A 72,089-nucleotide genomic window follows, 5' to 3' on the forward strand; every position below is an offset into this window, starting at 1 on the left:
CAGAGCCAATGAGTATGGAACAGTCTCATTTTCTAAAGGTAGAAGGGTAAAAATAACACATGTGCTTTTGGTATTTCCTCCTGCTGCATAACCTACTGTTTTATTAAAAAAAAATTAAGCCAACTTTTGGAAAGTTCGCAATAACCCAGCAAAAAATACTCAAGCCAAATACCATTTACTCATACTAAAGAGATCCAAGGATAACATAAATAATTTATATCTCCAGACGATACAAATCCTATTTTGCTTCTACATAATTTCATTTGAACAAACAAAATAACATGTGTGAAATCATCCACAGTGTCTAGTTTATATTAGGTACTCAATATATGTTGGTTGAATCGAAAATTATTAAACCTATTTTTTCTCATAGGTTTTTGATTTTTATGGCTTTTTTGGGGGGGGAGGGTTGTTCTTGTTGGTGTTTTCCTTCAGAACTGTTCTTTCAGCACGCTCCATGAATTATGCTTGAGGATATGTGAAGTCCCAGGAATGGAAACAGGTTTTGGTGGAACCCATTTTCAGAACAAGGACATCAAATATCTTTTCCAGAGTTATGTCTGGAACATTCTTTATTTCCAAGAAACCTTACTGAAAACTTAGAGATACATCTAAGGTTTTATTTTTTTTTAATTTTTTTTAAATCTCAGGTTTTAGAATGAGTAGATGCTATATGAGTGGTGGCCTTAGATGAATTATCTCACCAAATCTCATTACTTTCAGCCTCTCAATATATTAGGTTCTATTACTCTATATACTGTTTTATGATTATTCCTACATAGCTTTATATGCTTTCTTATAAGCAATTTTGAGACAGGATCCATTAATTCCTTTGTTTTTCTTTCCCATGAAAGTATGAGTGCAGCAGGCAAAGAAAGTAGGCTTTGTAGTTAGAATACTTGAAGTACTTTGAGTACTGGACTCTCAAATTATCAGGTATGTGACCAGAGCAATTCATACAGCCATGAACCTCTGATTCTGTTTCCAAAAATAAGGATGTCGACTAAAATAATTCACAGGGTTTTGACTCATTCGTAATCCAGTGAGTCAAAGCAGATGAAAGAGAGCTACAGTGGTACAAGAACTATACAAATGTAAGTTCCAAACCTTAAATGTTTCATTTTTGAAACTGTGTATTTGGGGGACAGGGGGTGCTCAAATATGTTATATTTCAAAGAATCCTTTGCAATTTGATGTGTCCATATAATTGAGTTATAACCAATGGGATGGGCAGAAAGTGACACACAGTACTTTCAGGTCTAACTCATAAGAAATATCTCATACAAGCCTCTCTCCATGTCAGTTGATTAGACGTTAATGCCCAGAGTAGCCCTGTAAACTACACAGTGACAAATGGTAGAGCCCTCAACGGCCTGGGTACCTGAATAAACTCATGGACTAGAGCCCCATCCCATCCTGCTACTAATTGACTTTACATAAGTAGGAATTAAATCTCTATTGTGTTAATGCATTGATAATTTTTAGTTTATTGGGTCCAGCAGCTATCCCAACTCTAACCAATTAAGTATTATTATTAAATGTCAGCCAATATCATTTTATTCCAATATTTGTGGTTATTTCCAGCTTTTCTGTGTTGGCAACACACTTTAAAATACTAGAACTTTTAGTGGCACACTGAAAAGAATTAAATTCGGAGTTTGTGAAACCCAAGGGATACACACAAGGAATTCGATGTGGGATTGGCAGCTCCAGTAGTGTTGGTTACTTCAAGGCATGGACCACAAACTCCAGCAGAGGTGATCAGCAAGGCTCTCCTAATTCATTCCATACCACACTGATCAAAAGATTATCTCTAGCATCCTCTCAGCTCTGCCAAGCGATTTTAGTTTGCAATTGCTTTCATATTTTCTTTGAGCCTCTATCTTTTATCTTTTATCATATTTTTGTGCCTGTTTCTTTTATCTTGAACATTAACTTATGGCTCCTAATTCGTGTTTATCACTCTATAGTTCCTTGTACAGAACCTGAACAAACTAGGAGTTCAACAAAGGTTGGTTTGTTATCTTCTGATGTGAATCTAACAAGCATTGCCAACCCTTGGCATCTGAGTCATGGTTTTCAAAAGCACATTCATGTACTGAGCCCACCATAACTGTGAAACCAGAGGGGCAAGATTCCCATGTACAGATGGGAGAGCATAAGCTAAGAGAGATCAATTACATTTTCACGTTTCCATGACTAATAAGAGGCAGGTCTGAAACTAGCTCTATTCTTTCCTTATTTTCAATCTAGTGTTCATTCTACTGAATCACACACAGTTAACAGCAACATTCATTGTGTTCTGGTGATGACAGAGATAGCCTTTATCCAGAAGGCCAGGGTCATATCAGAGCCCTTACAGATTATCCTCCAAAATAGAAATGATCAATATACAAGTGACAGCTAAGGCTTTTACCCCTAAGGGCCTATTCTGAACATTTTTTTGAATGAGTACTATTTTTGAATAAACCAGGTTTTCTGGATTAACTTGATAAAACAATTGTAGTAGTTTGCCATAATGGGGAAGGCTGCTGTGGTCGTTTGTGTCACAACTTTTTAGCAAAGATGTTTAAATGAGGTTTCATGTACATATAGAAAGGCTATTGGAGGGGAACCTGGATGGCTCAGTTGGTTAAGCATCCGACTCTTGGTTTGGCTCAGGTCTTGACCTCATGGTTTGTGAGATCAAGCTCCACGTCAGGTTCTACACTCAGCATGGAGTCTGCTTGAGATTCTCTCCTTCTGCCCTTCCCATGCTCTCTCTCTAAAATAAATAAGTAAATCTCAAAAAAGGGGGGGAGGGGCGGGGGGGGGGGGAGAAAGGCTATTGGAATCTGTTCCAAACTGAGCAAACTGAGAAGATAAAGATGGAAAGGGAGGGAGCTTGGAGTACTGAAGAGGTTACAGGAACATCACATAAGACTTGGCAGAGAATGTTAGTTAGCTATCCAAAACTTGTTGACCCCCCCCTCTGGCCTAAAACCAGATTATATCTACAAGTCTGTTATGTAGTTAGATGTGTTCATATGAATTAGAACCCTCAAATGGAATGTGCGCAAGAATGGTATGTGCCACTTCTAGGTCTGATTCATAAAAAACAACTGACGGGGGATCACCAAGAATTTTTCTCATAGGAGTAGCCACAAGAAGTAAGGAGCCTGGATCCATGTATAATCACATGGAAGAGAACATTTATGTCAACAGGACTACATCTATATCTGGGTTTTTTTGCTATTTACTCTTAGTTTATCCTAACTAATACAAGTGGTCAACAAAAGTATGTAAAGTAGAACTGAAGCTAGGAAACAAGCAAATAAGCAAAATACTGATGTCCCTCTGAAAGGAAATAGTTCTTGTGAAAGAACAAGCCACAGAAAGAATAATTTTCAAAAGGCAATTAGTTGATAAAAATATAGCATCATTTTTTAGGAAATTCCTGTTATTCATTTATTTGAAAGATAAAATATTACCATTTATCATTGAAGCAAATGGCTGATTTTAAAGACAAAAGAAAAAAAAGATTGAAGTTTTATTTCCTTCCTAAATATCTCAACATTTGGTCTAAATAAAGTTATCTGAATTGAAGTGCACAAGGCACTCTCCAAAAGTAATGATCGTGACTTTTTGTGAATAATTTGGGAGATTAAGAATGATTTATGACATTTCTAAAAGCCATAGAATTGGTTAGTGTTTGAATTTGATAACATTGGATATCAGATCTACCACAACTACTTTGTTTCATGAATACACTAGCTAGCTAGCTACCCATCTGTTATGGGCTCTGAAATCAGATGACTCGCGTTATTTCCAAGCTATGTCACTCATTAGCTGTAAGCTGTGTAACCTCTCTGGGTGTTTTTTACCTGCTGTGATATTGAGTTTGTACGTGTAATAACCACACATGTGTACCACTCAGCTCTCCCACTATAAGGAGTAGATTGACTGGCTCCCTGGATTCACCCTTAGGTTCAACAAGGTACCAAGCAAGGCAAACCCAATGCCTACAACATTAGGAACATCTTTCATGGGCAACTTTAGCTTAAGAACTCCTCTCTAAGTTCCTGGCTGGATCTTTCTTAGGACTGCCTGAGAGTTTGAGACTCTTCAACCCAATCTCCTATATCACTGACTAAAAGTTCTCCCTATTTTCTTTGGCTCCCTCCCCTTTATCCTTCACAGCTATTTTCTCAATAAATCTCTTGAATGTTTAATCCCATCTTGAGGGGCCTGTAGTAATACAAAGTGCATGAAGGGCTTGGTGCGGAGTAAGTGGTTGATTCATATTGGCTATTATTATTCATATTCTTTATATTCTTTTAAAATAAGAGATTCCCTAAGCACAATGGTAATGTGGCAACCTTGAGGGTAGGGAGGATTCAAAGTACACATTGAAGGTTAGGACACAACACGTACAGCTTTAGTAAATCTCACATCATAGGGAATATTATGATATTGTTACCTAAAAACTATGAAATATAAGCAACAACAACAACAACACAGGAGGACTGATTTATAATCCATGGCTGGGATTAAATGTCTTTTTTTTTTAAAGATTTTATTTATTTATTCATGAGAGACACACACACACACACACACAGAGAGAGAGAGAGAGAGAGAGAGAGAGGCAGAGACACAGGCAGAGGGAGAAGCAGGCTCCATGCAGGGAGCCCGACGCAGGACATGATCCCAGGTCTCCAGGATCAGGCCCTGGGCCTGGGCTGAAGACAGCGCTAAACCGCTGAGCCACCCAGGCTGCCCAGGATTAAGTATTTTTTAATTTGGTTATATAAATTTAAAATCCTAATTTTAGAGATGTGGAGAAAAAAAAATGGAACACATATTGAACATTTGAATTTAAAAAGGTAAAAAAATAAAATTAAAAAAAATGAATTTAAAAAGGTGTACACAATTCAGCTCTTTTCCATACTTTTTGTAGGTTCTGAGAAAAGAAAGGATGAAAATGATGTCTTGAAAAAATATATTTCTTAGATAAACAAAGAAACAAAACCAGAGCATGATTTTCCATTTGCAAATTCTTAATAGCAGGCAGTCACTCCCGTATTTACTGAAAGCCCACCCCAGGCACAGTCCAAACCTATGGGTTTTGGGGGTAAAGCCAAAGAATGCAGGATTATGGTCCCTGTCATTGGGCTATTGAAGACTCAAATGAATCTACATATGTGAGTATTTGACTAATGAACGGTAATAAGTCCAACCCATGTACAGAAGTGCTATAAAAACCTGGGTAAGAAGACTAGCTCAAGAGCAAAGACAATAATAGTGATTAGCACTATTTCTTGCATATCTACCATGTGCCAAGCATTTAAGGAAGTTATCCCAATAAATCCTCTTTACATTATTGGGAAGTCTGTATTCTTTTGGGTCAGAAATCTGAGACATACAACTGAATAAGAGACCCAGGATCTTAACATGGGTTTAAAGGGGCCCGGGTCTTGGTTCTTAACACTGAGAGTCCACAGTGGATGCAATACAATGAGTTGTCAGGAAAGACTCCTTTAAGGGAGACAAATTTTGAACAGTTAGCATATGTTGTGGAAGACGATAGAGAAGCAAGTATTCCACAAATGGACTACAGAAGCAAGAACAAAGACACACAACGGAAAGAAAGCAAACCATGTGTACAAGAGAGGAAAACAGCCTGGCCTCTCAGTATTAGCAGCATATTGCCTGGGGAAGTAGCAAGGGATGAGGCAGCAGAGGCGGAGGGAAGTAGACAGTTGATACACAGCCTGAAATGCACACAAGGCAGGTCTGACACTTGCTATGGGGTGGGGGAACCCTGCCAGCGGGGGGGGGGGGGGGGGGGGGGGGCTCCTGTTGTGTTTGATTCCTGGGCCTAGGATCAGGGCATGAGGTCAAAACTCTGGAAATGGAAAGCATGGAGTGAAGCAGAAAAAAAAAAACAAAACCAGAGGAAGTGTTAGGTATAGCTGGGTGACACATAAACAACACATGAGGAAAGAAGTCAGCATCTGTCGCCGTGCCAAGGAACAGCAGGCTGTGCTGGACAGTCCCCCAGGACCTCACCCAGATGTGGCACTGCCCGCCTCGGTGTGCACAGCATCAAGGGGTCTCTGTTCAAGTGAGCTGACCAGAATGCAACAATCAGGCATCCGCAAAGCCTGCCAGAGGAGTTTTGCAATCGCTCCTAACCCCCTCGTTTCCCAGACTAGTAGCTAATCCCCCATGAAAAATGCTGGAGCAGCAGCTCCCTTCTCCAGGGGCATCATCGTGCTGTTCCGCAGCTCAGGGCGGCCCACACTGGCAGCTAACAGTCGGCGGCTGCCACGCCACCGGGCTGGCTAATCAGTGCTATTATGCTGTAGAAAACCTCACTGATGTGCCTCTTAAAATTTTACCACTGACACACCTACCATCTGACACCGTGCAATTAGCCCTGTGCTCTTGGAGCCCATGGTAGCAGTAATATTACCACATCAGAGAAATCGTTATTTGAGATTCAGAGCAGCCCGTGTACATGCAGAGTTCCTATGCCCTTCTAGGGCAAAGGATTGAGGCTGTTATTCTTTATATTGTCGAAAAGTGTTAATTTTCCAGAGCATTTTCTCTTAAGGAAACCACTGTGCTACGTTGTCATCTGATCCATTACGGTTAACCCCACTGAGAGGTGTTCCTCCTTCTCCAGACTACGCACCAGTACCTTGCGGAGCATTTCCCTGCGTGTATGACTGGAGAAGAATATGTGTTTGGGAGCTCTGTGACATTTCAGTCCACCAGATAATCCGTGACATCTCCCTGGGTGTTACACACTCTCATGTCTTGTCCTCAGTCCAGAATACTCCACTCCCTGCCACACATACGGTCGCACCCATAGACACACACCTGCTCACACACAGACCTGCAGCAGAGAGACATGCACAGACACACACACACATGCACACAGACATTCATACACACAGAAGTCAGACTCAAATCTAATCTAAATATAGGACAGATGAGGCGCCTGGGTGGCTCAGTTGGTTAGCATCTGCCCTCTGCTCAGGTCACGAACCCAGGGTCCTGGGATCGAGCCCCAGGTTGGGCTCCCTGCTCAGCAGAAAGCCTACTTCTCCCTCTCTCCCCTGCTTGTGTGCTCTCTCTCCTCTCTCTCTAATAAATAAATAAAATCTTTAAAAAAAATTAAAAATAGGGCAAACAGGACAAGGTAAGCTTCCAGAGAAAAATGGTGCTTTAAGATTTTCCAGGTACACAAAGCTGGCAAGGAAATGGGTGTACATACTTTGAATGGCATTCTAATATTAAAAAAAAAAATCAGGCCTATGATATACCACTACAAGTGTACTTTTGAACAATGAAGGCAGAGTATTAAAACTCGGTTCTTAGAATTTCAGATACATATAATTGTCAGGGGCATGGAGAACAGCCAGTGGCCAGGGAAGCTGGGACAAGAGCTTTTTTGAGCTGTAAACTAAACCATTGTGCTTCTGCTAGCGTGATGCTTTGTGGAGGAGGAAGAAATGTGTTCAGGGAGCCCTATTTACACACCACCTCTTCTGAGAAGCAATGCAAATGTGCCGGTGAGGGGCATCAGGGAGGCCTGGGCAGGGGATTAGAGGGTTTAGGATAATGTAAAATATTCCCTCTGGGGCTGGTTTTATAACTAGGGAAGAAGAAAGTCTCCACCTTTCTCCAAATCTGTTTTTATCCATCTGTAGTCTCAGGAACTGAGACAGCTTTCCTGCTGCAACTTTAAAAAAAAAAAAAGGAAAAAAAAATTTGAACCTTAGTTCCCCAAACGTTCAATAACTCTTCTTGCTACTGTTGTTTTGGAGGTAGTTGGGCTCCCTATTTTTTTCTTTTACTTCATCGCCTGTTCTGAAATCTGGGCCATTTCTTGGGAAGTGCCAAGAGAAAACAGTTTTTTGCTGAATTTCCAGCCGGAACCTTTAGGAATTAAAATGTCCCAGTATGCCAGTACTTGTACTATTTCTAGTCATGTTCTGAAGCAGATTTAAGTAAGAAAACGGAATTTCAAATTCCGGCAAAAAAAAAGAAAAGAAAAAGAAAAGCAAAAAGGCATCTTTATCTTGAAAATACGTTGAAGACTTTCCAAATTACTTACCTGTTTGTTTGGTGTGGGAGGTGGTGGCTACTGATCAGATAATAGGGCTACTGAATATTTCCAATTACAGGAATGTGTGAAATAGACCTGCTCTCTATTTGAGTGCTGCTTCAGAAGTCAGCCCAGTGGCTTACGCTTATGTACTTGAGTATCTTTACAGCACAGAGAATTTCCTTTTTTCTTTTATCATACTTCAGATTCCCTCCATGTATAGGTAAACAAGCTTGAAGAAAATAATTGAATGCAAAGACCTGAAGTCAATGTCGGCACGTCTTCTAATGAGCTATACCCATAGCGAGCTGCTATCCCGATGAGACCACCTGCTCCAGGCAGACAGATGGTGGCCCTATGGGGGTCATGGCTCCCCTTGTAAAGAAAGCTGGAGTCACATACGTGCACAATTTTGGCAGGAAGAAAAAGACTGAGACGTTGACACTTCCCAGAAGAGAGTAGTGACTTTGTTAAAGAAATGTCAGCACTCTCAGCTCCCTTGGTTCCCTACCATGTTGCTGGGTTGGGCAGCCTCGTCCCTCCTGAAGCTCACTCCACTAAGAATAGAGTGAGAAATTAGCATTCTCAGAGGCTCGGCAATCATGCAGATGGAATAAAGCTGAATGTGTTGAGTAACAAAAATAAAACACAGGGCAGAGCTTCTATTTGGATTCACACTCTCCTAATCGCAACCATACAGCACTGTTAGATTTTGGATGATTGAAGATGCCATTGAGAGGGGGCACAAACGAGTGATACTGAGAGGGGTTGGATATGGACGAGAGGGGCATATGGGAGAGGAATTCTATTTTTAGAATGGTGTGTGTATGAGCTATACCATGAGGAGATCCTTAGGGAGATGAACTTAAGGAAGAAAATTTGTCATTTTAGTTGATTAAAAGTACGCTCTGTCTTCTAGTAAACAAATTAACAAAATTCACATGAAAATGTGACTACAGAAGGCAAAAAAATTAGATCATCTCTTTGTTCTTTAGAAAATATAGCCCTATTTTTATTTTTTTAATGTTTTAAATTTTATCTTTTGAAACATGGCTTTGTTTTTACGTTGATGTTTGAGTGTTAAAGACTTTAAAATCCCTTTTCGTTTGTTCTGGAAGCCATGTTTTCCACTGTTAGAAAAAACTTTCATTGCATTTATTACGTAAACAATAGATGGATAAATTCATTCATTCACTCATTCAATCAGTCATCTCTCCAGTGTGGAGCACTATCTTGAAGGCCATTAATTCTTGGTTCCCACCAACTAAATGCCTTGAGCATTCCCTAGTCATTGTGACAACCAAAAAAAAAAAAAAAAAAGACTCCCAAAAAAACAAAAACCCCAAAACAAAAACTACTCAACATACTACAGGAGGAAGAATAACCACTGCCACCCCACCACCCCCAGCTTGAGAAGTCTTCAAAAGAGGCTATAGATATAAAACAAAAAACATGGTTCCTAACTCCAAAAAATGAACAGTCTGGTGGGAAAAGAAGTATGCCAAGTGTAATCATTTATTGATGTATCGCCACTCAGTCTTGTCATTTAGAGTGTGATAATCAGCTTAGCGCACAGCTCTTCTCTTTCCTGAGCTCTGCCTGGAGCTGTGCTCCCAGAGCCGTGGTGTGACAAGGGGGGTATGTGGCAGAGAACTGGGTGACAGAGGGTCCCCTGCCTAATTGACTATGCTAGTGTGGCGAGTTCTATCTGGGACTGACGGCCTCTGCTGGAGGAACTATCTCCAGGTAGATGCTATGTGTCTGATTTTGCTGCTCACCCTCAGGGTACACCTCCATTGCTGATGAATCCCTCCTCCGAGAAGCACCATTAACTCCCTTTGGCCCTGCAGCAGCTCATATTCCTGGTCTGCTGTCCAAGTTGGGTTCTCCATCTTTAGACAGAGCAGTCATCTGAGCATCCCCTTAGCTCATGCTCATCTGTGCCTCTGGGCTCCCCTGTGTGGAGCCATAGGAACAAATGAGGCCCTCCTGTTCACTCCTAGAGGATCAGAGAGTACTAGAATGGAGTGAGGAGCATTGCCATACCCTTCCCAGATCCAGAATATCACAGTTCCTTCAAGCATGTCATGGAATCTCCTTCATTCAGTAGATCTCCTTCATTCAGAAGTCTGTGGGTCAGAAAAGGGGTCACCCTGTACGTACAAGCATACTACCCAACTTCAGGAAACACAGGTCAAGTACTGAAGAGGGACAAAAGGGACTGAACAAGTCAACTGGACATATTTTTGGACTCCTTGGACTCTCTCCAATGAATCCCTGCTCAGGAAACAGTACCAAGGGGAGTCTGATGGTTCTACAGCTCCACAAACATTCATCTGGGGGAAAAGCTCTCAATCTCTATATTGACCTATAATAAGGAGAAAACCCCAGTGATGATGATGCTAACATTCGCTGTTTGCTTACCTAACAGGATGTCCAAGGGACTCAATATACCATCCAGCAATATATCATTTTTTTCTTATAAATTTTACTTGTGTATTTATGACTATTACTTGAATTGCAAGATTCAGGATGAGACTTTGCATTCATACACGATAGTGCCCATTTTAAACAGTCTACAAGAGAAGGGGACCAAAGTATCTTCTTGCATGCAATATTCACTTTTGTAAGGGAGCTCCCAAGTCCCCCAGAGTCACGGAACTAAGTCACATGACCACACCTAGACTAATTACTGGGAAAGGGAAAAGAAATGATAACCCTGCCTAGAATCATTACGATTCATACTCAGGGGATGAGCACATTACCACACAAACTTAAGGAAAGCCAGGAAAGGGTACTTTTAGACAAGAAAAAAGGGGGAGTGTGTTGGGAAAGCCCCAGAAGAGAAATTAGCCACATCTTCTTTTAGGTATGCCTGAACACTGTAAGGGATCCCTTGAACTTACCTTTAGGAGGGTAAAGGGAATATCCAGAGGGAAAGGAAAGGAAACATATTTATGTGCTCTAATAATTCTAGTTATTTCCCTTCTCTTTGCTGAGTGTTACTTCTGTTGGCTGGGAAGCTGGGTAGTTTGGTTATGGAGATGTCTTCACAACTTATAGCAACAACTGTAGGAAAATGCCTGATCCTGAGTGATAACAAATCCTAGGAGGTCCTCTGAATTTAAAATGTAGGAACCTTGATCCACTTAGTATCTTAGCAGAAATTTTCTACACAGTGGAAAATTCTGACAATATCCTGTTAGACTTGAAAATGCTGTGAAAATGTTAATTGCTCTGTGGAAACACTTAAAAGTTGAGTGTAGCACAAACAAATACTACACGTGAGTGCTGAGACGGAATGCTACAAATTGGGAGCAAATAGTTCAAGGACTAAACTTCATTTCCCAATAAAAAAAACCCTGACACTTCTTGGAGAAGAGGATGATTCTAGGGCTAAGGTAGGAAATACACAAGATGAGCCTGGAATATCTTGTCAGACCAGAAAATCCAAAGAATTTTTCTGTCTGTGAAAGGGATAGCTTCGCCAGCCAAAAAGAGCTCCAAATGGCCAAAACGGAACAATTCAAACAACAAAACAAATTACATATTATTAGATTATAACCTAAAGTATGAAACAAATATGTGTGATTTCATACTAATATAAATGAAGAATTCTAAATAGTATTTGTAGATATTTCTGCCTCTAGAAGATAGAGTTTAATAAACTTCCTTCCCAGCCTCTTTGAGGATGGTAGGTTCACTTCCAAAGAGAGTATGGAAAGGAAAAAGTAGTAACTTCCAGGAAGAAAGGTTTCTAACACTACCTTGACTGAGTCACCAAGGTCAATGAAGTCATTTGGATACCACATACTCCCAAAAATGTATGATGTGACGAGAGAGGGACTTCATCTCTGTAATGCTTTCCCCCAAACCTATAACTCCAGTGTAATAATCACCAGGGAAAGATCAGATAAACCCAAGTTAAGGGACATTCTACAAGACACCTGACAAGCACTCAAAAACTATCAGGGTCAAGACAAACAAGTAAAGACTGAGAAACTGTCACAGGCCAGAAATGACTAGAAAGATAGAATGGTGTAGGGTAATGTAGTATCCTGGAGTGAATCTGGTAATAGAAACTGACATTATGTGGTGAAAATCTGGAGTTTAGTTGAGAGTCTGAATAAAATCTGGAGTTTAGTTGAGTCGTGTACCAACATTGGTTTCCTGGTTCTCTTAACTATACCATGGTAACATGAGATGTTTACCTGGAATGAGGTAGGGCAAATTGGGTGAGGGCGTCTATGAGAACTTATACAATCATCGCAACTTTTACGTAAAATCTAAAATTATTCCAAAATAAGAGTCTCTTTAAAAAACATGAAGGAGAGATTGTAACAAAGTTTTCCTCAACAGCAAAGTAATGGCCTCGTCAGGAAAGATTTTATATGTCATCTATGAGATACTGGAAGAATTTTGATTGGAGAGGAGAAACACAGTCAGGTTTTCATTCTAGAGATTAAATTGGAAGCAGTGGGGAGAAAAGGAGAGACAAAGGATGGAGAGCAAAAGGCAAGAAGGGTGGTGTGATGAGCTGAACTACAGAATTTCAGCAAGAAGGCTGTGCTACAGCCTGTGTGCCTGCGTGAGAGTGTGTGAATGTGTGTATACCTGATGGCAGACAGCCTCAGAAAAAAGATATTTCTTATCAAATGCTGAAAAGGGAAATACATACATTTTATAATAAAAATGAAACATAGATCACTGTCTCTGTTTGGGTGCATTAGCTCTACTAACACTCCTTTCAGTTGTTTTAATGCTATTTAAAGAAATAGACAAAATAAGAGCATTGTCTGATTTGAAAATAACACTGGGGATTTGATATGAAAAAAAAAAAAAACTAGGAACTAGATTCTGGTGCTTTATCAGCTCTTAGCTATGTAATCTTGGTCTAATCACTTCAATAGGACCATTTCTAAGTGGTTTTTCCAATTCTAAAAACAAGAAGATTGAAATAGAATGCCTTTGATTTCCAAGATACCTATCAGAGATGTTGTGATGAAATTACTACTTCTGGAAAATTATTGGATTAGAAGATGATTAATCAGTTTCATCTAGGCCCAAGGAGAGAATTAATATTTGTTGAGTGCTTACTAGTCTAAAAATATTTTTTATTATTAATATATATTTTTTTATCCTGTGCAGGTAACATTGGCCTAACCCCCATAAAATTACTTGATTAACAAGAATTCACTTCAAACTTTGCCATCACATAAAACTTCCATGATTTTCAACATGAAGATCCATGACTTCAGCATTTCCAAGCAACAAAACTTATTTTGTAGCTATGGAAGTGTGTGCAGTTTTAAAATTGTTCATAAAAATAATTTCTATGCTTAAAGACTTCTGAAAAAGAAATCAACCATGAACACGTTAGACAGCCTGTTCCACAGTGGGTGTTCACTGATCAAAAACAGCTAAAATGTTGAAATTTTATAGCCTGCATTAATTTTTTTTTTTTGGTGAACTATTACTAACACAAGTAAGACATTTATTCTGATAAGGTGGAAGTGAACAATTTAGCACTTTTAAGAAAATTTCCAAGCTGAGAAATTTGACATGATTCCACCGAGACAGGACACCAAGTAAATAAAACTTATTCATCATTTAATTACATGCATTTATTTTTCTCCTGAGGAAGGCTGAAGCAAAAATATTAATCATAGCATTTACACTTCTGGGACACATCTATTTCCTATGGCTTCCAGTTCCTAAGTTATTTCAGATTAGAGTTTCTCTGACATTAAAAAACTCACCTATTTTGGAATTTAAAAATAGACTGAGCCACACAGTTTACCTTTTAAAATATATAGTGTTGTACTGAGGAAGCTCTTATTATTGGCAGTTTCTATCATATTTACATGATAGAATTCTTCCTCACAAAGTATAACATGTAAAACCACATCAGAAAACTTTCTGTGGATCCTTTAAAATAAAGACTCATGACTAGCCTAGGACAGGTAAATATACATGACTGCAACCGAGTTTAATTATATTTTAGGGCCATAAAGGAGGCCTTCAGAAGCAACAGAAAGAAAATCTTTGCAAGATGGTTCTGTAAATAATTTTCACTCTCTGAAGAAATTTTTGGGGAGAAAGGAGTGCCTTATATTGGCCTTGCCTTATAAATTAGGGTAGTAAATCCAACTCTGATCTGTCAGAAACCGCTGAAGCTCATTTCCACTCAGCATTTATTTGGCTCTGTTTCAATTTATGCCATTACTGAATAGCTTCCTCACTTTTAATTTCATGAAATTTAGAATGTTGAAAGCCCACATCAGGCATGAAAGAGGAAAAAAAAAGATGTATGATTACAGATATAACTCAGCAGAACACACTAAAATTTACATGTCCTCTGAAAAGGGAACCTGATACTGGAATGACTTTATTCTGACAGTTTTAGAGAAATAGAGGAGGAAATAGACATCTTAATTGGGGCACACCCTCATGCCCCATTTTAAATGAGCATTACATCAATATCCTCACGGTTTGGATTTTGCAATAACACATTGTTTTTACTCAGCTTTCTGACCCTTCATGCTTAATTGCATCCCATTCCTTCTATTAAACCAATACTCACTTTTCAACTATTTTGAGATTCTTCCAGGTGTTAATCAAACAAGAAGGAAGCGGCTGTCTCTGCAAGATCCATCTCTACATGTTCCTATGGTGTCTCTTAGTCATTGGGACAGCCTTGACTTTTACTTTTGTATCCATGACCCATATGATAAATGCCACCTGAACAGTAACAAGAAAGGAAAGAATAAATGGAACACAATATTAAAGAAGCATTTTAAAGGCATCTAAAAAGCCCAAGCAACACTTTCTCTTTTTCTTTTTTTTTTCCTAACACCAGAACTCACAGTCCTTGATCTTCCAGCCTGTTATTTCAGACCACTGAGCCATGTTGCCTCTCTGAATAAATGGACAAAGACTTAGAAATGCCTTTGCAGTGTGGAATGACTTTGGAAAATACATTGCATCTAGAACAAAGAAGCAATGGTGCTTTTCTAATTGATCTTGTTACCACTGCTCCTTAAATCTGAGGTCCACTGCTTTCATATCATTGAAAGACTACGCAAAGATCCACTTCTGATACTGGCAGAGCACAGAGCTACAGCCAGTTTCAAAAATAAAACATAAAATTCCTGATCCGATTTATACACATAGACTGAGTGTATAAGAACATTTCATTTCAAAATTAATGCATGAGTGATTCAGAAGATTTTCAAATGATTGAGAATGAATGTCACTTGTAAATATGAAAAAAGAAGAAATCGACATAAAAGCAATAGCACTGGCATACAATTATTTTTAATATATTAAAAGATATTTGGCAAATACGACCAAATGCTCAAGCCTTTCCTCTTTCTGGAAAAACTGTTTTCTTAAATAGAATGGAGAATAAAGAATATTAACAATCAATCATTGCATCTTTCCTGAGTTTGAAATCAGGAATCAGATCCTTGGAGTCTGTGTTTTCCAAAAGGTAAAGCAACTGGCCTTCCATATATATGAATTTTAAGTAAATTAAAGCATCACTCCTTAGTTTCAATTCTCTTACCTGAGGTAGATATAATTTTCTATTACCCTCAAGACATTCCTTATCACACATGTGACACTAAAAAAAGTGTTTACATAAGATTTTGTGGGAAAGGGGGATCATACTCACTCTATAGATGCTTTGATACTTTTCTTTTTTAAAGATTTTATTTATTTATTCATGAGAGACAAAGAGAGAGGCAGAGACATGGGCAGAGGGAGGAGCAGGCTCCCTGCGGGGAGCCCACTGCAGGTCTTGATCCCAGGACCTTGGGATCATGCCCTGAGCTGAAGGCAGATGCTCAACTGCTGAGCCACCCAGGCATCCCACGGCTTTGATACTTCTTATAAACAAACATATGCCTCCATTGACTTGATTTCATATTTATTTTCAAAGTCTATGATGGTATACACTCTAAGGTTAAGCAGTCAGATGAAAGCAGTGTTACCACTTCAAATGTACACATTGTTAAATACAAGCCTGTGATTCACTTTCTTCTGCTTTCTTTATGATAATGATATTTTAAGTAATAAAATGTGTATCCTCCATATAAGAAACATTTAGGGTAAAATAGATTTCTGTTCTCTAAAGTTGACCTCTAAAAGTTCTGGCAACATTTTGGAAAGTTTGAGATTTCTGTTTTTCTCTATTACTGCCCTCAAAAGAGAATATCCAGAAATCAGAACATGCTTTGGTAGTTATTGATGTTTAATGACAGTGCAGACTGAAAAAAAAAGATTATGAAGACATTTTCCTATTAGCAGAATGAAGTGAAAATCCAGTATACTTTCTATGTGTTCCATTTCATACATGCTATCTGCTACTTTGACTCAGAATTGAGTAAAAGTAATTCTGTCCAAAAGTCATTGCTAGATGAGGGGGATCCTGGGTGGCTCAGGTGGTTGAGAATCCGACTCTTGATTTCAGCTCAGGTCATGACCTTGAGGTCCTGGGATGGAGTTCCACATCTAGCTCCACACTCAGTGAGGAATCGGCTTGAGAATTTCTCTCCCTCTCCCTCTGCCACACCCCTGCTTTCCCTCTCTAAAATAAATAAATCTTTAAAAAAGCATCACTAGATGCTAGATAAACAAAGCATCACTTCAACTGAAATCATACTTAGAGAATAAAATAAAGTGCTAAATACTACACAGATAACAGGCCTATCTAATCCCACATTTCCTGTTCTACTAGTCTGGGATGACATTGAAGATGCAAGACTGGTCATCATGGTAGTCCTTACTGAGAGTCAGCATTCTACTGGCTTTTCTCTGTGGGCACTCACAACTGTGATTCCCTAAAACCCTGAAGGTAAGTGACTGTGTAATTTGTTTTCACAATGAGATGTGGGCACTGATGATAATTCTCCATCTTTCTCTACTCCTGGGTCAAACATAGTACATATTCACATGTTAATAGGGAGGAATGAGAAGGAGTCCTTAAGTGATAGGCAGACAGGGAGAGAGACAGAGGCTCTCTGTCCTGGAGACCAGGTATGAGATAGGAGAGCAAGAATAAGAAATAAATTTTTACTGTTTTAAGCCACTGAGATTTTGAGGTTGTTTCTTAATACAACATACCTAGCTATTCTGCTAGATAAATACCCTTTTCCTTAAAAATAGGTTTGGAATTTTTCTATTATGCAGAACAAGCAAATCCCTACGATGCCAACCTATAAAGTTAATTCTCAAGGGGAAATGGCACATCTTTCCCTCTTCTAGAATATTACCCAAAATTATTCATAAGAATCCTGATCACAACCCAAAGAAATAGGTTTCTTTTGGGCTACAGAGTCCATAAAACAAAGAATTGTTATATGTAATTAATTTACCTAAGACTTCTCAAAATCATCATTATGATTATTTCTGTATTTTCTCTCTCCCTCTCTCTTCCTTCTTTCCTTCCTTCCTTTTTTTTTAAGATTTTATTTATTTATTCATGAGAGACACAGAGAGAGCAGAGACACAGGCAGAGGGACAAGCAGGCTCCTCGCAGAGAACCCGATGTGGGCCGCAATTCCCGGACTGGGATCACGCCCTGAGCTGTAAGCAGATGCTCAACCACTGAGCCACCCAGGCGTCCCTCTTTTTCTCCCGTTCAATCAATCTTCTTCTCTCCAGAGTTTGACTGGATAAGCCTAAAAACATATTGAGCTATGTCTACGTAACTTTTAAGTAATATATAGATATAATATAGGTATATAGTATATACACTACATATACTATATAATATGGATACGTAGTATATAATATAGTAAATATAATATAGTAATATGTATGATATATAGATATAGATATATAGATATATAATTAACATAATATCTATATACACATATTATACATGTATATAATATATAATATTAATATATACACACATATTATATATGTCATTTAAATACACATATATGTATGCACATATATATTCATATATATATATATGTATGTATATGGCTCAAATACCCTCTGGAGAGTCATTTGAAAAAGATAAACACAAGGATAACTTTGGTCTGTGATAATAAAGATCTGCATAGATAAATACAATTTTAGAACTAGAGGAAAGGCTTTTCATTGGCAAATAAAATCTTACAAAAATCCTATAAAATAACATACAGGATATATTTCACTTCTTTTAAAGCTCTGCCTCTCTTGTATTTAATAAACCACGGGATCCTATAAATATTTCTTGCATTTTTGCAGATGATGAGACTATGGAAGAGTTTTTCTAACTCATTCAGACTGATAATAAACAGTGGAGCTGGACTTTAAACTCAAGGCTGGCCCCAAACCTCTAAGTTACATAAATAGAAGTGGTCTTCTTAATCTCTACTCCCTGCCCACAGAATATGGCTACAGCATGGGGTTAATGGAACCCCTGAGGCTTTCTAAATAACTTTTGAAAATTAATGAGCTTATAGAAACTCATATTTCAATAATTAACATACAATTTTAGAGCTCATTCAACTACGCCTCATGAATGAAATTTTAGGTTAATGAACCTAAATAGACTATTATCCATGGGTCAGACAGTTTCATAAATGGCTCAGTGAGAAAAACTATCAAGTGACTGTCATTTTCCATATTGTTTATAACATTAAAAGTGGAATTCTTATCTATAGTCAGAAAAAAGTCATTTTGTGATGCATCACCATTTAAAATAAGCGGGAGTGTGTTGTAATAGCCAGCTCCACTCCCACAAAGTGCTTTTTTGTGCAGAGAGGGGGCTTGACACTGATTTGTAGATATATCAACTGCTGCACTCTTTGTGCTGGACCCACTAAAATCAGGTAAAGAAACAATAAATACGGCCCCAAGAAGCTCTTGAGAATGTAGATGTAATTTAATCCTTTCATTACTAATTCCAATTTTTTTCTTCCAAACTTCAGTGATGATCTGAACAACCATTCCCATTTCTTCCCAAAATCTAACTCAAAACCAAAAATAATTCCTCCAAAGACTTTCCCTTAACATAGATGAACCAGGCACAGTACTGAATATATTTTCTACCTTTCCGGTGGAACCATAACTGATCTATATATCTACACACACACACACACACACACACACTACATATACATACTTAATATGTAATGTATAACATATAAACAGATATAAACACATATAATGCAATACATATATTTATAAATGAAGGAGGAAGAGAAACAGACAGATACCTATATGCACACACACACACATATTAATTATAAGAAATCTGCTTACAGAATAACTGGGAGGGTCTGAAGTCTCTAGGCTAGGCCACCAGGAAAGAGATAAGGGAATATCATGGGCAGACTCAAATTCACATACATGGGTAAGCTACTGTTTACAGACTGAATTTCCTTTTCTTGGGGAAGCTTCAGCTTTGCTTTTAAGGCATTTTAACTGATTGAATCATGCCCATACAGATTATCCAGGATCATCTTACTTACTTAAAGTCAATTGGTTAAATTTTAATTATATTTGCAGTAATACCTCGATTAGTGTTTGATTGAATAACTGGATACTGTAACCTACACAAGTTGACACATCAAAAAAATCATCATAATGGAGCTTTGCCCACTTCAACACTCTGCTTTATTTAGAGTTTCCTTTTTTATCAGTCTGGCCATAATCATTACTTGGTTATGCCAATGTTTAAAATGTAAGGAGATCCAAATGTCAAGGTAATACACACTGCAGCATCCTCTGAACAATCTCACCCGCAACTTTTCTTCCATTTTGGTTAAACATCACCTCTTTACTTTTTGTGATGGCAAACATACCTGAGTTTTTCTCCTTATTGTGTCTATTGCTTCTTAAGAGTTTAAGGACCTATACATATTCATTAACCTTATTATATTAAGTTGCTAACTTTAACTTGCCTTTATATTTTTGTATATATTTTATATATTTTCTCATGTAGGAGAAAGTAAACTACTTGTGTTCAAAATTATACTGCCATCTAACTACAGGTAAAAGACGGACCTGCAAAGTCATCAGGTTGAAATGAAGAAGATGGAAAGGTATGCTGAAGATTTGGAAGGAAATAAGTCAATAATGTAACAAAGATCTACATGGATAGTAGTTATTAACATGACTGATTAATCGAAATATCAAATCAGAATGTACAGGAAAACACTGATTGAGAAGCAATGGTCATGAAAGACAAAACAAGAAGAATCAATATACAAAGATTTTGTATTTGTTAAAAGATATAACAACAAAAATTTGAGAGGATGGAGTAATCAAAAATCCAATCAAAAAAATATTGCCTAACTCAAAGAAATATTTCTGTATGAAGATAGATAGGATTTATCATCTACCAGGAAAAATCAATAAATTGGCATGTAGCCACATATCTTTACAAAAATATTTAAAGAGTCAAAGAAAGAATCCTCTCAATGCTAGGTAGCAAAAACAGGTTATATTCAAGGATAAAATTAGGCAGGCCTCTCAGACTTTTATACATCATTAAATCTGAAAAGAAAATATGAAGAGAGGGTGGCTCTCTTCATAGAGAGAAGCTCAGTGGTTGAGCGTCTGCCTTTGGGTCAGGTCATGGTCCCGGGGTCCTGGGATAGAGTCCCATATCAGGGTTGCTGCAGGGAGCCTGCCTTTCCCTCTGCTTATGTCTCTGTCTCTCTCTCTGTGTCTCTCATGAGTAAATAAAATCTTAAAGAAAAAAAAATATGAAGAGAAAATATCTACAGTCTTTTGAATAAAATGAATTGGAAATCAAATTTTATACCCATTGAATTCTATTTTCTACAGATGCATGGAAAATAACACTGTTGTTATCATACTGTCAACCTTTTATAAAAAAGAAATAATTAAAATAATAATTGGAGATTTCTTATGGAATATGGTAGAGACAAACCAGACTGCAAAATCTGTTTTTTTCAAACTGATAAATTTACAAAAACAAGTTAAGCCTGCAAAAATGTGCACCAGCAGTAACAGAGCAAATGAAGGTTAAAATCCAATGCACATTTCTGCAACCCAACCTGATAGAATAATTTCTCTTAGTCTGGACAAAATACACAAAGTAACTATTTTCCTGCAAAGCAAGAAAGCAAGACTAATTCTGAGAGGGAGGATAACATATCAGGTATGTTTCATATCTAACCTGGCTTTGTGCCTGGGGTGTCTTCCCAACCATACCAAAGGACAGTGGAGCCCATTCTGGAGAACATGATGATCTCACTAAACCAAGAAAGCAGTGATCAGGGATCCCTGGGTGGCTCAGCGATTTAGCACCACCTTCCGCCCAGGGCATAATCCTGGAAACCCGGGATTGAGTCCCATGTTGGGCTCCCTGCATGGAGCCTGCTTCTCCCTCTGCCTGTCTTTCTGCCTCTCTCTCCCTCTCTCTCATAAATAAATAAATGATCTTAAAAAAAAAAAAAGAAGAAGGCAGTGATCAGAGTACAGAATTTAGGCTGTTGAAACAATTAGAATTTTTTGTGGGGCAGGACCCTGGCAGGAGGCACTGCACAAAGGAGGGAATATAGAATTCTTAGTGTTGATTTCCTATTGGTGTTCTGGGGCATATGAATGGTGACTTTTGGAGGCCTAGTAAAAATAAGCTGCAGCAGAACTGGGAGGTGAACAGAGATACAAGAGCCATGTGGTAGGACTAACAACAAAACCAAGATCTGGCTTCAGAGAAATACAAATCAAAACCACAATGAGATACCATCTCACAACAGTCAGAATGGCAAAAATTAACAGGTCAGGAAACAACAGACATTGGTGAGGATGTGGAGAAAGGGAGGAACCCTCTTTTTTTAAGATTATTTATTTATTCATGAGAGACACACACACAGATAGAGAGAGAGAGAGAGAGAGAGGCAGAGACACAGGCAGAGGGAGAAGCAGGCTCCCAGCAGGGAGCCTGATGTGGGGCTCCATCCAGGATCACACCCTGAGCCAAAGGCAGACACTCCACCACTGAGACACCCAGGTGTCCCAGGGAGGAACCTTCTTACACTGTTGGTGGGAATGCAAACTAATGCAGCCACTATGGAAAGCAGTATGGAAGGTTCCTCAAAAAATTGAAAATAGAACTATCCTACCATCCAGCAAATGCACTACTAGGGATTTATCCCAAAGATACAAATGCAGGGATACGAAGGGGCATTTGCAACCCAATGTTTATAGCAGCAATGTCCACAATAGCCAAACTATGGAAAGAGCCCATATGTCCATCAACAAATGAATGGATGATGAAGAAGCGGTGTTTGTGTGTGTGTGTGTGTGTGTGTGCGTGCGTGTATAATGAATGTTACTCAGCCATCAAAAAAATGAAACCTTGCCATTTGTGATGATATGCATGGAACTAGTACACATTATGCCAAGTGAAATAAGTCAATCAGAGAAAGACAATTATCATATGATCTCACTCATATGTAGAATTTAAGACATAAAACAGAGTCATAGGGGAAGAGAGGAAAAAAATAAAACAAGACAAAATCAGAGAGGGAGACAAGCCAGAAGAGACTCTTAATCATAGGAAACAAACTGAGGGCTCCTAGAGGGGGTGGTATTGGAAGATAGGGTAACTGGGTGATGGGCATTAAGGAGGACACATGATGTAATGAGCTCTGGGTGTTACATAAGACTGGTGAATCGCTGAACTCTACCTCTGAAATAATAATACATTATTTATTAATTAACTATATTAATTACTAATTATATAAATTTAAATTTAAAGATATACAAATGAGACAAAACAAAACAAAAAACCAAAATAGATCTTACCTAAAAATACATATATGAAAGACTCACAGGATTAAAAAAATAATTAACTATAAGTGTAAAACTCAGCATCCTTTATGGAAGACAACATAGTTCTGACAAACTCACTTTCTAACTATAATGTTCAAGTTAGATCAAAAGATATTAGAAGACAGTGAAACAGCAAGCATAGAATTGTCCTATTATCAAGAAAGGACAAGAGGAAATATGGAGGGAAGGAAGGAAGGAAGGAAGGAAGGAAGGAAGGAAGGAAGGAAGGAAGGAACAAACCTGGCAAAATAACCCTAATGTAAGATGGAATTAGTAAGTGAGGATTTTAAGAAAGTGATTATAAATATGTTCAATGATGCAAAGAAAAATATGTGGTGAAAAATTAGACTGGGAATTACAGCAGAGAAAGGCAAACAATAAAGAAAAGATGTAATGGAAATCTGGAATTAAAATGTAAATAACTGAAATAAAAAACAAACTAGGGAAACCTAAGAACAGATGAAAACTGTGGAGGAAAGGATCAATAAACTTGAAACAAATAAATAGAAATTACACAATCAGAAATGAGAAAGTTAAAAAGGTGGGGGGAGAAACATGAACACAGCCCCAGGAATCTATATCTCAACATTACAGGATCTAGTTGGGGAAAAACAAGAACAGCACAGCAAAAGGATAGGAGAGAGATAATAGGACTAATATATAAAAATACCACTTTACATATTTCAGAAGTTCAGCCAATCTCAAGAAGTATCAACAGATAAAAACCAAAAGCATACATTTTACAGGGAAACAGTAAAATGAAACAAATGGTGACTTTTACTATGAAAAAAAGTGGACACTATAGGGTATTGCAATGAGATTACAAAAGCATTTAACAGGAAAAATAAAACCAGTCATTCTAGAATTTTGTATCCAGCAAAATGTCTTTAAATATGAGTGTGAAATAAATAAGTTGTTAGGCAAACAAAAGCTGAAATACTGTCACTTGCAGATGTTCACTATGAGAAGTTCTAAAGGATGTTATTCTGGTTAAAAGAAAGTGATAACAGAGGAAACTCTGATAAACATGATGGAATGAGAAACACCTAAAATGGCAAATAGGTGGGTAAATATTAAAACCTGACTTCTTGACTTTTTAAAAGACAAGGAACTGTTAAACATAGCACACATCACATTATGGGTTTATTACACATCCAGCGGTAAAGTAGGACAAAAATAGCACAAAGGTCTGAGGGTAACTGAAATCATACTGTTGTATATTTTAGGTGAAGTGGTATCATATCAATTCTGAGCATATGCTAATAATTTAAGGATATATTTTCAATCCCTAGAGCACCCAGTAAAAATAAAACCAAATAGCCAATAGAGGAAATAAAGAATACTTCAAAAAATATCAGTTGACAACCAAAAAGGCAGAAAGGAAGAAAGAGGAATACAAAAAAAATCTGTCATAGAACAAATAGAAAACATAAGGTATAATGGTAGGCATGAACTCAACCATGCTGATCATTACATAAACAATTCAATTAAAAAGCAGTATTTCTGGGCAGCCCTGGTGGCTCAGCAGTTTAGCATTGTCTTCAGCCCAGGGTGTGGTCCTGGGGACCAAGAATCGAGTCCCATGTCAGGCTCCCTGCATGGAATGGAGCCTGCTTCTCCTTCTGCCTGTGTCTGTGCTTCTCTCTGTGTCTCTCATGAATTAATAAATAAAATCTTTTTTTTAAAAGACAGTATTTCTCAGACTGGAACAGCTAGCAAATCCCAACTATATTTCCTTTTTGTGAAGTACCTTTTTTAGAAATTAGTCAGTGAATGTTAGAGCCTCTCAGTTTGTCTGAAAATAACTTTTTTCTTCTGACTGTTGAATAGGGATTCATCTAGTATACAATTCTAGCTAACAAGTTCCCCCTCTCCCCAATATCTGGAGGAAACAATGGAACAGTGTAGTGAAGAGGTAACTGAGAGAAGATTTAAAATCCACTGAATAATTCCAAGTAAATGACACAAAGAAGAGGGACCTAACCAGGAGAGAAGGAAAGAGAAGAACCAAGATAGTGTGATCCTTAGTTTGTGCTACTTGTTAACCTTGGAAAGAGTGGGCAGGTGCTTATGAGCCACAGTGAATTACAGAGTTTTTGGGATATGAAAGAAAGATGAGAGCAAATGTAGAGAGTTTATGTGTGATGTGTAGATGTGAGGCATAAGAAAGGAAAGATAGTAGCTGAACAAAGAATGGGGATTCCAGGAGGGATATTAATTGTAATGCTGTAGGGATTGAAACATGTATAATGATAGGAGGATACAGAGAGGGGGTGTTTGATAATAAAGAACAGAAAGGGCTTCACCAGTAATATACATACACCAGATTGTAGAAGGTGAAATCCAAGGAGGCAAACTACATTTCTTACTAAAAATGTGAGAATGTGGCATTTTCTACAGAGGGAAGTAAAAGAACCAGAGTGCCTAATAAACAGAGGATGTGTAAGGGGGGGGCAGTAAATAAGATGGTGAAGCCCTTTAATTCTTCCCCATGGGAAGGCAGTGGAGGCATCAATGCACATTATTCTAAGTGTAAATGAGGTATATCAAAAGACAGATGATTGTTGAAGAATGGAATGCATCATTTTATAATTTCGGAGATGACAAGGCTCAGAGTTTTGCTTTGGGAAGGAGTCTCTTAAATAAAGTAGGGGAAAGTGTCTTTGGAATTGAGGGAATTGATGGAGATGAGAAGCCACCATAATACCGAGGCACTGAAGTCTCCTGCTAGGAGAGCTCTGCTTCAGTGGAGAGGAAGGATGTGATTCAAAGTCTTCAGTGTCTGAAGAGATGCTAGACAGATGATCAAGCTGGAAAGGAAGAGAAGTTTTGAGCCTTAAACAAGCAAAGAATCATATAAGATGTAAGGGAGTAATTGCTGGGATGCAACATTTCCATTGGAAATTGAGATACTGGACCCTATGGAAGAAGACCAACCTCTCCTAGAGTGGGTTATGGAGGGATGGATGTGGAAAGGAGAACTGAGTTTCAAGCCAGTTAGATAGATAATCCAGTTAGGCTGGAAGACCCAGGAAGTCTGTTTACCAAAAAATTGGTGGAACAATCTGGAAATCATAGAGGCATAGAGATATTGTATAGTATATATCATTTCTGCTTACCTAGTAGAAATGATGGCTTGGGAAAGTATGATTGACCTGCAGGGGCTTGGGTGGGGGGGGTCCTCCCTTTTTCATGCTGAGTGGATTCATGATAAAAGTCATGGTCAGAATTAGCTGACCTCATGGTTGTGGGGAAAAAAAATCCTAGACTAGTGGCTCCCAAATGGTGGTCAGCAGCACCGTACCAACTACTAACTTGTTAGAAATGCACATTGTTGGGTCTTAGCCCAGATCTACTGGAACAGAAACTCTGAGGTTGGGGCCCAGAAATTCACTTTTTAACAAACCCTCCAGGTGATTGTGATACATGCTCATGTCTGAGAACCCCTGACCTCTGCAATTGCAGGATGGTTGTAAAGGACAAACTGAGATCTTTTTATTTTTATTTTTTTTTTTTTGTGGTTTGGAAAGGGAGTCTGAGGAAATGGTAGCTGCTGGCAGCAGGTCAGGAGACAAGGCAGTGGATTTCTTCATGATATTAAAGCAGAACATGTTAAAATGCATTATAAAATATCATCTATGTTAAAAAGCTTTTTGACATCCACAATTTTGTTCATCAGTATATCGACGTACTCATCTAATTAAAATATTACTGTCACAGAAAGACAGGCTGATAGCTGTGACATACAAAATACCTAAGGTAAAAAAAACAAAACAAAACAAAACAAAAAACAAAATACCTAAGGTTGACACAGAATATTCATTCATTTATTCAAAATATATTTGAACACCTAATACTGCTGGATATTATGGGGAGTGAGCTCTGGAAATTTAACAATATGTCAATAATAATAATAATAATAATAATAAATAGTAAAATTCCTTATGTTCTAGAGGAGAAATAGTGTCCTTCACAAATTATTAAAATGCAAAGCAGGGTGAACTGTTAATTTTTAAAGAAGACTGCATTGTCCGTACTGGAGAGAGGAATGTAAGGTGTCTCATGGAGTCATACAAGTTTTTTAATACAATACATTACCACCAAGTTGTATCTTAATTAGCAAAAGATTTGCAAGTAGAATAGCAGAGGAAAATCAGGTACTACTATATATGCAAAACCCAAGTGTTATTATAAGATATGTGGTATGGGTGGGAGAGTAGGATATGTGTGTGTGTGGCAAGGTTTAAAAAAGGAAATTGGGCCATTACCTATGCCTAACACATGCTTCAGTGTTGTTAAAACCATTTTTTTTAAATATATACCTCTGAATACTTTAATTGTATTTTCTACAAACAAGGGTATTTTCCTGAAAATACAACCAGAACAATCAGGAAATTAACATTAACACATTGCTACCATCTAATCCTCACTTTCCATCCAAATCTTGTCAATGTCCTTTACAGCAAACAGACCATGTCCAGGATCGTGTACCACATTTTATTATCATTTCTCTTTAGATTCCTTCAGTTTGGAGTAGGTCTCTGTCTTTTCATCTCATTTCCTTGAATTTAGCACTTTTGAAGAGTATGGGCTAGTTACTGCATAGAATGTTTCTTATCTAGGTCCTCCCTGATGTTTCTTTATGACTACTTTCAGGGTATGCATCTTTGACAGGGATTTTACTTAAGTTATATGGCTCTTCTCATTGTGTTGTATAAAGGGGCATGCATGAGTCTGATCTGTCCCCAGACTGCCAATCTTGTTTGATTATTCCATCTAGATGGTATCTGCTAGGCTTTTCTACCATAAAGTGTCTTCCTTCATTCCTATGTAAATAATATTTTGTAGGAAGGGGTATTTGTAGACATGTGCATTTCCCATTCCTTATCAAGTTTTAATTTCTTCCCCGGATTCCTAGTTTATTCAGTGGGTTACAACTTCTTACTACTTATTTTGATGCTCAGGCTGTCCTCAGTGGGAGCTCCTACCAGCTGGCCCCTGTGTCCTTTTACTTGCGCCTGCCACTCTTTGAGCACACACCTCCTTAGTTTCAGAAACAAGATATTCTGAGATCCTATAATTTCTCTTCCCCATACCTGAAATTACCTACATTCTTCTCAGGGAAGAATGAGCGTTATTAAATCAGGATCCAAGCACTAGGTTGGGTCATTGCTGTTGAAGTGCGGCTGTTCCCTGATGGTCTCAGTGGGCAGAGCCAGAAGATGTGTGTGGATGTGTCTGTGTACATACAGGCACACCTGCATACACACACTTGCTCACATTTACATCTGTATTCTGGACCTCCTCATTTAGGTTAAGTGCACACCAGCCTCTCTGATGCCAAATTGGCTCCTTCTGTTTGTTTTTCTTCTTTCCTCTTTCTCTATTTGTAGTTCTATTCTCTGAGAGTGATAACCATGACTGTCATCTTTAATTACTTAATTATTCTTACTATATATACACCAATCTCCTTTTGTTATACAATTGATCCAACCCTCCCAGTACCCTCTTTTACTCTACTCTGCCTCCAGCACCATGTGCTGTCATCACCCCCCACAGGTGCGAGGTCTCCCTTACCCTGCCCAGGCTCAGAAACAGCTTGCTGGGCCCTGTTAAGGAACCTCTCATCACCCTTTCCGGGTTCCAAATCTCTGTGGTGGGCAACCTTCACCAGAATCACCTTCCACACCTTGTTCCAAATTCTGATAAAAGGATCTCCTCTGACTCCCAGCCCAGCCTGGCACAGATTCCCTCCTCACCTTGCCCTGCTTTACACATCTCTAGCCTGGCCAGCCTCCCCACACCTTCCACGAATGCCTTTCTCATCCTGCTAGGCTCTGACATGGGTAGTGGGATGCCCCATAGCACCAGCAAGACCCTAACAGCTCAGCGCCAACACCCCGTGGGGGGCCCGGGTGCCACAGTTCCAACCACTGCCTTCAGCAACCCTCTTCCCTGGAGCATCCTGTCCTCACTGGGTTCCACCTAATGGCCTTAGGAGTGAATTTCCAAGAAGGGAAACACAAGTAAATGGGAAGGGGAAGAAGAGGAAAAGGGAGAGACAGAATTATCAATATTCAAAAGTGGAAGAAATGATGTGTTGGATTTGAACTTTAGAGAGATGTATTTGGAAACAATTGCCAGGCTGAAGCCATAAGGCTAGTGAGGTCAGTTATGAGAAACTCACATTACGTACGTAGTAGGTCAGATGCTCATACAAGTCTGAAAATTGAACGAGACTGTGGGGTTTTTTTAAAAGGAAAAAAAAAAAACACCTCTGAGGCAGAAAGAAATTGACAATAAACTAGGTAATCTGGAGGTAAATAAGTGAAAGGGTCACACCAACACTGAGCTTTAACTCCAGTGTTAGAATGGGCAGGCGGTGACATTCAATCGTTTTGGAATCCTTTGTCTAAATTATTTTTTCTTTCTCTTTCTTTGATGCTTAGTCTGGCTTCTGACCTTGCTAGGTATTCTTTTAGATCTGTCTCTCTTTTTTTAAGGCTCACACCTATCCCGTGTACCTCTTAACTTTTATTATGTCCTTTAAATTTCTAGCTGCAGAACTGTCCGATCAGTAAATATTCCTCAGATAGCTATCTTCTCAAATGATATAATCTTACAAAACTAGCCAAATCTTTCATTTTGTTCTTAGGATCTTATCTTTTGTCATATTTTTTTCCTTCGGTATCATAGCCAGCAATGAAACATATATAGTAACAATCTCGATAAACTACTGTCTACCTGACTTTACACTACTATCAGAAATATGAATCATCAGCAGGTCATAATATCAATTCAAAGCAGGGAAAGTAACATCACTTAAGAGTTATTTAAATTGCAGCAAAGTCAGCAAGCATAAACTTGAAGGTTATTCAATCTCCTAAACTAAGCATTTCTCTACAAGAAAATGGCTTCTATCCAATTTTTTTTTTTTAAATGGCTGGAGTGAACATCAAAGAATAAAATAGAAAACAAAAAAAAATGGAGCCTGTTTTGTAATCAAAGTTTTAAAACATGCAAGGGAAGACAACTTTGTTCAGTTTCTGGAAGTTGAAGTCTATATCGCCAATTTCTTTTTCAATTCTTGTTCCTGCTCCAATATCCATAGGTTATTATCAGCAGAGGCACAGCCAAAACCTCTCAGTCATGGATGACTCCTCCACGCTGGAAGTAATAAGACACAATTCCTTCCCCTGAGATGATGCCTTAAAAAAAATCAGTTAATACATTTTGGGCAGGGGAATCTAGAGAATCTAGAAAAGGTTGGGAGAAAAGAAATTGAGTATTTGAAACTTCCTGGGCTGCATTTGGCCTGCAGTGTCAAAAACATCTTTTCCTATTGTCTCATCTTCCCTTGTTTCATTTTTAATTTTCTTCTGTTTAATTTTTATTTCCTAGGTTGCATTACAGCATCGGACATATATGAACTGCTCCTTAAGTGTTTACTGCTTAAGCAAATTTGGCATCGTTTTAGCTATTTCTATAATTGTCACAATGGCAAAATAAAATTTTGTTAATATCAAGATAGGCAGACCCCTCCTTATGGAGTTATTTATTCATTAAAAGACCTTATTGAGCACCTGCTATCTTCAAAGCGCTGGACATAAATTTGGACATGAATAAAATGATTGATTGTTAATAGCTGTATCCTAAAAGACTATTTAATATAGCAGTGATGAGACATGGAAATCAGCCTGTATTAGAATTATGTATTAGAACTATGTAAATGCTAGAAATTTCTGTTCAAATGTAGAGAAGGAGGAAGGAAAGCAGTGTAAGTTAAGCTGACATGAAAAGAATCATTAGAGAGTGATAATTGCTTTAAAATACCCATATTTGCTGACTTGAATTTCTGAAAGAAGATATAATAGCCTCACATAATACATACACTCCACATATTATTCTTCCTTAGACATAGTTATGTTATAAAATTTTTTCAGGCAACCTTGCTAACATTAAATAATGATTTTAGTCAATAATGTTATATGGGTAGAATCTATGTGATGTAACAGAAACAGAACTATCACTAAAAATATATATATATTTAAACTTGGCATTCAATGCCTTTAATTATTTCAATCCATTTTCCTTTCTACTTCTATCATCCATTATTCCCTGTGGCATAGATAACACTATGTGTTCAAAATACCCTATGCTTTTATTATTAGATATGCAGGAAGATGTCATTTTCCATATCTCCTGTCACCTAGGAGGTACCACTGGTAAAGTTTTGATCAATGGAGTGTGGTCAGAAATGACACACTGTGCATCCAGACCTGATGTCTAAAACTTTATCAGTATTACTGTTTTTATTTTACTCTCTTTCATTGTGAGATAACAGAACTCTTTGCAGAGATTCTGGAAGAGAGTATCTTATCAAAATGGAGTCATCATGCATACCGCTGCCTTCCAAAACAATTTCTAGAATTGTGAATTTCTAGAAATGAAGTTTAGTGTGTTAGGCCACTGAGATTTGGAATCGCCTGCAAAAACTAACATTAATTACCTTAGTACATTCTCTCCATGCACTGGACTCCAGTCTGTTAATATGGCATCTCTCATGTATTTCTATACACCCACCTACTCCTGTGACGTTTACCTGGGTCACATTCCTCAACATGTCCACTTCCAAAAATACCGTACATACTTCAAGACCAAGTTAAATGTTATCTTCCCATAGATTCTTTTCCCCTCATTTCCAACTAGATGACATCTCATACTCCAGTGAACTTTTATAATGTTTCTTCTAGTACCTATAGTAATATTTGCCATATGCTACTTTTATACACATCACCCCAGCTTCTAAATCTGTTTAATGATGTACATTCAGTGTTATACTATTTATTCTCTATTTTCCTTTTCTATTACTGTGAATAGGTTCTATAAAACAAATATTTGTTGAATTAGCACACAATCATTTTTTACTTCAAAATATGATAAAATGTATAGCTTAGGGTTTTGGCCATAGTAAACAAAGTTATGTAGGATACTGCACAATTGTATTTCTTGTTGTACAAATTATTAGAATCATTTCCTTTAAAAAAATATTTATTTATTTATTTCAAAGAGAGAGAGCAGGTGCCTGCACCTGTATGCATGCAAGCACAAGTGGGAGGAGGGGAAGGAAGAGAGAGAGAAAATCTCAAGCAGGCTCCCTGCTGAGCACAGAGCCCAATTCATAGCTCCATCTCTTGACCCTGAAATCATGACCTGAGCTGAAACCAAGAGTCAGACACTTAGACAACCAAGCCATCCAGGTGCCCCTAGAATCATTTCTAAAGAATCTCCCTATAGCAATCAGATTGAAACAAGACTAGATCTAACTGGGTGCTTGAAGGTAAAATGAGGGATATGAAAACTATTATCATAATCAGAGGACTACCATCATAAAGTTTATAAAGAAATCTTAAAACTCAGAGGCATGCAAAATGAGGAGGCAATAGTGAGTAATCAAAGCACTAGCACTATAGGTGGGGAGCAGTAGTCTTTAATACTGGGAAGACAGGATTTTTAAATAACTTTTCTAAAGGAAAGAGACTGTTCTTTTTTTGTGTGTGGGTGGTTTTTTTTTTTTTTTTGAGATTTTATTTATCTGTTCATGAGAGACAGAGAGAGAGAGAGAGAGAGGCAGAGACACAGGTGGGGGGAGAAGCAGGCTCCATGCAGGGAGCCCGATGGGACTCAATCCCGGGACCCCAGGATCACGCCCTGGGCCAAAGGCATGCACCAAACTGCTGAGCTACCCAAGTGTCCCTGTTCTTTAAAAAAAAAAAAAAAGTTCTAAGTAATCTCTATGCCCAGTGTGGGCATCAAACTCAAAAACCTTGAAATTTCAAGGGTCACATATGAAAGAGGCTATTCTATTTTCAGATATAAAAAATTGAATATGCCACTTTTAGAAAACACTTTCCTTTAGGTAAATTCTTGGTGCTTCCCTGAGATTTTTACCTTAATGTGCTTTACCTTCCATGCAGATCCTGATTTCTGTTTTATGGCCAAGCTTTAACTAAATCCATATACATTTCTGGCCTATGCCCATAAGAACACTCCTTGTTTAGCATCTAATATTCAATAAATTTTCTTTATAATCTCACTTAGATTTTTTTCTCCTGTATAATTTGTCCATGATTAATCCAATTCTATCTCTGCTAAATTCATCTGATAGAAGAGATGATTTTCTGAGAGATCTCTCAACTGAGAAACAGATACTTAAATAACTTGGATGTATTGGCTTTTTGCAAGAGGAGTTATTCAGTCTCTTATAACTACAGCGATGGGTTGAGGACCCTGCATCCTTCTCTCCTCCCCAACAGATCCAAATATAAGATAAGAAAGCCACGTGGGATTCTGAATACTTGGGATTTATCGCTGCTTCCCACTTGCTATCAGCTACTTATAACTTGGAATACAAATACAATTGAGCAAAGAAGCACATTCCTTTAAATAAACATTTTCCAAAAATAGTAACATGAAAAAAATTATGCTTTTAAAAAGAATTTCAGATAACAGTGAGAAGAGAAAGAAAATGTATAGGCAAAAAAGAGCCCCTCTTGGAACACTTGCTATTAGAAAACAGGAAGTTATCAATATTTCAGACTCTCTAGAACAAAATTAAAAGAACACATTGATAATAATACAATAACACTAGAGTACTTCAACAGCCCACTCACAGCAATGGGCAGATCATCTAACCAGAACATCGACAAGGAAATAAGAGCTTTGAATGATACACTGGGCCAGATGGACTTCACAGATACATTCAGAGCTTTCCATCCTAAAGCAATAGAATACACATTCTTCCCCAGTGCACATGGAACAATATCTAGAATAGATCACGTACTGGATCATGAATCAGGTCTCAACTGGTACCAAAAGATTGGGATTATTGGGGAACCCTGAGTGGCGCAGCGGTTTGGCGCCTGCCTTTGGCCCAGGGCATGATTCTGGAGACCCGGGATCGAATCCCACGTCGGGCTCCCGGTGCATGGAGCCTGCTTCTCCCTCTGCCTGTGTCTCTGCCTCTCTCTCTCTCTCTCTCTCTCTCTGTGTGTGACTGTCATAAATAAATAAAAATTAAAAATAAATTGTATCTTTAAAAAAAAAAAAAGATTGGGATTATTCCCTGCATATTTTCAGACCACAATGTTTCAATACCAGAAATCTCAATCACAAGAGAAAATTTGAAAGGAACTCAAATACTTGGAGGCTAAAAAGCACCCTCCTAAAGAATGAATGGGTCAACCAGGAAATTAAAGAAGAATTAAAAAAAGAAAACTCATGGAAACAAATGAAAATAACACACTGTTCAAAACCTTTGGGATGCAACAAAGGCCACCCTAAGAGGGAAGTATATAGCAATATAGGCCTTTCTCAAGAAACTAGAAAAGTCTCAAATACATAAGATAATCTCACATGTAAAGGATTTGGAGAAGGAACAGCAAATACAGCCTATGCCAAGAAGAACACGAGAAATAATAAAGATTAGATTAGAAATCAATGAAAGAGAAACCAAAAGAATAGTAGAACATACCAGTGAAACTAGAAATTGGCTATTTGAGGCAGCCCCGGTGGATTAGCAGTTTAAGTGCTGCCTTCAGCCCAGGGTATGATCCTGGAGATCCGGGATTGAGTCCCACGTCAGGCTCCTTGCATGGAGCGTGCTTCTCCCTCTGCCTGTGTCTTTGCCTCTCTCTCTCTCTGTGCATCTCTCATGAATAAATAAATAAAATCTTAAAAAAAATAAGTTGGCTATTCGAAATAATTAATAAGATCAATGAATCCATATCCAGACTTATAAAAAAGGAAAGAGAAAGGACCCAGATTAATAAAATCATGAAAGAAAGAGGAGAGATTACCATGGACATCAAGGAAATACAAACAAACTTAAGAACATATTATGAACAACTATATGCCAACAGGTTAAACAATCTGAAATAAATGGATGCATCCCTAGAAACTTATAACCTACCAAAACTGAAACAGGCAGAAATAGAAAACCTGGACAGACCCATCACCAACAAGGAAATTGAAGCAATGATCAAAAATCTCCCAAAACAAGAGTCCAGGGCTGGATGGATTCCCAAGGGAATTCTACCAAACATTTAAAGGAGAACTAATATCCATTCTTCTGAAGCTGTTTCAGAAAATAGAAATGGAAGAAAAACTTCCAAACTCGTTCTATGAGGCCAGCATTACCTTGATCCCCAAACCAGACAAAGACCCGACCAAAAAGGAGAATTACAGACCAATATCCTGATGAACATGGATGCTAAAATTCTCACCAACATACTGGCTAATAAGATCCCATAGTACACTAAAAGGATTATTCACCACAACCAAGGGGGTTTTATTCCTGGGATGTAAGGGTGGCTCAACATTCACAAATCAATCAACATTATGCATCACATTAACCAAAGAAAAGACAAGAACCATATGATTCTTTCAATAGATGCAGAAATAGGTTTTTGAGAAAGTACAGCATCTTTTCTTGATTAAAACTCTTCACATGTAGGGATAGAGAGAACATATTCAATATCATAAGGGCCATATATGAAAAGCCCACAGCAAAAATCATTCTCAATGGGGAAAAAACTGAGAGGTTTTACTCTAAGGTCAGAAACATGACAGGGATGTCCACTCTCACCACTGTTGTTCAACATTGTACTAGAAGTCATAGCCTCAGCAATCAGACAACAAAAAGAAATAAAAGGCACCTGAATTGGCAAAGAATTCAAACTCTTACTCTTTGCATGTGACATGCTACTCTATATGGAAAATCCAAAAGACTCCACCTCAGAGTTGCTAGAACAAATTTAGAAATTCAGCAAAGTGGCAGGATATAAAATCAATGCCCAGAAATCAGTTGCATTTCTATACACTAACAATGAAACAGAAGAAAGAGAAATTAAGGACTCAATCCCATTTACAATCGCACCAGAAACTGTAAGATAACTACAAATCAAAACAAAGAGGCAAAGGATCTGTACTCTAAGAACTATAGAACACTCATGAAATAAATTGAGAGAGACACAAAGAAATGGAAAAACATTCTATGACCATGGATTGGAAGAATAAATATTGTTAAAATGTCTATGCTACCCAGAGAAATCTACACATTCAATGCAATTCCTATCAAAAGACCATCAAAACATTTTTCACAGAACTGGAACAAATAATCCTAAAATTTGTATGGAATCAGAAAAGACCATGAATAGCCAAAGGAATGCTGAAAAAGAAAACCAAAGCTTGGGGCATTATAGTGCTGGAATTCAAGCTATATTACAAAGCTGTTATCATTAAGACTGTATGGTACTGGCACAAAAAGAGACACAGATAAACAGAACAGAATAGAGAACCCAGAAATAGATCCTCAACTCTATAGTCAGCTGACCTTGACAAAGCAGGAGAGAAGATCCAATGGAAAAAAAGACAATCTCTTCAACAAATGGTGTTGTGGAAATTGGACAATCATATGTAGAAAAATGAAATTGGACCATTTTCTTACATCATACACACAGATAAACTCAAAGTAGATGAAAGTCCTAAATGTGAAACAGGAATCCATCAAAATGATAGAGAAGAACACAGGCAGCAAGTTCTTGCTAGACATGTCTCCAAAGGCAAGGGAAAGAAAAGTAAAAATGAACTTTTGGGACTTCATCAAGATTAAAAGCTTCTGTACAGCAAAGGAAACAGTCAACAAAACTAAAAGGCAACCTATGGAATGGGAGAAGATACTTGCAAATGACATATCAGATAAAGGGCTAGTATCCAAGATCTATAAAGAACTTATCAAACTAAATACCCAAAGAACAAATGATCCAATCAAGAAATGGGCAGAAGACATGAAGAGACGTTTCTCTAAAGAAGACATACAAATAGCCAACAGACACATTTAAAAAATGCTCAACATCACTCGGTATCAGGGAAATACAGGTCAAAACTACAATGAGATACCACCTCACACCAGTCATAATGGCTAAAATTAACAAGTCAGGAAACAACAAATGGAGAAAGAGGAAAACCTCTTACATTTTCAGAATGCAAACTGGTACATCCACTCTGGAAAATAGTATGAAGGTTGCTTGAGAAGTTAAAAATAGAGCTACTCTATGACCCAGCAATTGTAACACTAGGGATTTAATCCAAAGATACAAATGTATCTGATATATGATATGAAGGGGTACCTGTACCCTGATGGTTAGAGCAGCAACGTCCACAATAGCCAAACTATGGAAAGAGCCGAGATGTATATCAATCGGTGAATGGATAAAGAAGAGGTGGTATGTATATATTTTGGAATATTACTCGGTCATCAGGATTAATTCCTACCATTTACATCAACGTGGATGGAACTGGAGGGTTCCATGCTGAGCAAAATAAGTCAAACAGTGAAAAACAGTTATCAAATGGTTTCACTCATATATCAAATATAAGAAGCACTGAAGAGGATCATAGAACTGAGGGAAAATTGAACGAGAAGAAATCAGAGGGACACAAACCAAGAGACTTTTAACTATGGGAAACTACCTGAGGGTTGCTGGAGGGGAGGTGGGTGGAGACAGGGTAATTGGCTGATGGGCATTAAGGAGGGTGCGTGATGTAATCAGCAATATGTATTATGCAACTGATGAATTACTGATCTCTAAATCTGAAACTAATAATGTGCTATATGTTGGCTAATTGAAATTAAATAAAAAAATAATAAAATTTCAGACGCTCTATTAATGCATATATTTGTTTCTAAAGTATTACTTAATATGTTTATATATTCTATAAAGGAAGTAGCACTTCATATTAATAGTAAAGGAAATGACAATGTACATGAGCCTTTGAAATAGCATACTTGTATTAATTTTAGGCGTTATATTTTTACTCTGAGTTTGGAAAAAATATTACCTAATCTATATTCTCACATTCACAAAATAACTTCAGTGGGTTTCACTGCTACCAGAAGAGATACACAAAACCCTTTGAATTATAAAGTCTCTAAATATTTACAATGAAGTTTATAACATAAAATATATTTTTCTTTAAAAAGGCTGAGAATAAGCAGCTTTGGATTGATCTAAGTAACTCCATACGCCTTACAATAGCATTAAATTCTACAAACTTCATCTTAAATAATTCCAAGATGTTAGATTAAAAAGCCCATTTCTATTTGGGATGAAAAGAAGAGTAGAAAATCACATTAATCTCTGATTATGGGGAAATGTTGAAATCAACACAACATTGTTAGTAAAGAACTAACTGTATAATCTTAGCTCAGAGTCATGAAAGATAAACATGACTACAGTACCAAGATGGATTCTTAACATAGATATTTTACTGACTTCTCTTTCTTGGTGCCAGTACCCCCAAAGCCTTGGTTTGGTTACAAGGGACCTACTTTACTCCTACCTAGAATTTTATACCAAGACAAAAATCTTAAGGAAATATAGCTTAGTGATAAAAAGTCCAGATTCTGCAGTAAGGGCTGGGCTGAAAGTGAGACTCGTCTGTTTTCTATATAACCTTGATCAAGTTACTGTGTGTCCTTTGGTAAACTGGTTTATCTAAGGATATGTTCTCAGCCATAAATGTTTAAAAAAAAAAAGAGAAGCAGTATTTTTCCTTTTAAATTATAATCAGAATTAAAAGCATAAGAGAACATTTACTTCTGGCCAGGTTGTAGAATTTTGCAGTAGAACAACACTCTCATTAGAAACAACTTGAAAAGTCAGACAAAAAACAACAATCTTCGTGTAAAGTTATCACAGAACTGTGGAAATAATGAGGACTAGAGGGACCAACTTCTAGTGAGGGGAGAACTTCTGAAAGTCAAGTTGAGAGGATAGAGCTGATTTTCTCCTAGAAGCATTTCTTGATTCTTCATGTGAACTAGGGTCTGAAAATCTGCATTTCTTTGTACACAATGTTCAATATTTAAAAATCACAAAGAATTCCAAGTGTTCCAGTTATTGCTGCTTAAAAAAATATCCTAGGGCCCATTAATCTACAATATGAGCAGAGTGTAACAGAAATGGCTTGTCTCTATATTAAACAGCATCACGTTGGCTAGCTGAACGTGGCCTGGAGGATCCACTTCGAAGATGGCACTCCCATATGTATGACAAATAGCACTGGCTCTAGCTGGGAACTCAGACAACAGTTTGTTAGAAGTCTTGATTCTTTACACATGGGACTTTTGGGATTACACATAACATGGCTGTTAGCTTAACACAGTATTAGAAGAGGTCTAAGAAGCTGAAATATTTCTTATGATCTAATCTTTGAAGGTCCTAGAGTATCACTATCATCAACTTCTATTGGCTAAGCAAATCAGTAAAGCCAGTTTAAATTCAGGAAGAAGGGAATTGGATTCCAACTCTCCATGGAATAAACAGGGTGAAAAAAGTGTGATCATCTTTGATCTACTACATCAAGAAACAAGACTATATGACTGAAAATCAAGAGAAAAAAACAGAATGGGAACAGGCCAATAGATGACAGAGATACTGGTGTAAAGAGACAAAAATATTAAATTAAATATTAATATGTTGAAGACAATAGAGCAAAAGACAGAAATAGAACAAAGTATTTCATGACTTATCCACAAAAATTTGAATATAAAAAATATCAAATATAAAAAATATCAAACAACAGAAATTAAGAAAATAATGGATAGATTTAACCTAACATCACACATATCAGAACACAAAACTGCTGAACAAGGAAATAAAAAATAGAAGATACAGAAATTAAGTGCACAATAACTAGAAAGAATGGGCAACCACACTGAGGTATATTTTAATAAAACTAATGAGAAGCAAAAACCAAGTTAAAATCTTAAAAAATAGCCAGAGAGAGAAGTCACCTCAAAAAGAATTGCTTATTGCTTCTGACTTCCTTAACAGAAATTATGGGAAGCCAGAAGATAATGCATAGCTGTCTTTTAAACAGTAAAAGAAAATAACTGAAAACTCAGACTTCTATACTGAAGAAAACTATTCCTCAGAAATGAAGGTGAAATAAGGATGTTTTCAGGAAAATAAACACTCTGAGACTTCAGTACCAGTACTCATGCACTGAAAAAAAAAAAAAAAAAGCCACGAGTGAAAGTTATTTAGACTGAAACATAGAAATGAGAGATAAAAGAGAGCGTTATAGAAAAAGCAAATATACAACAAATATAAGTGAATTTTGATGCCACAAAACAACACTTAAGTCATATGACATTATAATGATGTGAGATTTGTATAACTATAGTACAAATAAACTATAGTACAAGAAACAGGAGAGCGTAAATGGCGTTAATACTTTCTAAAGTTCTACTATTATTAGAAAAATGTAAACATTTTCTTTAGAATATAATATATCAAGGACACACATTATAATCTCAAAATACACACTAAAATAATCATTCAAAAATAATGAATGAAGAGAAAATAAAATAATTTAAACATTTTTTATTAGCTCAATAAAAGTAATGAAAGATCAAATGTAAAGATGATGGGTCAAATTAAAAAAAGTAAACTGATAGATATTAATTCAACTATGTCAGTAATTACATTATATTAAATAGAATAAATTTTTCAAGAAAAACACCAATATTTTCAAACTAGATTTAAAAGCAAAATTGAATTATATGCTGCTCACAATATATCAATATCACATATAATAAAACACAGAAATGTTAAAAATAAAGAAATAGAAATAGAGATGTGGTATAAACACTAACCAAAAGAAAGCTGACATATATTTATAATAACATAAAACATAGTAGATGTTAGGCTTAAAAAAATACTGGAAACAAACATCTTTCAAAATAATAAAGAAGTCATTTGACAGGGAATATTTCTCAATTGAAAATCATCATTCAACAATAACTGTTTGAAAACATATCAAACAAAAGTTTCTTGAATTAAGTGGAGAAATAGACAAACTCACAAACAAATCTCCAAATCACGGAGATTTGAATATATCTCCTTCAAAAGGCTAACAGAAAAAAAAAAGATGAGAAAAAATAGAAATCTAAAAAATTACATTTCAAAGTGTTTGCTTAATTGGCACCTATGGAACCTTACACCCAACAAATAGACAATTTGATTCTTCTTAGCCTATGGAATATTCATTTAAAGTGACTATATGCTAGGTTATGAAGCAAACCTCAACAAATGTTAAAAGACATGAAAAGCTCAGATTACATTCTCTGACTTTAGCGGAACTGAACTAGGAATTATTAACAACAGCAACAAAAAAAGAATGAATGAATGGATTTACACAACTCCCAATTGGTTGGAAATTAAGCAACACACAGATTAAGAGAGAAATGATCTTTCAAATAACACAGATTAAGAGAGAAGTTACCAAGAAAATTTAGAAATACTTTGAATAAATATTTAAATAATGATAAAGAAAAATACAACAGTTCTCAGAGAGGAATTTATATCCTTATACTCCTAAGTCAGAAACAATGACTGTCTGCAAAACTAATGGTCTAAGTTTCTAACTCATGAAGAGCAGCAAAATCAACACCAAGGAAATATGAGGAGAAATTAATGAAACAGAAAATAAATGTATAATAGAGAAAACCAATGAAGCCAAAAGCTAGCTGTTGGAAAGTGTCGAGAAAAATCAATAACCCCTCAGAAAAACCGACCATGTAGTGGCAGTAGGGCAGGGTAGGGAGGGGGTGACAGATTAGTGATGGCAGATGAGAAAAAGAGAAGGGAGTGAAAAATTAGGCATCACTCCACCAGATATTAAATAGATAATAAAATAACACTATAAACAATTTTATGCCAGTTAACTTAAAATTTTAGATAAAAATTGGGAACTGTCTTAACAAATATAATTTTCCATAGCTGAAACAAGAAGAAATAGAAATTCTATATACTACAGAATTGACTAGAGGAATGGAATCTGTTACTTTCAATCTCTCTGTAATGAGAATCCCTAGCCTAGCTGACTTCTCCTGTCATTTATTTCCCCATATTTAAAGTAGAGGTAAGTCCAAGCTTATACCCTAGCTCTTCCAGAGAATAGACTTGTCAGTCTGGGTCCCATAAAAAGCAGTTTGGGGATGATGGCTTGTCCTATGACTGACAGATCTAAGAAGAGTTGTGGTTTTAAGGGGTTATTTTAAGCTTTTTTTCTTGTGAGGAGTGATAACTTCCAAGCTCCTTTGTGTCGGAATAGAAACTATAAGTTGCACTTTTGTTAAAACTGTATAAGCACACACATAATACACGTTACACAAAATGTAAAATGTATATATAATAAAACAAAGACCTCTTTTAAGAATTTTGAACCACTACAATTATACACAGGCATAAGTGAATTTTAGCACCTTTTTAAAAATTTGGGACATATAAACTCAAATTATGCCATTTTTTAAAAAAAGTAGGCTCCTCACCCAGCATGGAGTCCAATATGGGGCTTGAATTCACAACCCTGAGCTCAAGATCTGAGCTGACATCAAGAGTCAGATGATCAACCAAGGTGTCCCAAATTGTACCATTTTTTAGAGTAATGTTTATGTAATGAGTATTTTCTCTTAACTCACACTAAATATCTCTCCACATTCATAATCAAACTTACAAGGATAATTATACATAAATATGATTTTATGCACTTTGCCCTTCCGAAGCCCATTATTCTCTCCCTGAATCTACTAAGCTTCTTAGTGCATTAGCTTGCTAAGCTTCCTGTCCACAAAATAGCTTGATACCTACCTTGCTGGACCCAGCCCTCTCCAATAAAAGTGAAATAGCTTCCTTCCAAGATATTCTCTACCAATTCTGAAATCCCCGGTGTCTAGTAGAAACTCCAACTCCTTCCATTCATATCAAGACCCTTATAATTTCTAGGAAGTGTCAAAGGGTTGTCACTTCCCTCTGATTATAATCCAAAACTGTAAAGAAGTATACCCTCTCTGGCTCCTTGACCCTAGCAAAATGTTGTTCCTTTAAATGCCTAAATCAATTTTATTTGTTTTGTTGTTTTCATTAAATAAAATACCTTGTGGTGCTATTTGTCATTCTAAAGCCATACATATTCAGATATTTTTGTGTTGTGTGGCTGCAGTGGTGGTATGATTTACACTAATTACATTGAGAAGCCTCTGATCAGAAAAATTAGACAGTCGTCTCAACTAACTGATAGGACTGAACCTAAATACACGAATCAGTGTGGAAGCTGACCCAAGTAACCTCATTCCCTCAATATGAGGTGATATCAATGTGTTTTGGTATTAATAAGCCTTAGGAAGAAGTACGTTTTCTATATTTTTCTTGTACCACGGGATGCTCTTAGGTCTGTTCTCTATATTCTCTGAAATATGAGTGTCTTAAACTTTGCAGCTGTAGAAAACACCAAATCTGATATTTAGCTAGCCTATGGGTTATTATGAGAAACTGTTGGTAAATGGAATTCTACTGCTCCAACCAAGGGAAACAGTTGTGTTTGGGAGGTTGATTTTAGCAGATGTGTAGATATTTTGAGCAGATGTATAGTTTTCAGATCTTTTTGCAAGAAAGGTCAGAGATGTGACATGATTCTCATGAGATCTATGTTTCACTGTATGTACTTTATTTACTTCAATCTAGATCCTTCTCACACTGAACAATTTCAATTATCACAACTTTCAAAAAGAAAAACAAAGTTTATTTTTATTTACTGGGAAAAACTAGAACTAGAATAGTTTTTTTCTTATTATCACCTTAATGTTTTTAAATTCAAAATAGAAATAAGGTCAGAATACAGGAAGAATAAAGGGGTGGAAAATACTTTTTTAATTTGTCAAATTTCATATAGACTTTGAGATCTTCAAAGACAGGGTTATGTTTTATTCATCTTTGGAATCCTCACCCAGTCCAGTTAGAGCAGATAAAAGTTTTTCAGTGTATGTTTGTTAAGTTAATCACCGCATTTATATGTTTTCTCTGATCTTATTGAGGGCAAACATTGCAGCCCATTTATGTTCTAGTCACACATAGCAGATAGATGAAATTTTATGTAAAAGTTTAAAGTTTTCATGGCCAGGATTAAACCCATCCTCTTTCCTCTATAGCCTTTCTATATCTGCACTTGCTTCTGCTTGGGGGTCAGTGATGATGGCACTGAAAGTGGAGTTCAGGATAAGATTGACTGGGAACAAGGCCTACCTCTGGTACATCTGGGACAAGCCCTAGCTCATCTCTTGCTAGGATACATTGATTGCTATTTCTGTGATTTTATTTCCTCATGTGTAAAATGGAAATTATAATAATAGTGGTTATTGTAAAAATAATATAAATTTTTGCATGTCAATCACGTAGCACTATTTCTAGCACACAAAAATAATCAATGAGAATTAAGTAGTATAAATTCAAATTATGTTAAAATGATATGTCTCCCAGTTAACCAAGAACCACATATTAACCATTCATTAGCAAATTATCAAAGTGTCAATTATATAACAGAAATTCTGTTATGCACTGAATTAACTAAAAAAGAAACTAAGCAACAAAGTGTGGAGAATTTTATGATAAGGAAAATAATAGGAAGCTCTGAAATCAGAAAGTAGAGGTACCTAACCTTCTATAAGGTTAGGGAACTATGTTCACTGAGAAATTTTATCATTAATAAATGCTAAATTTTGTCAAGTTACTTTTCTGTACTTATTAAGGTGATCATATTGTTATTTGGCTTTTGGTATGAATTATATTAATTGATTTTCAATACTGAGCTACTATGAGGCATGAGTTCCCCACTTAGTCATTTCATACTATCCTTCATATATATATATATATATGGCTTGATTTGCTAGAATTTTAAGAAAATCATAAAGGAGTTTGGCCTGTTGATTTTTCTTTTTTAAAAAAATATTTTATTTCTTTCTTTCTGAGAGAGAGAGAGAGAGAGAACGAGCAATGGGGAAGAGTAGAGGAAGAGGGAGAAGCAGACTCCCCACTGAACAGAGAGCCTGATGTAGGACTCAATCTCAGGACCCTGGGATCATGACCTGAGCTGAAGGCAGACTCTTAACAGACTGAGCCACCCCAGCACCCTGCTGTTTTCTTTTAATGTTTCCATGTGATTTCAGTATCAAAGTGATACTGGCCTTGCAGGATAAGGTGGGAAGTATTCTTTCCTTTTCAATTTTCATGAAGAGCTGGTGCAGAATTGCTATTAATTTTTCCTTTAGTATTTGGTTGAATCCACAGATGAAGCCATCTATCCACAGAGTCTTTCTTGTGGGAAGATTTTAAACTATAGATTCCATTTACTTAATAGATATAAGGTTTTTCAAGTTACATATTACCATTTGCATGAGCTTTGGTAGGTTGGATCTTCTAAAGAATTTCTCTGGGGGCATCTGGCTGGCTCAGTCGATTGAGCATTCAACTCTTGCTTTTGACTCAGGTCATGATCTCAGGGTCATGGGCCTGAGCTCCACACTAGGCTCCACACTACCCGGTATGGAGATTCTCTCTCTCTCTCCTTCACTCTCTGCCCCCCACTCATGCTAGCTCACTCTCTCTCAAAAAATTAAATTAAATTCAAGAATTTCTCCATTGCATCTAAGTTGTTGAATTTATTGACATTAAGTTACCGATTACATTCTCTTACTAATTAAAAGGAAAACCATATTTCCCCTGTTTACAACACTTCTGACATGAATTTTGTGCGATTTTTTTCCACACCAGCCAATTCTCTAACTCTCTGGACACCAACTGAATGACCTATAATTCAATTATGACACTAACTGCCCAGAGTTAGCAAAACCCCACCATTTAAGGACTCAGTCTCACGAGGACTCAAACTCCACTTCAAATGTCAGTACCTACCCCACCCCCCAAAAAAAAACCAAAAACAAAAAAACAAATGTCAGTCCCAAGCATCAGGTTGTCTCATATTTCTGGCAGTATATTGGGGGTTCCAACATCCCATTACTCAGGTTTGGAAATTTGCTATAAAGTTTCTCAAAACTTAAAAAAATACCAGTTTGTTATAAAGAACAGGATAAAGGATTCAGATAAACAACCAGATGAAGAGATATGTAGGGAGAGACCCAGAAGGGGCCTGAGCACAGGAGTTTCTATTCCTATGGAGTTGGAGTGTGCCACTCACTCAGCATGTAGATGTTTTTACCAACCCAGAAAAAGTCCAAATCCCAATAGTTTAGGGACTTTTTCAGAAACTTTATCACACATAAATGATTATATTATTAATAACCAGCCCCTCTCCCCTCCCTGGATGATGGGGATTGGATTACAAGTTCTAAACTTCTAATCATGGCTTGGTCTTTCTGATGACTAGCTCCCACTGTGAAGCTATCTAGAGGCCCCCACCCACCAGGCATCTCATTAGTATACAAAAAACACTACTATCTCTCCAAAGAGTCAGAGTCTTCATGTTCACTCCTAACTCTGGGAAACGAACTAGGGGTGGTGGAAGGGTAGGAGAGTGGTGGGTGGGGGTGAATGGGTGACGGGCACTGAGGGGGGCACTTGACGGGATGAGCACTGGGTGTTATTCTGTATGTTGGCAAATTGAACACAAATAAAAAATAAATTTATTATTAAAAAAAAGAGTCAGAGAGTCTTAAGTGTTTTTATGTCAGGAACCACAATCAAAAAGTCAAATATTAGAACAAAACATGGTCCTAGCACCCCATTACTAAAGAAATTATAAGGGTTGTAGGAGCTCTGTGCTAGGAACTGAGGACAAGAGCTAATATATTTCTTATTACTCTACACTAATATTTATCGAATGAGTTCCTACTCAATGGTATTCCTATACCATTTTTCTCATTCCTGGTACTGGTAATTCGTGTCTTTTTCCTTTGGTCTTGATGAATTTCACTATATATTTGCAATTTTATTGCTCTCAAGGAAAAATAAATTGTTTTATTTACTTCTCTATTAATTTTCTAATTTCTACTCAGTTTATTTTTCCCTATATGTGCTATATCCTTTTATTCCATTTAAATAAATAAGGTTTAATTTGATGTTTTTTTCTAGTTCATAATTTAGAAGTTTAGGTCATTAATTTGCCCTATAGTTTTTACTTTAATGTCTTTATCTGGGTATGGTATTAGGACATTGTTAATCTCATACAATGATTTCAAACACATTTCCTCAGCCTCTATTTTCTGTAACAGATTGTAAATAATTGGTATAATTTCCTCCTTACATGTCTGGTGAATTCATCAGGGAACCCATCTAAGTGCTTTCTGTTTTGGAAGGTTATTAATTATTGATTAACTTCTTTAATAGATAAAGGTCTATTCAGATGGTCTTTTCCTTCCAGTGTGTGGTCATACACTATATGCTTTCAAGGAATGGTCCACTTTATCTAGATTATCAGTTGATCACCACAGAGTTGTTTGTAGTATTATTATCATTTGAATGTCCATAGGGTCAGTAACAATCGCTCCTTTTTTTCATTTCTGATATTAGTAATTTGTATCTTCTTTTCCTATTCCTTAGTTACCACAGCTAGAAGTATATTAATTTTATTGCCCTTCTTTAAAAAAAAAAAAAACAGCTTTTGAATTCATTGATTTTCCCTGTTGCTTGTTTTCAATTTCAATGTTTTTTTTTTTTATTTATTTACTTATTTGACACACACAGGAAGTATGCACACACAAGCAAGGGGGAGCAGCAGGCAGAGGGAGAAGGAGAAGGAGAAGTAGGGAGCCGGATGCGGGGCTCAATCCCAGGATCCCGGGATCGTGACCTGAGCCAAAGGCAGATGCTTAATTGACGAAGCCACCCAGGTACCCAATTTCATTGGGTTTTACTTTAATTTTATTTCATTTCTTCTGTTTATTTTTAGATTTAATGTGCTCTTCTTTTTCTAGTTTCCCAAGAAACAAGTTTAGAAGATCATTGATTTTAAATCTTTCCTCTTTTCTAATATATACATTCACCAGTATAAATTTCCCTCTACGTATCTCTTTTGCAGCATTGCACAAATTTGATAAGTTTTATTTCATTCCCATTTAGTCCAAAATGTTTTTAAATTTCTCTTAAAACCTCTATGACCCATGTATAAATTAGGAGTTAGTTGTTTAATCTTCAGATAATTTGAAATTTCTAGCTATCTTTCTGCTATTGATTTCTTGCTTAATTCCATTGTGGTATGAGCATATACTTCTATGTTTTCTATTATCTTACACTTTTTAAGATATGTTTTATACCGCAGTTAGTTCGTCTTGATGAATAGTCCATGTGGGCTTGAGAAGAATTTGTTTTCTGTTGTTGGATGTAATATTTAAGAGATGTCTATTATACCCAGTTTATTGATGTTGTTCAACTATATCCTTATTGATTTGCTGTCTACTGGATTGGTCCATTACTGATAGAGGGGAGCTAAAGTCTCCCAATATAACAGTAGATTCTTGTATTTTTCCTTGCAGTCCTACCAATTTTTGCCTCACAGTTTTTGATGCTCTATTATTAGGCATATACACATTAGGTATTTAAGTTTTTGGAGAATTAGTTTTAATATCACTATATAATACCCCTCTTTTTCCTGATAATTTTCCTTGCTGAAGTTGCCTTTGTCTGCAATTTATAATATAGCTATTCCACCTATTTCTTGATTAGTGTTATCATAGTATAGCATCCTCTCTCCCTTTATTTTAAATCTGTGTCTTTTTATTTAAAGAGAGTTCTTATAGACAACATATAGTTGGTCTTTTTCAATCCTCTATGATGTCTGATAATATCTTCTTTTGATTGGTATAGTTAGACCACTCATGTTTACAGTGATTATTGATATAATTGGATTTATTTTACCATTATTTGTTATTGTTTTCTGTTACATGCCCTTCTTCCCTTTGTTTGTTTTTACTTAGGGGGAGGGGGATCCTTCTACTCTTTTTCTACCTTTTCTGGTTTTAGTGGATCATTTTATATGTTGCTATTTTATCTCTTCTCTTAGGATATCATTCATACTTCTTTAAAAATTGTTTTTAGTGATTGCTTTAGAGTTTGCAGTACACATTTGTAACTAATCTAACTCTACTTTCAGATAACACAATACCATTTATTGTTAGTACAAGTAACTTAGAGTATTTTAAATTTCTCTCTTCTATCTATTAAAAGATTGCTGTCATCCATTTCACTTATCCATAAGTTATAATTACTGAGAATACTGTTGTTATTACTTTGAACAAACTTTTATCCGTTAGATCAATAGGTGTAAAAAAAAAGTAAAGATTTTATTTTACATTCATTTATTCCTTTTCTAATGCTCTATTTTCTTTATATAGATCTGAGTTTCTGACATACATTATTTTCTTCTCTCTGAAGAATTTTTTTTACCATTTCTTGCAAAGTAGGTCTATTAGTGACATCTTTCAAATTTTTGTTTGAGAAAGTCTTAATTTCTTTTACATTTTTGAAGGATAATTTCACTGGTATAGAATTCTAGCTTCAACAGTGGTTATCTTCTTCAACACTAAATATTTCACTTCACTTTTGCTTGCATGATCTCTGAAGATAAGTCTAATATGACTTTTTTCCTTTCTTTTCTGTAGATACCAGGTTGCTCCCCATACACCTAACTTCCTTGAAACTTTTCTCTTTATTTTTGAATTTATGAAGTTTAATCATGGTATGCCTAAATGTATTTTTTGTACTTATCCTACTTGATGTTCTGTGGGCATGATGGGTCTGCATTTTGATGTTTGCCATTAATATCAGAAAATTCTTGGGATGCCTGGGTGGCTCAGTGGTTGAGCTTCTGCCTTTGGGTTCAGGCATGATCCCGGGGTCCAGGAATCAAGTCCAATATTGGGCTTCTTGCAGGGAGCCTGCTTCTCCCCCTGCCTATGTCTCTGCCTCTCTCTGTGTCCTCATGAATAAATAAATATAATCTTAAAAAAAAGGAAGATTCTTAGCCATTGTTCTTCAAATATTTCTTCTGTTCCCTTCTTTCCTCTCCTTCTGATATTCTCATTTGACATACATTTCACCATTTGTAATTGCCTCACAGTTCTTGAATATTGTTATATCTATTTAAAAATTAACTTCATTGAGGAATAATTGATATATATATAAAGTATATATGTGATATGTATAAAGTATATGTGATGATTTGCTATACAAAGATTTTGTAGAACAATTGCCAAAATCAAGATAGTTAACATATCCATCACGTCTCATAGTCAATATTAGCCAACGTGTGTGTGTGTGTGTGTAAATGTTGATAATCTACTCTCAGCAGCTTTCAATAACAATACCATATTGCAAACTATAACCTCCATGCTATATGCTACATCTTCAGAATTCATTCCTTTTCTAACTGAAAAACTATCCTCTTTGAACTATATTACCCCATTTCCCCCTCCTCCCCAGCTCTGGCAACCACCATCCTATTTTATTCTATTCTCTGTTTCTATGAAATTAGATTAATTCCACAAATAAATGATATGATACAATATTTGTGTTTCTCTGTCTTACCTGACCTGTCATAATGCCACCCAGATTAATCTATGTTGTCACTAATGGCAAAATTTTCTTCTTTTTTTAAGAATCTATTTAATTTTTGTCTTTGTTTGCATTTCAGTTTTGGAAGTTTCTGTTGACCCCTCTTCAAGTTCACAGATTCTTTCCTCAGTTGTAGTTTGTTGCTGTGCCTATCCAAAGCATTCCTGGTTTCCATTACTGTGTTGATTCATTGAGCTTTGATCTCTCTGCTTGCATTGCTCATCTCTTCTTTTATGTTGTCTACTTTTTTTATTAGATGCCTTAGTATATTAATCATAGTTATTTTTCTGAGGCACTTGGGTGGCTCAGTTGATTGAGTGTCTGACTCTTGATTTTAGCTCAGAGTTGTGGGATCAAGCCCTGTGTCAGGCTCCACACTGGGCATGGTGCCTGCTTAAGAGTCTCTCTCTCTCTCTCCCCCTTTGCTCTTTCCCCTCCTTTCCCACTCTAAAAAATAAAATATATAAATAAAATAAAATAAAACATAGTTATTTTAAAATCTTGGTCTGATAATTCCTAGATCTCTGCCATATATTAATATGGTTTTGATGCTTGCTCTGTTGCTTTAAATGGAATTTTGTCTTTAGTATCTCTTTTAAGTTTTGTAGAAAGCTAAAGAGGGGGATCCCTGGGTGGCGCAGCGGTTTGGCGCCTGCCTTTGGCCCAGGGCACGATCCTGGAGACCCAGGATCGAATCCCACGTCGGGCTCCCGGTGCATGGAGCCTGCTTCTCCCTCTGCCTGTGTCTCTGCCTCTCTCTCTCTCACTGTGCGCCTATCATAAAAAAAAAAAAAAAAAAAGAAAGCTAAACAGGGTATCCTGGGTAAAAGGAGTCTCTTACTGGCTCGAGTGGTGGGCTTTGGTTTCTGTACTTGTGCTTGAGCAAGCTGTAATTCTTTGTATTCACCTGTCTCTTGAATTTGAAGACAGATATTTGCCCAATGACTCCTTTCTGTAGTGAATATAATACTTGTTGATTTTTATCTTTTTTAGCTCGTTTTGAGGATTGAAGTGTTCCAAGCTCATTATGTATGGGACCAGAAAAAGTCTAGTTTTGTTTTGATTGATTGATTTTTATGTTCATTATGCATCATATTATTTTGCTTTTCATTGCTTGTTACTTTTTCAATATATGGCAGACATTGTGAATTTTTAATTACTGGCTTCTGGATAATTTTGTATTAAAAATATTATTAGATATTCATAATTACTTGGAAGCAGCTTGATCTTTTTGCTGTTTTCTTTTAAGCTTTATTAGATGAAATCAGAGAAGATATTAGTCCAAGGCTAATTTTGTCCCCTCCTCCACAATGAGTCACTACTTTAGTACACTACCTGTTACCCTGTGTATTATATGTTTTTTTAAGATTTATTTATTTATTTATTCATGATAGACACACACACACACACACACACACACACACATACAGAGAAAGAGAGAGAGAGAGGCAGAGACACAGGAGGAGGGAGAAGCAGGCTCCATGCCAGGAGCCCAATGCGGGACTTGATCCGGGACTCCAAGATCGTGCCATGGGCCAAAGGCAGGCGCTAAACCACAGAGCCACCCAGGGATCCCCTGTTTTTTAAGTTTTTTATTGCAATCCAGTGTAAAATCCCTTGTGAAAGCTTACTCCTTTCTGATTCTTATATTACTCTAATACAGCTTCCTTACAAACATACACTAACCACTACTATCTGAACACTTGAGATTGATCCAGTGCAGATCTCTGGGGTTCTTTTTCCCTCTCTGTGACAATGCCTTCCAAGCTCTAACTGCCTTGGCCAACCTTAACTCCCATTTTTATGTCTTCAGCTCAGGGAGCATACTGAGATCCATTTCACTTCCCCTTCCCTGTGCTGATTCCTGGAAACTCTCAAGGCAGTAAACTCATCTCTTTTCTTCCCTTCTCTTAGTAATTATTAAACCCAATAATTTTCCTAGTGTTCCTCTTTAGGGAACTTGATACTTTGCTTCTGCCCTCTTAACCTGTCATCTTTCTAATGATTTTTCTTGTCTTATAGTATTAACTGGATTTTTCTCCAGCACAATGTTGAAAAGCAATGGTGATGGTAGGCATCTTTTTATTATTCAGTTTTTAAAAAGAATGTATCTAATGCTTCACTGTTAAACATGATGTTTGTTGTAAATTTTTCATATTGATTGTTACTAATTTAAGTAATTCCTTTTCCATTCTGTATATGCTAAGAAATCTTAACACATATGAGCTTTTATATACATGTTTGCATTACTAGAATTATATAGCTCTATGCTTCAGTCTCTTAATATTACACTCTTCCAATATTCCTTTTGATAGAATCTACCTAGTAATAATATAGTATTATTACTATTTATAATACTGACTGTAGGCAAGGATTTCATCACTGTTATCTCTTCATACCCCATATACCCATGAGAATGCCTTGCAAACAATGGATTCCAAAGGAATTTAGTGAATTAAATCTATTTGAATTCAAGTTATTTGAAATCTCTGAAGTAGTCCATAAAATTAAAAACAATTGTTCAATCTTCTAATTCCTGTTCTCTAACTTACTCAATTACAATCGAGAGTATCTACCATATGTCAAATAGGGAAAAAGAACATTTTGAATGAAGGAAGCTAACGAAAGGTAAATATGGTTCATAGAATCACTGAAGTGTATATAAGATGGCATCCCAGCTGCTAAGTTTTGGTTCAACAAATGTAATTTTCATGGGTCAGTAGGTTGGGCCTAACTAGAAACTACCCGCAACTATGAAGCATTTTATCAGTTTCATTGGCATGCATGTAGGTGACTGCATGATGAGGCTTTTAGCACTTAACTTTTATACAGTAACATGATTGCTTTCACAAGAGTTCAAACAAATATATATAACCAAGGTTTTCAAACACAAGTAAATCACTGTGATGCCTTATCTTTTGCATAAACTTTGAAAGCAACATGTGTGCTTTTTTTGTCTCTTTCTGTCTTATTTTCCTTTGTTGATTTCCATCCTAGATGGATTCTTCTTCAATTGGCACCACATTGTTCCTGAATGATAAAATCTCCCTACATTCTTGACTAATAGAGATATTAGGTGAGGTGGTGTGGGAGATGTGATGGAAAATTGAGGGGGAGAAGGTTTGCAGGAAATGAAACAGATTACTAAAGAAACCAGTCCATTACATTTTTATGAGACCTCATCTCTAAGCTTGATCTAAATTCAGGAAGTTATAAAGAAAAAACAGTTGGACTGTACCATATTTAATAATTAACATATTGTTTAATATTCAAATAAAACTCTCCTTACAAGTTAGAAGCACTATTTACAAAAAGCCATAATGTACAGAAGTTATTGAAGGCTTGCTTCTGGACAAGTTCTGTGCACTACCCAAGTTACCTCACCAAAATCTTCAAGAATTATGATTGATAGGAAGCACTACTTGTATTTTACCAGCACAGACAATGAAAATAGGGAAGTTTAAGTAACTTGTCTATGATCACAAAGATAGAAAGTGATTGAACAGTGATTGAAATAAAGACCAGTCTTATTCTAATATTAATGTCAACATATAATTGCTAAAACAAATTCTTAAATACACTCATGACAATATAGAAACTGTAAAAATTATATTGGATAGATATGTTCTTTGGTCCTCAGAAGGCTTGAAAATTTTTCTCAGTGGAAATGCCTATAATGTTAGCTTTTTAAATCACTCATAGGATTTTGTTTAGCTAGTGCTACAATTCTCACTTTAAAGCTGTTTTTGCACAATAGTGGCTTAAATCCATGGCTCTTAGAATAACTTCGCCTCCCTTTGTGCTGATTGTGATGCACTGTTGGCATTTCCTATTTGTCCTTCAATCTACAAAGGTCAACATACTGAGATGACTGCTCAAGATCCAAGGCTCACCCTTCATTCTGCAATGAATCATTCTCTATGTGTGATCGTTCACATTTTTTATTAAGGGAACTTTACTTTTTTGTAGCTGAATATGATTTTTTTTCTTTTTTCATTCCTATGTACTTAAAATGCTTTACTGTAAAATAACACATTTCTCCCACTCAATTCATATAATTTTTCTCTAATTCATGCCACTAGCGCCCACCTGTCACATATAATTCAAGCTTCTTAAGCTTAGCCTTAGCAATTTACTTCACTTATTAATTTATTTCTATAAACTTTTCCCCCCATTATTGCATCCAGCTTGTCATATTAGTGCTTCCTTACTATTTTTTTTCCCTTTCAGATTTTCCTTCATGCCCCTTTCCTTATGTTTTCTGGTCATTCACACAATATTCTCTAAATTCCCATCATAAAAATCATTAGCTAGTCCTGATTAGCCTAAAACCTAAAATAATACAAAACAAAACAAAAAACCTTTTCTCCCTCTATTTTCCTGCTCAGTGTAAAACATTTAAAAAATGCAAAACTAGTTGCACCAAAATGTCTGTTGTTGTATTTGAACAGGTTCAGTTTAACACATAAATGTTCAGTGTGCACATAAGAAAGAATTCTCTAATTTCTGTTCTAGTTTTCATTTTGTTTCTTTTAAAATATGTGTCTATAACCCAAAAGCTAAGTGATATTGTATATAATATAATAAGTCCTGTTTATGTTAAATCAATGGGTTCTTTTTTGATAAATAGGAGGAAGACAGATATAGATACAGTGAGTTCTATAGGAATCAAGGAAACAGATAATTAGCTTAGTCTATGTTATAAGATGCTTTTAGTTTAACACAAAATAAAACGGGACTATAAAAAGAATCACAAAAAAAAATAAATAAATAAAAAATAAAAAGAATCACAATACTAGGATGTGTGTAAGTGCAATGAGGAGTGCACAAACTGATATAAGCATTCAAGTGAGGAAAGAATCCCAAACAGTAGTGGGCATTAGGGAAGGCTACATGTTGGTGGTTACATCTGGGTTGTACCTGAAATGATGGTGAGAGAGTCTGACTCTCAGAAAAATCATGGAATATATAGGCATGATAAATGTAGGGGGTCTGCAATGTATGGGTTCATTTGGAGGGCAGCAACTGGAGCCATATTTAATTGGCATATATATTGAAGTGTAGGAGGTAAGTTTGAAAGGCTAAGACAAAATCATAAGGGGTCCTGAGTGAGAGGCCAAACTTTTCCTTTTAATTGGTAAGTAGCAGATGCAGATTTCTAAATTGTTTGAAGATTTGAATGATTTGTTGTATCTTGTTTAATATTTTCTATTTCTGGCATTTAAATTTTTTAAAAGGAGGACTTTATTTTATTTTTTTAGATTTATTTATTTATTTATTTATTTATTTATTTTTTTATAGAGCATAAGCAGGAGGAGGGGCAGAGGGAGAGGGAGAAGCAGAATCCCCATTGAGCAGGAAACCTGATGTGGGACTTAATCCCAGGACTCTGGGATCATGACCTGAGCCAAAGGCAGACACTTAACCAACTGAGCCACTCAGGTGCCCCCAGAAGAGAGATTTATTTATTTATTTATTTATTTATTTATTTATTTATTTATTATTTATTTATTTTTCCAGAAGAGAGTTTTAATAAGAATCCAGGAACTATTCGTAATTTTAAACTGAGAGGAAAAATGGAGGCTAATATTTTGATATATTTGGTTCTCTGTGAGAGCTTTACAAGACAAAATGATACAAAGATGAATTGTGTGCCTCAGGAGGCCAGGAAAGAGAATATACACAAAATTGAGTTTTAAGAATAGAAGAGTCTTGTTTCCAACCTGAGTTTAGGATCCTTGTGTACTTCCAGAATTTAGAACAGAAATTAGCTAGAAAAGAATCTGAAAATTATATGTGTATATGTTTGTGTAATATTGCTACACATTGAAGTATGTTTGTGATTTACCATCTGGAATTGCTAGAACTATGCACCACTGTGACTTTGTCACCACCTGGTGACAGGTTGATAAAATTTTAGATTTGTTTATTGCGCATTCATTTAAAAATTGTGTGTAAAACTATAAAACAGCATCACATGCATGACAATGGAATCTAAAATCCGTGAACCAGGCATTTCTGCTACCAATGGAAAGGGAAGAGGGAGCATAATTTATCATGACATCCTTTCTGTGTTCTTATTCCATTTTCCATTGTTCAAATCCCTTCTATTGTTAAAAATTTGCAAGGCAAAAATTGGGGTTACAGGGAAGCAGAAGGTATTATTTCTTCTTGTACTTAATTAATCATCAATTGTAAAGATAGAGTCTATACATAACAGATAAAATAATACAGAACAGAGTGATATTAAAAATGATTAAAAATTATTGAAAAGAGGAATCACTACGATTGGCTCACTTAAGAAAAATGACACAGAAACAGTGAATCTTGAGTTGACACTTGAAAGAGTGCAGCTTAGGGAGGTGTAGGCCATGTCAAGGGAACATGGATGAGAAACTCACAAATGTAGAGGTGGACATTTGTCACAGGACTGGCATGAGATAACCTAACAAGTTGAGTAAGCATGGCTATTTTCCATGATGGAGAGAAAAGAGCTCACATAAATAGCCACCCAATAAATGCTTCCCTAAATCTTGTTTAAATTTTATTTAATCACACCCTGTGTCCTATTTCAGCTACATGCATATGTACTTTCCTCATCATAAGAGTACACATTTTTATAGAACAGATTCTTTTTATGTTTGTTTTTATGTATCTCTAATGTCAAATACAGTGTTTTATATCTATTAGCTAATTGACCAATCTTTGTTAAATTCAAGAAGGAAGGCGGCAAGGAGAAGAATGAAGAAGAATAAATGAGATCAGTCATATTTTAGGGGGTCTGGAACAGCAAAATGAGAAATATTAACTCACCTATCCTCACCTTGTCAAGGATGGAAAATCTTACTTTTGGTAATAAAGAAATGGTGTAAGTGATAGTTATGCCTCTATTCAGATTTTTAGTAGCTATTTCAGCACTGATGAGATAATGTCATTTGGTAGCTAAAATGGCCCTTACAATTCTACACTATTTATATGTTCATTAATATATGTGATTGTGTCAACAACAGTATGCAATAACATCTTACAAATTCCCCACTCATGATCTGCAACTCACATGATTCAAAGCCTACAAGGCAAAAGTCATCTCTAAAGAGGAGAAACTTCAAAAAGCATAGTGGGTTTGGATGGATATTTTGTGATCAAGGGTGAATGAGACCAAGTTTCCACTCAAAAGTCCTCTAAGTCAGAATGAAAGTAGTTTCTCCCTTCCTCTCTTCTTAATCATTCTTGTTGTCATAATGTATGCTGGGTGAGGCTGGGGAAAGCTTAAAAGGACCTTGTGCGCATTATAAACCCTCATTCTAAGGCTACGCGTAGTTATGTCTTACTTCCATAGTCTAATAAATAGTACTTATGAAGGAGGGCACTCAAGCATGATTCCTTCATGAGTAGGGTATTGTTTTTTAAATATTTTATTTATTTATTCATGAGAGACACACAGAGAGCGGCAATGACACAGGAAGAGGGAGAAGCAGGCTCCCTAGGGGGAGCCGGGTGCAGGTCTAGATCCTAGGACCCTGGGATCATGCCCTGAGCCAAAGGCAGACATCCAACCACTGAGCCACCCAGGTGCCCCGTGAGTAAGGCATTTTATCAGTTTTGGTTAGGACCAAAGGGTTACTACATGTTAGAACAGTTGGTCTGACCAGTCAGCCTTAAACCCCATCTGAGACAGATCTACCAGAAAGATCTAATTACACTGGATCCTGATGGCCTCTCTCTACCCTCTCAGGGGAGGAGAAGGTGGAGAGGTAACGCACATGTTTTGTATAAACTATATATGGGCATGCGACATTCTTGAGGAGGAAAAATATGCTAGTCAGTCTCCAGGTTTCTAGAACACTAAGCTTCCAACATAATTCAAACCACGAAGAAAAGTCTGTTGTTTCAAAACAAATTTGCCCTTCAAAAGAATGTTTCTGCACACCCATTTCTTGAACACTGAGGATCTGAAAGTCTTTATTAAGCTTAATTCACTGTGACTCAAACCATTCGCTCGAAGCACAGTTGCTTATTTTAAAGCCCAAAGGCAAGTCTAATCCTTATTCTTTTACAAGTTTTCTTCCACAGTGATATAAAGTAGAGGAAGGAGGTCTTTCAACTTGCCAAGTTGGGTTCTTAAAGGTTTTTTTTTTTTTTTTTGTGCATTATGCTTCAAATTGGCACAAATTTCCCTATAAAATATATTTTTCCATAGAAAATAATTAGAAAGAATAATACAATTGTCTACAATTATTATCTTAAGAGTAAAACAAATAACAGACACCAAAACTAAGTGGAAAAACCATTTGGGCCATTTTCTTTGGCATTTTTCACACATCTATCATTTCTACTCAATGTGAAAAGCAATCAAGATTTGGTATTATATATTGGGTGTGTCACACTAGAAGTCACATATCATAAATATGTCATTTTTTTAAGTTTAAACTTTCTTTGCATGAGTCACAGAGTCATAGGACAGTAATATTTTTGAAAGGACAGTAAAAAAGCTAAAGGTAGCTAAGAACCTAGCAGATAGTAGTTGTTGGACACCTTAATTGTACAGACCAAGTCAAAAAGATAATTTAGGGATTTCCATTCCCAAGTTTTTTCCATAACATAGATTTGCCTCTCCTATCAAGAAACAATAAATTGAGGCTTTGATTGGGCACCTGGTTGCCTTAGTCAGTTAAGCATTCAATTTTGATTTGGCTTAGGGTATGATCACAGGGTCATGATCTCAGAGTCCTAAGACTCAGCCCCATTTGGGGCTTCATGCTCAGCAAGGAGTCTGCTCTCTCTTCTTCTCCCTCTGCCCTGCACCCCTCACCCCTAATCCATCATTCATTCTTTCTCTCTCTAAAATAAATAAATCTTTTTTAAAAATGAGGCTTTGTCTAATAATATAAATGACAATAATCCTTCCGATTATTATTAATAGAATTCACAGGCTAATTTCAGCTCATAATTAATGGGAAAAGAGAAACACTGTAACAGTGGTTTATCCATATAAAAAGACTTCTGTTTCCTATTGAGAACAACACACTGAGTACATGACACAGAGATGACGTTTTTTGTTTTTTTTTAAAGACTTTATTTATTTGAGAAAGAGAGAGAGCACAAGCAGGGGCAGTGACAAAGGGAGAGTGAGAGGCAGGCTCTCTGTTGAGCAGGGAGCCTGATGTGGGGCTCAATCCCAGGACCCTGGGATCATGACCTGAGCTGAAGACAGACACTTAACCCACTGTGCCACCCAGGTGCCCCTGAAACCATGTTTCTTTTAAAATAAATGTAGAGTTGATGGCTTCATTTGTTTTCAAATTGATTGCTAATTGTTTACTTACATCTGTGGGATAGAAGACTTTCTAGAAGCTTCAGACATAACTTTTCAAATTGAGGTTCCATTATGCAACTTTGGCTGCCTATATACATTTAAAACAATTATAAGAAACAAAGATAATTATAGAAGAATCTTGAAAAGTATAAATTGCTCAATACAATGGAAAGATAGTAGGAGTTTTTATAACATTAATGTATAAAGTATAAAACCAGTGTCTAAAAATAGGCACTAATTAAAAACTTGAGGAATTGTTAATGGAAGTACATTCCATTTATTAAGACTCTATTATCTAATAATCCTAACTATATTTTTCTTTAACATATAAGAGCGAGCTATAGCCATTATCAAAACCATATTTCACCCTATAAACAAATTCATCTACAGCTCTGCTTTGGCACAATTATCATGCTAATAGATTAATAAAAATTTCCTCTTCTAACAGTATGTGAAAGAAACTGAATGAACTGATCATAATATTAAAAGCACATATATTACAGTGTTTATGATTACACAACACAAGCAAGCAAACTCTATTGATTCAGTGTGTTTTCTAATTCCCTGAGTCCTTCCAATGTATTCAACTATATCAATATATACCTGCCTTTGTCCCTCCTTCTTTCCCTATTGATTGACACTCACCTAAAGATTCAGATTTATCTCAGTTTTTGGAAGGAATTTGACCCCCTGACAAAGGGAATATAAAGATTTTTAACCTTACAGTGGAGATCATCCATTACAATTTTTAGATCAGTTCTTGGCCAGATTGACTGCAGTCAATGGTATTTTGGCCTTTACTTAATATTGCTTTGATCCCCTTGCAAGAGATAACCATAACCTAGAAGTGATGGGACTGCTTCTTACCTTTCCTCCAGCATTTTCAAAGTCTGAAAACTGAGTTGGATCTCTACTACATGATGCTAACTCTCTGATTGGCTTTGCTTGGACAATGAGAAGACAGACGATTATTGTCCGTGTTATTAAATTTAAACAGATGTGCCCACTGAGCTTCCACCTGTTATTGCTCACACACCATTCTCTTCCCTCCTCTCTGCTACTAATATAGTGGTTACAGCAGGGTATGTTCTGTGAATCTCCGTGGGCCCTTTCTGTCCCTTAATCTCAGTCATCCTTAATTTGGCACATTTACATCTGATAAAATAGCTTTGCTAATGGTGAGTATGTTCTCAAAATATGGCCAGAAACCAAAAACACTTTGATAGTCTCTGAATAGATTCTTTGACCAATTTGGTTTTCACAGCAATTACAAAGAATAGCCCATTCCATAGTACTTAGGCCATCAGGATCTCAATATTCAACATGTTCTTAACTTTTCTTTCAGCAGTAATATACTTAGCATTAATAAATTGGGTGGCATTTCTAAAAAAATGTCAAAAGACATATTGAATCATTACACAGTTGTTATAAATGTACTTTTCTGAATTTCAGATGAAGAAAATAAAAGACTTTAAATCAGACAGCATACAAATTTCCAGTAATCCAAATGTAACATGTTAATGAAGAAACTCGATTTTCATATTTTATTAAGGCTGTGCTCCTTTTGTTATGTCTGTGGATGAAGCAATCACATCCACAGATGCCACATTTTTTAATGCACTCGAGTTTTACTACAGATAAAAAGGAAAAAAAAAATCTCTACCATTGAATACTAGTGTACATATTTCCTGGAGCCAGAAAGGGTGATATTTTAAAAACTGAGATGACTAATAGAGACATTAAGCTATTAAAAGCTAAATATGTAAAAATAATATTAGAATATTCTTAATAAATGATATATTTTTATTTATGATGACGTGTTATACTGGAAGACTTTAATTACAAAGCAAAGAGAAAATATAAATAAATATAACAAACATTAAGATGCATATTTAAGCTCCCACAAAATTAAGGGAAAACTACTGGGGTAAAAAACTGAAAGAGTAGCAAAATGAGTTGAGAAAGAGATTTCTTGGAAGATTCCAGGTCTTGATAAACAATGACAGTTTTAAAGGCCATCAGGAACAGAAGAGTACTTGAACCTAGGTAAGATAAGTTGACATTTAGAACTCCCATGTAAAACCAGGGTTTTGATGGCTTCATCTTCATTGAAAAGACAGACTAGAAAATCTATCCACAAATCCAGCAGATATAGATAAGAGGAAATCTTGATTATATTGGCCCACATTTTTTGGTGGGAGTAATATAGTCTGTCTCGAGAATTCATGGTCTTGGAGCTACCATCGAAAAGTTTGTAGTTCCAATGTGTGCTGCCTGCAACATAAAGACTTTATCCTTACAGCTGGGAATTATCCATCAAAATTAATAGTAAAAAGTGGTCCCAGTATGCAATATCTCTGAATTAATTGGTAAAAACAAATAATTTTTTAAGACTTTATTTATTCATGAGAGACAGAAAGAGAGAGAGGCAGAGACATAGGCAGAGGGAGAAGCAGGATCCATGCAGGAAGCCCGACGTGGGACTCAATCCCGGAACTGTGGAATCACGTTGGAGGCAAAGGCAGATGCTCAACTGCTGAGCTACCCAGGCGTCCCACAAATAATTTTTTATAAGGGAAATACTTTCAATAAAAATCTCATAGTTAGCTAAAATTGATCTCACATAGGAAAGAACATGATTATACTCTAAGAACCTTACATATGCAACCACTAAATAAAGATTATAAATAAATGTATTAAATGGCAAAGACGTAAACAATATAAAGAATATAAAGAAAAATAAGCCATACAGCAAAAGGCCAAAATTATTTAAGAACAGACATTAAGAAATGAAAAATAGATCTGATGAAATTAGAATACATACACTAACAAAATTCTAGTACACAGAGGGAAAAATGTAGTATTTATTGAAGGAATAAGAATTCATCTATTCATTGGGATGCTTGGGTGGCTCAGTAGGTTAAGTGACTGCCTTTGGCCCAGGTCATGATGTCAGGGTCCTGAGATTGAGTCCCGTGTGCAGGTCCCTGCTCAGTGGGGAGTCTACTTGTTCTCCCTCTGCCCCTCCCCCCGTTCATGTTTTCTCTCTCTCAAATAAATAAATGTTTTTAAAAAAGAATCCTTCTATTCATCAAGATTATTGACTGTCTAGTGGCATCATCATACACTTATCTATAAGTTCAGATATTCCCAGATCTAGTGCTATGCAATAAGTTTTTCAGTATAAGATGCCAAACACTAAGAGTATAAAATCTAAAACTATGTGACAATGACATTTATTCCTGAAATGAGGTTTAACCTTGGGAGATACCTACTTAATATAATCATCAATTATCACTCCAATTATACATAACAGATTCTAGACAGGCATAAGAGGTGAGAAAAAAAAATGTACGAGATGGGAAAAACCATTTTTTAGGAACTTGGTGTCATTCTACAATATAAGACATAACTTGCAAGGCCTCTGTGTCTAAATATCTATCCATGAATATACAATTTAGCAAACAGTCCTGTTAGTCTACCTTAATATAAATGCCATTTAACTTTTTTAACCAACAAAAAGAGTAAATATATATGTTCTTATTTATCATAATGGCAGTAATGCTGAAGTAGCAAATCTCACATTGGTGCTTTAATTTCTTTATTTTAAAAGGAAGAAAATTAACCTACAAAAACAAAACCATTATTCTTTACCTCTCAACATAAATTACAAATTTCCCAGAGGGAAAGCCTCACAGCCTTACAGGATAAAAGAGGATATAAGTCATTTGTTATGAATCTGTGATAAATATGTTCTTTCCTGGCCCAGTTATTCACTGAGATATATATTGGTATACATTCCTTTAACCTATTCCATTAGAATAGATATTTCCCAAAAATAATGAACAAAGTCTAATCTTTTTCTTGGTACAATCATCTCTTTCATGTCAAAATTTAAAATAAGTCTAGTTTCCAAGGAAGCTTTTAATTTCAAGGAAATACCTTGACTCTCCTCACCCTCTATGATCTAGCCAAAGAAATGCCATTGTCTCAGATTTACTCAATTAAATTGTAACACATTTAAAGTGTTAGATGTGATGATTTGATGTATGTATACATTGTGAAGAGATTTCCCACATTGAGTTCAATGATCCAACACCTCCTGTTTACCTTTGTGTGCGCACACACACACACACACACGTGTGTGTGTGTGTGTGTATGTGAGAGAACATTTGAGTTCTACTCTCCCAGTAGGTTTTAATTACACAATACAGTAGTACAAACTATGGTTACCATGTTATACCTTAGATTCTCAGACCTTATTTATCACATAACTGAAATTCTGTATCATTTTACCAGGCTCTCCCTATCTTCCAGCTCCCTAGGCCCTAGAAACCACTATTCCACAATCTGTTTATATATATATATATGATTATATAACACCACAGAGAATTTTTCTTTCTGCCTGGCTTATTTATCTTAGCATAATATTCTACAGGCTCATCCATGTTGTTGTAAATGACAGAAGTTCTTTCTTTTTAAAGACTGAGTAATATTCAGTGGTACTGCATTTTAATCATATGCAAAGGACTGAAACAGATGCTTTTCTAGAGACTTATAAATGACCAACAAGAACATGAGAAGATGCTCAACATCACTCATCATCAGAGAAATGCAAATCAAAACCACAATGAAATCAAAACCATCTCACACCTGAGATTACATGATCTATCATGTAATATCAAAACGACAAGAGATGACACATGTTGGCGAGGATGTAGAGAAAGGGGAACCCTCATGTACTGTTGGTGGGAATGCAGACTGGTGCAGCCACTGTTATGGAGGTTCCTCAAGAATTTAGAAAGAGAACTACCTTATGATCCCACAATTCCACTTCTGGACACATATTCAAAGGAAATGAAATCTTAAGCTCAAAGAGATATTTGCACTCTCATGCTCACAGCAACATTTTTCACAATAGCCAAGGTCCAGAAACAACCAAAGTGTCTGTCAAGGAACAAATGAATAAAGAGAACTGTCCACAGTTTTGATAGAGTTACTCTATTTCAGGCATTCAGAGAAATGAATCAGTGATGGTATTATGATGAACTTTGTGAATTATGTATAGTATTCTATAAGTGAAAAGGCTAGTATGGAAATATTACACGTCCTGCTTCATAAGGCTCCTCCCAATAAATATAATACAGTAAAATTACTAATATATGGTGCTAGAAGCCTAAACTGTGTCCATCAAAACTGAACTCTGATTTCTTGGTTTCTTCTCCTCCCTTACTAGTTATCTTGCTTGGGCTTAAATGCTATAGAATTTTTTTTTAAGTTTCTTTATATATAATAAAGTGTTTGGGGGGCAGGTAATGACATGTTGGACAGGCCTGGGAAGGGATGATTTCAGGAAGACAGAAGAGTGAGTGGAGTATAGGAAGAGAGACTTTGGGTTGCTTGTTCTAGGTTGCATAGTATCTTCTGAGTGTTTGGAAAACATAATTAAGGTGTTTACAGAATTGCATCAAATCTGAGTGGCCTCTGATTAAAAGATATAATAATATATATCATGAAGAAAAGTAAATACTGCTCTCTAAACTATGACACACTATTAATTGATTTCGAGAGATGCATGAGTGTGAGGAAATGTATGTCTTAGAGTAAATAAAATTCATTAAGTTAACTGGAAATTGTTTTTGCCTGTCATATTGTGTTTCTTCTTTAAGAAGATCATTTTAAAAGTTGGTCACTCAGGAAGTGGTTTCATTTTCTATAATCCACAACCTTTGAGAAATATCTCCTCTTCAGAAAATGCAGAATTGTGATGTGGTGGAGTGAGAAGTGAATTAAAGATGTCCAGAAGGAATTCTCAAAAGAAAACCAAAGATGCACAAAGGGGAATACTCCTTATGGAGGAGTCACAGTCAAGACTCTGGAAAAGCATGGTAAGCAGACAGCATTTTTACCTAAAGGCAGATTGTAAATTAAGCGGTGTTAAATGGGAAAGACTACTTTGAGGTTTTGGTGAGTCAGAGGTCCATGGAGTGTGGGGGTAAGGCAGGAACAGATCGGAGAAAAAATGCTAAGCGTTAGGACTTGGAACCCCTTAATATTATTCAGGAAAAAACATGAACTGTGGAATCCTTTTAAATTATTTGAATGTGTTTTGAACTGTGCTTTTTAAAATGTAGATGTGAGTTTTCATTTCAAAATCATGTTATCAAAACAAAGAACCTATTGCTTCCACCAACAATATTATTTTAACCACAGAAATGGGTAAAGTCAAAGAAAAACAAATAAAAAAATCTAGAAATTAAGAAGAATTTGCAGAGTAATTTACATTGTTTAGTTCCTTTTCAATTTTAATGCCCTCTTTATCAACTTGCCTATTCCAAAGTAGGCTTTTGGGGAAATGGCCATGTTTGCAACACAACCCTACTGATTTCAGGTTCAGTTACACCATCATATTTTGGAGATGCGATGGTTCTGTTGTTGTTTTATTTTCCCACATGTTTTGTTTCCTTTATTTCCTGTGCATGGCTGGAGCTGGGCTCCCCACCCAGGATCAGAAGGGAGTAGATTGGTGGGGAAATCCCTCACCACCAACACCAGAGAGGAAAGACTGGTTTTACACAAGATCAGGGACTGATTAACTCAAATCTCAGGACTATGAAAGCCTTGTCCTCAAACAGCTCTCCCACACAGTTCGTCCTTCATTTGTTTTTCTTTCCAACCCACCCTCATCCTCCTCCTAACCTTCTTACTCCTTCCCTGCTTCCTCTTCCTTTTCAGATATTGAGATATGATTGACAGAGATATAATTATATTGAGATATAATTGATAGAAAGTAAAATTCACCCTTTTTTAGTGTAAAGTTTACGAACTTTGACATACAATCATATAACCACTACCACTACCACAATCAGAATGTAGAGCACTCCTATCTCCCCAGAAAGTTCCCGTGTCCCTCTGTATTCACTGTCTTCATCAGGCCCAGCCCCAGTAAATTACTAATCTGTTTTCCATTCCTTGAGTTTTTGCTTTTGTCAGATTGTCATATAAACAAAATCATACTGAATTTATACAACCTTTTGAATTTGGCTTCTTTATCCTACCAGTATGCATTTAAGTTTTATCTCTGTGACTGAATGCCATTTTTATTGCTAAGTAGTATTTCATTATATAGATAAACCATTTGCTAGCTCATAAATTTGAGTTGCTCCTAGTTTTGGGCAATTACAAATAAGTCCACTCTCAATGTTTGCATGTGTGTTTTTGTACAGCCATATGTTTTTGTCTATTGCCAGGTGATAGGTGGGTATCTGTTTAACTTTATAAGAAATTGTCAAAATGTTTTCCAGAGTGGCTATACCATTTTACATTCCTACCAGCAATCTAGAAGAATTTTCCTCCATCACATCTCCAGCATTTAGTATTCTCAATGTTCTTTTTAGTGATTCTGGTGATTCTATTAGGTATGCAATGTCAACTGGTTTTTGAAGATTATATCTTGAAGAGAATTGCAGGAAAGCAAAATCTTATCAATAAATATGTGCTATGATGAGGCCTCTGCTATTAGTTTCCTTTATTTTATAATCATTGCAAAATATTACAAAGAAGTAGCAATGAGATGTGGCAAATAGGTTCTAATTGGAAGATAGAACCAAAAAATGGATGTTTCCACAAAAAGAAAAGAAAAAAAATGGAGATTGTTTCTATTCCATTAAAGCTAGAAGATATTTTTTTGTTCTATCATGAACTTGGTTGCACTCTTAAATAACACTGACTTTAAAAATAATAAGAAGAGTAGTTAGGGACGCCTGGGTGGCTCAGTGTTTGAGTGTCTGTCTTTGGCTCAGGGCATGATCCTGGGGTTCCAAGATTGAGTCTTGCATCGGGCCTGCTTCTCCCTCTGCCTATGTCTCTACCTCTCTCTGTGTGTGTCTCTCATGAATAAATAAATAAAATCTTTTAAAAAAAAGGAATAGTTAGTTCTCTTGAAACTTTTACTTGAACTCATTTTCTGGATTATTAAGGTGATAATAATAGTAGTAATAACATACCTAAGAGAGTATTTTTCCAGAAAAAGGTACATATTAAAATTGACTAGTACATACTGGCAAAGGTGCCAAATAAAATAATTTACATGCCCCTCTCTGTTTTGCATCTATTAACTAAATTTAGAGCTCCTATACATATACCTTTCTTAGGATGGTATTTATGCCAAAATTCTCAGTTTTTCATAGTATTTATTTCCAACAACTTACTAAAATTATGTTCAGGAACTATAGATACAAATAAGGTGAAATGTTTAATTCCCTATTTGAGCCTGAATCCTATAATAGAATAAAATTCCACTTACGTACCACAAAACCTTTAGTGAATGGTCACAGAATATACTCTTAATTCCAGCGAGTCATCTTACAAATTTGCAAATATTGTGCCATCTGGGGATAAAAAAAGAACCAAAAAAGTCACCTTGGATTAATTAGCATTGGGGTCAGATTCATCACAGTTAAGAATTAAAATATAATAATAATTTTTAAAAGATTTATGTATTCATTTATAGAGAAAAAGAAAGAGAACATGAGCAGAGGGGAGGGTCAGAGGCGGAGAATCTCAAGCAGACTCCCTGCTGAGTGGGGCCTGTCATGGCCTTATCCAATGGCCCTGAGATCATGACCTGAGCCAAAATCAAGAGTTGGTCACTCAATTGACTAAGCCACCCAGGCACCTCCTAGAAATGATAATATTTAAAGGCAAATATGGGGATGGATTTGGGAACAGAAACAGAAGACAAAGTGAGATAAGGAATATGGATTGCCAGGAAAAAAAAAAGAATATAGATTGCCAGAATTATGTTTTTAAGCCCCTGTCAAAATGGCAGAGCAAAGAAGTACAAGAATGATAAGCCTCATGGACACATAGGCTCCACAGTCAGAAAGGCAAAGTGCGAGGAAAATAACACTTGAGGATACAAGTCTGACTATGATGCACCTGGGAATCCAGACAAGAACATGGAGTTTGAAAGAGGATGGATCCAAGTTCTAATTCTGGCTTTATCACTTATCAGCTCTGTGACATTAAGCAAGGTATGAAAATATTCCTTGCCTCAATGTCCCATTTCAGTAATAGGATAATGCTGGTGGCAAAGAATGGGTTAGAAGTATTCCCTTTGGGACTCCTGGGTGACTCAGTGGTTTAGTGCCTGCCTTTAGCCCAAGGCGTGTTCCTGGAGTCCCCGGATCGAGTCCCAGGATCGAGTCCCACATCGGGCTCCCTGCATAAAGTCTGCTTGTCTCTCTGCCTATGTCTCTGCCTTACTTTCTGTGTCTCTCGTGAACAAATAAAATGTTTAAAAAACAAAACAAAACAAGTATTCCCTTTGATTCTATCTTTTAGAACAGATTATAGAGAATTAATATAACTGCTTCCCTACATGTTTGAGAGAATTCACCAGGGAACCCATCTGGGCCTAGTGCTTTCTGTTCTAGGAGGTTATTATCAACTCAATTTCTCTAATAGTTATGAGCCTATTCAGATTGTCTCTTTCTTCTTGTGTGATTTTTAGTAGATTGTTTCTTTCAAGGAATCAGTTCATTTCATCTAGTGTTTCCAAATTTGTGGGCACAGAGTTGTTTTACAATACTGTCTTTTATCCTTTCTATGTCCATGGGATATGTAATGATGTCTTTTCCTTCCTTTCTGATGTAAGTAATTTGTGTCTTTTCACCTTTTTCTTAGTTTGCCAAGCTTACTGATTTTATCTTTTCATAGAACCAGCTTTTGGTGTTCATGATTTTCTCTACTGATTTCATTGGTTTTGACTCCAATTTTTATTCTTTCTTTCTTCTGTTTCTTTTTTCTAGTGTCCTAAGATGGAGGCTCAGATGATTAATTTTAGATCTTTCCTCTTTTTTATCTCATTCATTCAGGGCTATCTATTTCCCTCTAAGTACTGCTTTTTCTGCATCACATACATGGTGATGTTTTATTTTCAATTTCATTTAGTTCAAACTATTTCTTAAATTTCTCATTGACTGATGTGTTATTCAGAACTGTGCTGATTAATCCATAAGTATTTGGGGATTTTCCAACTATCTTGCTGTGACTGATTTCTACTTTAATTCCACTTGCTCTGAGAGCAAACACAGTATAATTTCCATCCTTCTAAATTTGTGAAGGTGTGTTTTATGGTCCAAAACATGGCCTTTCTTGGTGAATGTTCCATATGAGCATGAGAAAAATGTATATTCTGCTGTTGTTGGATGAAATGTTGACATAAGCCCATTACATCAGTTGATTTATGGCACTTCAAGTTCTACTTTCTTCTGCCTGCTATATCTGTCCACATCTTATATAAGGGTATTGAAATCTCCAATTATAAGAGTGGATTCAGGGCAGCCCAAGTGGCTCAGCAGTTTAGCACTGCCTTCAGCCCAGGGCCTGATTCTGGAGATTTAGGATGGAGTCCCACATCCGGCTCCCTGCATGGAGCCTGCGTCTCCCTCTGCCTGTGTCTCTGCCTCTCTCTCTCTCTCTCTCTGTGTCACAAATGAATGAATACAATATATATATATATATATGAGGAGATTCACCTATTTCTCTTTCTAACACTGTTTTTAGATAGGTAACACATAAAGGATAATTGTGTCTTCTTGGAGATTTGACCCCTTAATCATTATATAATTCCCCTTTGGACTTTCCTTACTATGAAGCCTAAAGCAGATTCTCCTGCTTTCTTTCTTTCTTTCTTTTTTTTTTTTCTCCTGCTTCCTTTTAATTAGCAGTAGCATGGGATATCTTTTTCCATCTCTTCACTTTTGAATTATATGTATCTTTATATTTAAAGTGGGTCTCGGAGGAGGGGCAAGTTGGCGGAAGAGTAGGGTCCCCAAATCACCTGTCCCCAACAAATTACCTAGATAACCTTCAAATCATCCTGAAAATCTACGAATTCGGCCTGAGATTTAAAGAGAGACCAGCTGGAACGCTACAGTGAGAAGAGTTCGCGCTTCTATCAAGGTAGGAAGACGGAGAAAAAGAAATAAAGACACAAAAGGCCTCCAAGGGGGAGGGGACACAGTGAGGCCGGGGCGAGTGTCCCCAGGACAGGAGAGCCCCGTCCCGGAGGAGCAGGAGCTGCACCGACCTTCCCGGGTGGAAAGGGGCCCGCAGGGAGTTGGAGCAGGACCCAGGAGGGCGGGGATGCCCTCGGGCTCCCTGGGACAGTAACAGAGGAACTGCGCCCCGGGAGATGCGCCGAGCTCCCTAAGGGCTGCAGCGCACGGCGGGACCCGGAGCAGCTCGGAGGGGTCGGGCGGCGGCTCCGCGGAGGGTGCTGCGGGGCTCCGGGAACAGCTCAGCGGCGGCGGCTCGGGCAGAGGAAGAAGCTCCGCGCGGAGGGGGCGGCGCGGCTCCGGGAACAGCTCGGAGAGGCTCGGGCTGCGGCTCCGCGGAGGGGGGCCGCGCGGCTCCGGGAGCAGCTCGGCGGCGGCGGCTCGGGCAGAGGAAGAAGCTCCGCGCGGAGGGGGCTGCGCGGCTCCGGGAACAGCTCGGGCGGCGGCTACCCGGAGGGGGCTGCGGGACGGGAGCGCGAATCCAACAGCGCAGGCTCCTGAGCACAGGGCGCCGGGACACAGCCCAGGATCCGGCCTCCCCCGGGACAGGCAGAGGCCGGGAGGGCCCAGGACAGCGAGGACGCTCCTGCCTGGAACTGAGCAGATCAGCGGCCCCGCCCCGGAGCCCCCAGGCCCTGCAGACGGAGAGCCCCGGAGCTACTGCGGGAGCTGACTCCAGGGTCCCAGAGCTGCCCCCGCCACTGTGGCTTCCTCCCGGGGCCTCACGGGGTGAACAACCCCCACTGAGCCCTGCACCAGGCAGGGGCAGAGCAGCTCCCCCAAGTGCTAACACCTGAAAATCAGCACAGCAGGCCCCTCCCCCAGAAGACCAGCGAGACGGACCAGTTCCAGGGGAAGTCAAGGGACTTAAAGTATACAGAATCGGAAGATACTCCCCGTGGTTTTTTTTTTTCTTTAAATTTCTGATTGCTTCCCCCACCCTTTTTTTTTTCACCTTTCTTTTTCTTCTTTCTCTTTTTCTTCTTTTTTTCCTTTTTTCTTCCTTTTTTCTTTTTTCTATTTCTCTTTTCTTTCCTTCTCTCTCTCTTTTTCTCCTTTTCCCAATACAACTTGTTTTGGCCACTCTGCACTGAGCAAAATGACTAGAAGGAAAACCTCACCTCAAAAGAAAGAATCAGAAACAGTCCTGTCTCCCACAGAGTTACAAAATCTGGATTACAATTCAATGTCAGAAAGCCAATTCAGAAGCACTATTATACAGCTACTGGTGGCTCTAGAAAAAAGCATAAAGGACTCAAGAGACACCATGACTGCAGAATTTAGATCCAATCAGGCAGAAATTAACAATCAATTGAACGAGATGCAATCCAAACTAGAAG

The sequence above is a fragment of the Vulpes vulpes genome, chromosome 2, assembly GCF_048418805.1.
Source record: "Vulpes vulpes isolate BD-2025 chromosome 2, VulVul3, whole genome shotgun sequence".
In the NCBI taxonomy this organism is placed as follows: Eukaryota; Metazoa; Chordata; class Mammalia; order Carnivora; family Canidae; genus Vulpes; species Vulpes vulpes.